Source organism: Haematobia irritans, chromosome 4 (genome assembly GCF_050003625.1).
Source record: "Haematobia irritans isolate KBUSLIRL chromosome 4, ASM5000362v1, whole genome shotgun sequence".
Classification (NCBI taxonomy): domain Eukaryota; kingdom Metazoa; phylum Arthropoda; class Insecta; order Diptera; family Muscidae; genus Haematobia; species Haematobia irritans.
Window position 1 is genome coordinate 63,600,213 of NC_134400.1, and position 72,089 is coordinate 63,672,301.

At 37.9% G+C, this 72,089-nt stretch overlaps 1 protein-coding gene across 1 annotated transcript; it reads right to left on the minus strand.

Moving 5' to 3' along the window:
* Positions 1–2,242: 2,242 nt before the first annotated feature.
* Positions 2,243–46,325, minus strand: LOC142232829 (uncharacterized). Its single transcript, XM_075303518.1, has 4 exons — positions 46,078–46,325; positions 4,445–4,865; positions 3,672–3,761; positions 2,243–2,635 (listed from the first exon to the last, which is right to left on the minus strand). Exons 2-4 carry the CDS (start codon positions 4,793–4,795, stop codon positions 2,612–2,614), a joined length of 465 nt encoding a protein of 154 aa, XP_075159633.1. The 5' UTR covers positions 4,796–4,865; positions 46,078–46,325; the 3' UTR covers positions 2,243–2,611.
* Positions 46,326–72,089: the final 25,764 nt, after the last annotated feature.

Genomic DNA, 72,089 nt, shown 5'->3' on the forward strand with positions numbered 1-72,089 from the left:
ATGACTTACTTTTCCTTTTCCTCGTGATTGGTAGTCCTACACTCATCCACTGGCCTACGACACATTTATGTGATGTGGGTGCCAAAACGTAAAGTTAAGCTACACGTGAGGTCATTCTGTGTTCCCTTCTATGCGAACTGAACGTATAATGGGTATCGGATCTTTTATATGTTACAGAGAATATCTTCTAGAAGTCCAAAGTTAGGAGTAACTAGACATAGACAAGTTAATAGCTTGTCAGCCAACAAAGAATGAGTATGAGATCCTTTTTATACCTAACGTCACAGAATGGTATTGAGGGTATAATAAGTTTGTCATTCCGTGCGTAGCACAACAAAATATCTATTTCCGACTATATACACTGTATATACACTTGATTAGGGGAAAATGAAAAGTAACTAGACATAGACAAGTTAATAGCTTGTCAGCCAACAAAGAATGAGTATGAGATCCTTTTTATACCTAACGTCACAGAATGGTATTGAGGGTATAATAAGTTTGTCATTCCGTGCGTAGCACAACAAAATATCTATTTCCGACTATATACACTGTATATACACTTGATTAGGGGAAAATGAAAAGATGGTACTACTACACTGAAAAGAATACGTAGTTAACCGAACGCTAAATATAACTTATTTTTATTGCGCAAAATTTATTTGTAGTTAATTTTTTATCCGAAATTTTCCCAATGAAATTTTTGTACGTATGAGGGGTTTTAGACGATGCAATTGGTTGCTTGCAATTTTTTGTATTCTCTTTTAAAGTTGCTTCTTAAAAACATCAGCATTTATACGGTGCAAATTTGCATGCAATACGCTTGAAATTTTTTGACGTTTATTGGCTCAATCTTCTTTAATTGGTAATTCATAACAATAAAATACATAGTGAACGAAATTGTTTAAGCATTTGCAAAAATAAAAATGGAAGATAATAACGAAAAAATCATCGAATCATTGTGTGGCATTACTGAACTGGCTATTGAAACATTAGATTTGGACAACAGCGAAGATGTGGAACTTATTTTGGGGTTGTTGGAATGCTGCCGATCCGATAATTTACCAAATAAACGGAGAAAGAGGGCGTGGGTAAAAGAATGGCGGGTTGATCGAGTGGAACGAGGGACATTTTCGTTTCTCATGAATGAGCTTTCTAGTGACTCGTCAACATTTTTTAATTATTTGAGAATGACACCAGAAACTTTTAACTTCATTCTTGAAAGAATTGAAAAAGACATAAGAAGGCAAGATACAGTAATAGGTTAGGTTAGGTTAGGTTATGTGGCAGCCCGATGTATCAGGCTCACTTAGACTATTCAGTCCATTGTGATACCACAGTGGTGAACTTCTCTCTTATCACTGAGTGCTGCCCGATTCCATGTTAAGCTCAATGACAAGGGACCTCCTTTTTATAGCCGAGTCCGAACGGCGTTCCACATTCCAGTGAAACCACTTAGAGAAGCTTTGAAACCCTCAGAAATGTCACCAGCATTACTGAGGTGGGATAATCCACCGCTGAAAAACTTTTTGGTGTTCGGTCGTAGCAGGAATCGAACCCACGACCTTGTGTATGCAAGGCGGGCATTCTAACCATTGCACCACGGTGCAATGGTTAGAATGCCCAGTAATGAGGAAATCAATAACTCCATCAGAGAAATTAGCTGCTACACTACGATATCTTGCTACTGGAGAATCCTATAAAAGCACAGACTATCAAACAAGAATGTCAGCCTCAACACTTTGCGCTGCAATTCCGGAAGTATTTGGAGGCTATTTGCACCACGGTGCAATGGTTAGAATGCCCAGTAATGAGGAAATCAATAACTCCATCAGAGAAATTAGCTGCTACACTACGATATCTTGCTACTGGAGAATCCTATAAAAGCACAGACTATCAAACAAGAATGTCAGCCTCAACACTTTGCGCTGCAATTCCGGAAGTATGTGAGGCTATTTGGAAACATTTTAAAGGTGAATTTTTAAAGGTGTGTATCTGTTTAAAAAATATAAATAAAAGTATTTCACCGTTTGGTTTTTAATGTATTTCATTTATTTTTTGGTATGTTTAACAAAATCATTGGCATATATAAAATAAGGAAGTTTTAAGTTTTGTTTATTTTTATAAGAAATTCAATTAAATTCAACAAGCATGAAATTAAGGGGAAACAAATGATTGTGTAGTGGTTAGAAATCTTCATCATCTAGCAAACCATCCAATGATTGTTGTAAAATATCTGGCGATGAAACTGTGATTTGTGAAGAGACGGAGTGTAAGGTACTTGAATAATGTGGTGATGGACGGACTGGAACAAACGAGTATGATGAGTTGGAATTATCCGATAATTGTGATGGTGGCCAAACAAAAGAGCAGCTCGGTTGGTTTTGCAATGAATAAGAGTCAAAGCTTGACTGTTCAGAAACTCCGCTTGAGTTCGATTCAGCTTCTGCATCTTGCAATATTGCATCTCGAAGTATTTCTTGGATTTTCCAAACCGTATCTCATTGTAATTTTTTGTTTTTTATTTCGTTGATGACATATACAACCTGGTTACCAAGCCAGTCATAGTCACGTTTTTGTGCACGCCTGTCAAGAAGCAAATTTTTCATGGTGTCTACTCGATCATCAAGATTTTTTTCTGAAAAAAAAAATAATTAAATTTTTATTAAAACTTCTACAAAGCCTCATAGGAAGAAAATCACAAAGCTGTCGTATCCATTGTATTTATGGTATGCACTAAAATTTTAAAGGAAGTATTGTACAATTACCGAACATCGGATACGACAACTTTGTGAATTTAATTTTTAAAAATATAAAACATTTGCTAAATTTTATATTAATTGTTACAGTTTCCGACAACAAAACTCGAATGGGAAGTTATTGCGGATAATTTTGCAATGCAGTGGCAATTTCCCCATTGCTTGGGCGCATTGGATGGCAAGCACATCGTATTTCAGTCACTTCGAAAAGATGGATCCTATTTCTATAACTACAAGGGGACTAATAGCATTGTGTTGTTGGCTCTAGTTGATGCAGATTGTCGCTTCATATATATAGACGTTGGATGCCACGGGCGCACCCATGATGCAGGGGTTTTGTCACAGAGTGACTTGAAAACGGTTATTGCTAATGCTGAAAAATATTTTCCAGCAGATAAAGTAATCGGAAATGGACGAAAACTGCCATATGTAATAATTGGCGATGATGCTTTCCCGCTTCAAAAGCATATTATGAAGCCGTATTCGCACAACACCAATAAAAAAAGAAAAACAAATATATAATCTTCTTGTTGAACAAGCTTTTGGAATTCCGGCTAGCCGATTCAGGATTTTTCAACATAAAATGAATTTACGTGTTGAAAAGGTGCAGTTGGTAACCAAAACTTGTTGTGTTTTGCACAATTTGTTGAGCCACAAAAATGAAAATTATTGTAAAGAGCCATCAACACCTAAGACTTCGGCTTCATCTAGTACAGAAGGAAAGCAACAACCAAAATGTGCAGCACAGTACATTAGACAAGGCTTCGAAGTATATTTCAACAAAGAAGGAAAACTACATTGGCTGGACAAGAAGTTGTAGTGGACCGTTTGAAAAAATAAACAAATTAATATGTAAAAAAGAAATATGCTAAATATATTGGTGTTCAGTACATGTTTAAATTCAGAAAAACTTACTCTTTTATTGAATTTAGGTGCAGGTTTAGGATTAGTATTTATATCAGCAGGCTGCTCCTCCAGCTCAATGCTATCATTGCTTTCGTTCATCTGTAAGTATAATGAATAAATGTAAGTAAAACCAGTAAGGTAAGGCTAAAGTCGGGCGGAGCCGACTATATGATACCCTACACCACTTTGCCTATGAATAAAAAATAACAGATAACCAGTTTTAGTAAATATGTTTATGGGTTGAATCTAACACCTTGTGCCAAATATGATATAAATCGGAGGTTCTATGTTGATTCTAGAGGCTCAGGAAGTCAAATCGGGAGGGACCATTGTATGGGGGCTATATAAAAACTTGGACCGATTTGGTCCATTTTCAATAGGGTTCGTCCTTGGTCCAAACTAATACACCGTGCCAAGTTTCATCAAGATCGGTTCATAATTGCGACCTGTACTTTGATTACAACAATAGATGGACAGACAAACAGACGGACGGACATCGTTAAATCGACTCAGGAAGTGGTTCTGAGTCGATCGGTGTAATATACATGGGGTCTGTTTTGCTTTCTTTTATTTGTTACGGACATCAGCACTAACTTATAATACAGAGTGGTGTAGGGTATAATGAATAAATATAATGAACAAAATTGGACATATGCCCCTAAACTTAAGCCGTGAATTAGTTCCGAAATCTGGAACCAAAGGCCGTTATGTCTGTCGCTTACTATCTGTTTTCGGCTCCTCCAAGGGGCACGTAATTTTGGCCATATACAATTTGTACTTACCTTACAAATATTTGATTCCGACTTTCTTATGGCGCAATGAGTTTTCAAAAATTCCATTTGATCAAAACACCACAGCTTGGGCTCATACACGTCCTCTACACCAACACCACTTCTTTTGCTGCTACCAACTTCTCGCGATTCCTTTAGATATTGCGTTCTCAAACTATGAATTTTTTTCTTAACAGCTTCAACACTGACATCCTTATTTATTTCTTTCAATTCTTCAGATATTTTAAACAAAGAGTTTGACCGCTTTACCCGGCCCAAATAAGCAGGATCTCTCACATTGTAAAGATTTTCGTGTTCTTGGTATTTTAGAAGTAAAAGCTCCACCAGTTCTTTTTTCCACATTTTTTATTTTTTCTTTTTGCAAATATTTTGACAACACCACAACACGTATGCTTTCAAATTTTTAAAACACCTGAAAACGTTGAAAGCAGAATACAAATAAAGCAAATGAACAAGAGTACAAACGACAGTAAAGAGAAATGTCAAAAAATTGCAAGAGGAACGGAAAACGTGAAATTTTTTCTACCCCCTTTTCTTCTCTACCCCGTTTGCCAACAAACAAGAATTGCATGCAATTATTGCACGAAGAAATTGCATCGTCTAAAACCCTTATATGTCTCAAATATTGTATGAACTAAACGTGGGTATATAGTTCAATGACCGTACACATAAATTCCATATGAACTAAAGCAAAAGAAAATTTTCGTACTATTCCAAAAAATAGAATGAAATGCCAATGATTTTGTCCTTTATTTTTAGTTCATTTGTGTACCCTTCACACTACTGTTGTACAGGGTATAATAAGTTTGTGCATTTGTATGTAACGCCAAGAAGGAAAAGTCTGAGACCCATCGTTTAGTATACCGATCGTCTTAGAATTAAATTTCGATTTAGTGATGTCCGTCTGTCTGTCTGTTCATGTATTTTTGTGCACCCTCAAAAAAAAATCGCCTCTTTAACATATATTCCAAACATATTTTGCAGGAAGCACATATATTATTGGATACTGCCGAAACATTAACATATTTGTTTTATGTGAACATATTATATGTTTGGAAGCATTTTGAGCCCAAAAATATTATATGCTTGGAAGAATTTTTCCCAAAGACGTTTGTGCTCATTCCCTAACATACTCGTAATTCTCACTTCCACGAAATATTTTAGCTTGATATAAACGAAATTGACTGATTTTTGGATAACATATTATTTTTTTATTGCAAAATAACAATTTTGTAACAAAACCCTGTTTTTGGTACAAAAATTTAAAATTTTGGAAGGAATTCAAAAACTCTAACAAAAGAAAAATGTGGAGTCGAGTATAAACATACATATATAATTTTATAATATAAACATAAATTTATTTAGGCGTGAACAGTTTTTTTACTAGCATTTAACACCATCGCTCTAAAATGCCTTTTATTTTTCTTTAATAATTCATTTTAAAGAAAATAAACTTTTTAAATTGTTTTAGCTGCAAAACTCGAACTTAATGCTCGCTTTTATATTTGAAGGTGTCCGTCAACTCCTCGTGGACTACTTATTAATAAAGAGGAACTAAACTTTGTTTTTATACATTTTACTGTGTAATTTTTCACTATTTCTGTGATAAGAGTAGCAGTTAATTATTACAATTATCGTTGGTGTGGCAACCATACTTATAATGAGATGTAATGAAATGTCAGAATGATGAAACTTGTATGTATGTAAGAACTTCACTTGAGAATTGTTAACCGTTACTTATATATTTCTGTCACAATCAGCAAGTGTGCATTTACTGGAGTGGGCAACTACAAAACATGGTGTCAGGAGCAAAATCAAAAGCCAGCAACAATAATAATAATAAATAATAAAACAAAAGGAAACTGCAAAGTATAAATGAAAACTGTAGAGAATAACTTATACTCTCAACACGTGCGGAATTAAATGAATTACGTAATGGCGAATATTTGCAACTCCATTCAGCATCTTGATTATTCTAATTTGGAAAAGGATTGGCCAAGGTGGAAGCAACAGTTTAAAATCCATCTGGTTGCAACTGGGGAAAATGCACTGAAGGAAAATAATAAAATTGCTACATTCTTGTGGCTAATTGGAGATCGTGGCTTAGAAGTTTTCAATTCATTATTTCCTGGTGTTGATGTACTCGTCGACCAAGCCGAAAATATAGAAGCTCCTGTTAAACTAGTGGAGATATTAGAAGCATTCGATAAGCACTGTATGCCCCGAAAGAACATAGCAATGGAGGCATTTAAGTTCAATTTAATATCTCAGCAAGAAGGTCAAAAGTTTACAGAGTTCGAAACAGCTTTAAGAACTCAGGTACAATATTGTGGCTTTAATTGTCCAAAATGCAAAGAATCACTTTCCGACCGCATGCTTCGAGATCGCATCATAATAGGAATAAACAACAAAGATCTCCAGCTGAAATTACTGGATAGAAAAGATGCATCTCTAGCAGACGTAATTGACATGTGCAAAGTGTTCGAGGCAGCAGAGGGAAATAAGCGTGTATTGGAATCCGAAACGTCAAATCTGATAAATACTGTTAACAAAACCGTGAAGGAAGCAGATCAGGTCAATGTTATGAAATCGCAGAAATGCTTTAATTGTGGCCAGCCATACAACTTTCGCCACCGGGCATCCTGCCCTGCAACAAATGTTGTATGTCACAAATGTGGTAGGAAAGGCCATTTTATGAAGTATTGCCACTCGAATCAATCATTTGAAAAAAAACAACACCGTGGTCCATACTATTGAAGATGAGGAACCAGGTTGTAGTAAGTCAGACACATTATCTAAGGTCCCTGGTATAAATAGTTTAAGTTCGAAAAATGTTGTAAGTAAATTGTGTAATAGATGGTTTAAGAAATACTGGATTAAGGATTGCATTGTAAATTTTAAATTAGATACAGGTGCAGATGTAAATTGTCTGCCAAGGCGTTTGGTTAAATCTCTCAATGTTCCAATTTTGCGTGAAAGTGAACTCAATGTAGTTGATTATAACTCAAATCTCGTAGTGACATATGGTTGTGTTGTGCTTGTGTGTGTTGATCGGGAAAATAATGTGGAACACTCTGCGAGGTTTGTTGTTGTGGGTGATGAGTTTGAGCCGTTGTTAGGTTTGGAGTCATGTATTGCCTTTGGTCTTATAAAACGCATAGACGAGGTTTTGGCAAATAATAGTTTTCCGTCCAGTGCATCTGATTTTGTCGTTCTGTATGCAGACCTGTTCAAGGGTATAGGAAAATGTCCGGGGACATGTTCGATTGCCTTAAAGGAAGGATCTGTGCCAGTGTTGCACTATAGGAAACGTATTCCTCAGCTCCCTTTAAAAAGGGAGCTGGATTCACTTGTATCACAAGGTATTATTACTCCAGTTGACTATCCGACAGATTGGGTGAATAATATACAGATAGTTGAAAAGACTAATGGAACTCTGAGGATATGTCTCGATCCGAAACCTCTTAACAAGTGCATAAGGAGGGAACATTTTCTGATTCCTAGGGGGGAAGATATAATAGGGCGTATGTCTGGGAAAAGCGTTTTCACAGTTGTTGGTCTCAGTAGTGGGTTTTGGCATATGGAACTCGATAAGGACAGTTCAGATTTGACGACATTTATGACTCCATTTGGACGATATCGATGGAACAGAATGCCCTTTGGCATAAACAGTGCCCCGGAACTTTTTCAGAAGCGAATGGTTATGATTTCCGGGGATATACCGGGTGTCGAATTGTATTTTGACGATATTGCTATAACTGGGAGAGATTACGAGGATCATGACAAGGCTCTGGAGGTTGTTATGAGGCGTGCGAGGGAGAATAATATTCGTTTCAACCCAGATAAGATTCAATATAGACAGAAGAGAATGAGGTTTATGGGGCATGTTATAGAGTGTGGGGTTGTAGAACCTGATAGTTGTTATAAGGAGGCGATAATGGGTATGCCAAGGCCGAGCAATAAAGGCGACATCTCACGTTTATTGGGTATGTTTAAATACTTGGGGGAATTCATTCCGAACTTATCCCAACGGACCGCTCAGTTGCGACGACTAACAGGAAAAGAGACTGAATGGGAGTGGAATTCAGAGTGTGATAGGGAACTGGATGATTTGTTATCATCCATAACAAACATGCCTGTACTGGCAGTGTTTGATCCGAATAAGCCGATTGTCATTCAAACGGACAGTTCTAAAAATGGGATGGGTAGTGTTCTTTTGCAGGACAACAAGCCTGTGGGGTATGCGTCACGGACTCTGTCGAATAGTGAGCAAAAATGGGCCCAAATTGAGAAAGAGCTTTTAGCTGTTGTATTTGCTGTAGAGAAATTTCACTATTATCTGTATGGCCGTGATTTTACAGTACACTCTGACCACAAGCCGTTGGAGACGCTTATGAAGCTAGAGATAGATGATGTTACACCTCGTCTTCAAAGGATGTTTATGTCACTTCTAAAGTATCCTGGTCTCACTATAGCATATAGGCCTGGTAAACAAATGTTGATTGCCGACTGCTTATCTCGCGCTTCACTGAACGGAATTTCTGAGTTTGACGAGGAAATGTCGGCTGTTATACATTCTGTGGCGAAAAAGATTATTATGTCAGAGGGAAACAGGAAAGTATACACTGATGCTATTAGAGCAGATGACGTGTATAACAAGTTAATAAGGTATGTGGACGAAGGGTGGCCCTCATATCATAAACTTGATGGCTTGAGTCAGCAGTTCTATAAATATATAGACGAGCTTCATTTTGAGGAGGGGTTATTATTTAGAAACCATCGGTTGGTTGTGCCAACAAAATTGCAGAGCTCGGTATGCCACGGATTACATGGACCACATCTTGGTATAGAAAAAACGTTAGCCCGAGGTAGGATGCTTTATTTTTGGCCGGGTATGACGAACGATTTGACGGAGGTAGTTAGGGGGAGCGCAGTTTGTGAGGGATTCAGCAGGAATAATGCTAAGGAGCCCCTAATTCAGGATGACGTTCCGACGTACCCCCTTCAGAGAGTGTGAATTGATATTTTCGAATACGCAGGCCACGATTTGATAAGCATGATTGACTCTTATTCAGGAATGGTGTTTTGTAACTTTTTGGCTCAGAAGTCTGCCAAGTGTGTAGTGGAGGCACTTGAAGGATTTTTTTGCCAGATAGGCTACCCATCTGTGATTCGCTGTGACAATGTCCCATTTGGATCGGTCGAATTTCATAGGTTTGCAGTCAGATGTAATGTGACATTAGCTTTCTCCAGCCCACGTTACCCCCAGAGCAATGGCCTGGCTGAAAAGGGAGTTGCTATTGCAAAGAACATTTTGAAGCGGTGCTATGTAGCTAATGACGTGGAAAATTTTCAGTATAGGATCCTCGAGTATAACACAACTCCTCTGGCCATCATGGGAATGTCTCCATCGCAGTTATTCTTTGGTCGGCAAGTCCGGACCCGGTTGCCGTGCACGCCTGAGATCTTGAGTTCAAATGATATAGGAAAAAACGAAATTCACGCAAGATTGGAACAGAAGCGAGAAGTTCAAAAAAAAGTATTATGATCGGAATGCGAAAGAACTGCCTATCCTTGGTCCTGGCGATGCAGTCATCTTCAGAAAGAATATGAAAGAATGGAGCGAAGGACAAGTAGTTAGAAAAGTAAATGATAGATCATATATTGTAAGGGATAGTAAGAAAAATTATTTTCGTAGGAATCGCCGATTTATTAAACCATCGAATAGTGCTAAGGCAGCATCTGCTAAAGGGAAGTCAGAAGGAATGTCACGCGTCTGCCCGTCAATTGAACACCATGATATCAGTAACTGGCATGTTTTAAGGGACGGGAGTATAGATATTGAGGGTGATAGTAACGGGCAATCTCAGACGGAGGGAGAGGTCGGTAACTGCCCTCGTGACACCCGGAATGTAGATTATGCAACTCCCTACACGACGCGCAGTGGACGTTCCGTCAGACCCCAAGTCGCTACTTACATAGTATTAATTAGCCTATATATATTTATGGCCCTAAGTTAGAATGTAACGTATTTAAATTTTCAAAAAAGAAAAGAAAGCGTGTAATAAGAGTAGCAGTTATTTATTACAATTATCGTTGGTGTAGGTTAGGTTAGGTTAGGTTATATGGCAGCCCGATGTATCAGGCTCACTTAGACTATTCAGTCCATTGTGATACCACAGTGGTGAACTTCTCTCTTATCACTGAGTGCTGCCCGATTCCATGTTAAGCTCAATGACAAGGGACCTCCTTTTTATAGCCGAGTCCGAACGGCGTTCCACATTCCAGTGAAACCACTTAGAGAAGCTTTGAAACCCTCAGAAATGTCACCAGCATTACTGAGGTGGGATAATCCACCGCTGAAAAACTTTTTGGTGTTCGGTCGTAGCAGGAATCGAACCCACGACCTTGTGTATGCAAGGCGGGCATGCTAACCATTGCACCACGGTGGCTCGTTGGCGTAGCAACCATACTTATAATGAGATGTAATGAAATGTCAGAATGATGAAACTTGTATGTATGTAAGAACTTCAATTGAGAGTAGTTAACCGCGCTGTGTAGATCACTAATAAAATTATACTTATATATTTCTGTCACAATCAGCAAGTGTGCATTTACTGGAGTGGGCAACTACAAAACAATTTCCTCCTTATTTCATTTTACTGTTCCAACTGTAAAAAGAGTATAGTGCCCTTTCGTTATTTTTATGAAGACCCCTGATTCCTTTTAACGAACCAAGAAAAAAATTCTGCCCATAATGCTAAAATGATAAACAAAACACATGTCCACACATACATAAAATGCTGCTCTCACGGCGAAAACACATGCTGTTTTTTTTAATGTCTATTCTCTTGGTTCCGAATGTCTATTCTCTTTATTAAAATTAAATAATATTTAGACTTAAGCATATCAAATTTTTGGCGTTATCATAAACCAGTTTTCCGAAACAACATACAAGCGGTTTCATAGAAATTGTTCTCTTTTGATTCTTTCGCTGTGTTATGTTGATATCTTTTGTCAACTCTCCCGGTTTCCGTCTCTATTTCTTTCTCTACACTCTCTCTGTCGCTTTGAATAAAATATCACAACATATGTATGTTTAGTCGAAATTTGTAAATTTATACATGTTTGCATTCATACATATGATTTTTATGAAACATTCATGTCCCAAACATAATATATTCTAACATATTAACATAGATGTCCCAAACATTTAGTGTTAGTTTAGGAACATTACATGTTTGCACTTAAATATATTGTGTTTTAAAATTGTGCCCGAAACACATTTTGTTTATATCGGAACATATGAAAAACATATTTTTCTAAGAGTGTGCACAAAGCAGGGCTGTGGAGTCGAGCCAATTTTGCTCGACTCCGACTCCAGCATTTTTCATCAGCTCGACTCCGACTCCGACTCCGGGTAATATAACTAAATCCCATTTTAATACCACTAATTTGTAGTTCTATTGTTGGGGTACCGTAAGTGGATCGATATAAAGTATCGTATTTATTTATGTGTGCAAAAAAAGGTCTTAATTTCACATTAGATGCCAATTGAACTCTATATTTCAAATTTAGGGCAATGTTGAATAAATAAAATAATGATATAAATACCCACCATAATATGAGAAGATACCAACAGTATATGTATTTGTGGACCAAAATTATTGATAATATCTCAAATCCTTTAAATTTGTTGCGAGCTATATAAAGCTTTATATTTCCATATGCATGAATTTGAATCTGAATCGATTTAGACAAAATTGTATATACTTCTACAAAATCTATGTACTTAAAATTTAAATATAACGTTAAAATTGTGTTACCTCCCATAACACAAATTTAACGAAAAATAAAAATGCAAGGAAAGTCTAAAGTCGGGCGGGCCGATTATAATATACTCTGCACAACCTTGTATTTAGATCTACATTTTGATAAAATCTCAAATCAGACTTCTACAAAACTCGGGCAATATTTGGGAAATATTTATAATTGTTTAGACAATTTCGCAAAAATGCATTTATGATTCATTCATTGAAAAAATTGAAAATTTGAGTCATTTCTACAAGTTTTCGACTTAGCAGCAATTTTTCCAAAATTGTATGCTCACTGAATACAATTTTGGAAAAAATTTTGTCTAGTAAATAAAATTTTGCAAAATTTTCTACAGAAACAAAATTTTGACTAAATTTTCTATAGAAATAAAATTTTGACCAAATTTTCTAATAAAAAAATCTATTACCATAAAATTTTGGCAAAATTTTCTATAGAAATAACATTTTGACCTAAATTTTTATAGAAATAAAATTTTGAAAAAACTTTTTTGTAACAAACAAAATTTTGCGAAATTTTCTATAGAAATAAAATTTTGACTAAATTTTCTATAGAAAAGAAATATTTCTATAGTAATAAAATTTTGAATAAATTTTTTATAGAAATAAAATTTTGATAAAATTTGCTATAGAAATAAAATTTTGACCAAACTTTTTATAGAAACAACATTTTGACAAAATTTTCTATAAAAAACAACTTTGAAAAAATTTTCTGTCAATATTCCACATTCATGGCCTTAAAATAAAAATAATATCGATTGTTCGAAATATTTCAAATAAATTGATATGGGCATTAAAATGGATCGATCCAGCCCATCTGCTAGTCTAACATTCTAAGAAATATAAAAAGATAGCCGTAATTGGAAGTTGATTTTCATTTACAATCATGCTGTACATTGATCGAATGAATAACGCAATGGAAACTAATATGCGCAAAAACTTGCTTAGTTACAAAAATGTGAAGTGTTTTAAAAAATTTGGTTTAGCCGGAGTCGGAGTCGAGCAAAATTTTTACGACTCCGACTCCAGCAAAATCTTCAGACTCCGACTCCAAGACTCCGACTCCGGCTCCACAGCCCTGGCACAAAGTACAGATCGCAGTTTAAGTACGATCGTCCTCAAATTTGGCATAGGGTCGTTTTTTGGAACAAGGACAATCGCTATTGATTTTGGAAAAAAATCGGTTCAGATTTAGATATAGCTGTCATATATATTTATCACCCATCTGGTCATAATTGGCGTGTTTATCAACCGATGTTCTTCAAATTCCGTACATCCGAATATTTTATGAGTCTCGAAAAACTTGCAAAATATCAGCCAAATCGGTGCATATTTAAATATAGCTCTCATATATATCTTTCGTCCGATTTAGACTCATATGGCAACAGAGGCCAAGGTTTACTACCGATTTTCGTGAAATTTTGCACAGAGAGTAGAATTGACATTCTACCAATGCTTGGTAAATTTGATTGAAATCGGTTCAGATTTAGATATAGCTCCCATATATATCTTTCGTCCGATTTGCACTTATATGGCCTTAAAAGCCAGAGTTTTGCACTGACTTGCTTCAAATTTTGCACGAGAGGTACGTTTGACGGTGTCGTTATGTGTGCCAAATTTGGTTAAAATCGGTTTAGATTTAGTTGTAGCTCCCATATATATCTTTCGTCCGATTTGGATTTATATGGCCTCAAAAGCCAGAGTGTTGCCCTGACTTGCTTCCAATTTTGCACAAGGAGTACGCTTAATAACATCGGTAAGTGTGCCAAATTTGGTTGAAATGGGTTTAGATTTAGATATAGCTCCCATATATATCTTACGCCCGATTTACACTCGTATGACCACGGGGGCCAAAGTTATACTCCCATTTACGTGCAATTTTGCAGAGAGTGCAGAATTGTTATTCTAACTATGCATTAAAACTAGAAGTGCCCATATGTAATACGTACTTTTAGTTAATGTGGTATCACAATGGACTGAATAGTCTAAGTGAGCCTGAATCTTAATCAGGCTGCCACTTTAACCTAACCTAACCTAACTATGCATGTCAAATTTAGCCAAAATCGGTTCAGATTATATACGAGTATAGCTCCCATATATACGTACACCAGAGTTGTGGAAATATGGTCGACTGTTTCATATTTTAGATCCATTTTCAATGGGATTTTCTTCAAATTGACTGGATAGTTTCCACAGGGAATATATTTAATATGATATTTAAGTGTGTCAAGTTTGATCTAATTTGGTTCAGATTTAGATAAAGCCTCCATATATTCAGTTTTCCGGTTTATACAAATTTGGCCAAAATTCCCAGACTTTACACAAAATTCTATGATGATTTCCCCATATCTTAGTCATATCCTACACACTGTAATGCCAGAATTTCCACAGAACGGTTGAGTTTCAAATAAGGCTCCAAATCGCACGACTTGACCAAATAAAATATCCCAACCCACACTTGATCACGCACGAAAAGAAAAAACGTGTACAGAAAACGTTTTTCTTTTGTAAGAGTTTTTTGAATTGCTTCGAAAATTATACACTTTTATCACCAAAAAAATTCGTTTGTTACAAAATTTTTTCAATAAAAAAAAGCTATTTTTGAACCACAACACAGTCCATTTCGTTTATATCAAACACTGTTCTTTTCTGACTTTAGGTCTTTAATAAGACACATTTAAGAGTTCATAGTAAAAATTTATTATGTTGTTGTAATGTTGAACATTTTTTCGGAATCTTCCGACCATAAAAAAAAAAACTTTGGTCGAAGCAGGGATCGAACCCACGACCCTTGGCATGCGAGTTGGACGTAGCAACCACTGCTCCACGGTGCCCAACTAAATGTATTTTTCTGTTAAATAAAGATTGTTTAATCGGCTCGTGGGCGCCGCATGCTATGCTATATATATATAACTTATATGGGTAATTGTGTATTGATGACAATAACGGCTACATCTCAGTGTATAGCGTTTCGGCTTACAAATTGCATGGTTCGCGGTTCGATGCTCCGTCCAGTCGAAAGGTAAAAAAAAAAATAATTTATAAAATCTTATAATTTTTTCTACATTGTTTATATTACAGAAAAGGGTGCTAAGAACTAAAAAACTTCGTGGAAGCGAGAAAGATGTGAGGGAAAATGCAATTAGCCAGATTTTTTTTTTTTTTTTTTTGAGTTTGTCTTTTTAAAATTGTTTTTACATCCTGGAAAAGAATACATGTTTATCTTAAAAAGTACATACTTTTCATCCAAATACACTTCCTTTCAGCGAAAAGCATTTGAGAAACGAACTTTGTTTCGTTTGTGAGAAAAGAATTATTTTTTTGCGTGCATATCTTGGCGAGATCTAATTGAAATGGTAACACAAATGTTTGCCTACATAGTGGTGAAGGGTATAATATAGTCGGCTCCGTCCGACTTTAGACTTTACTTAGTTGTTTTCACCTAAAGTCCGATTAAATTTCACGAATTCAAGATTGAATTAAAACTGTCCTCTTAATCATGGATGTTTTTTTTTTTTGATTAAGTAAAAAATGAGTCGATGTGTTTTAAAATTATCATAAATATAAAAAACTGAATTTTCGTTCTTATAACAACAATGTAGGTCCTTCTTTTTACAATTCCCAAAGAAGGCACAGAATAATGTTTGTGGACATTTTTTAGAAAGGAAGTGCAAGGCATTTTAGCATGCATGATTGGAGAAGGCATATGGGAAGGTGTTGAGGATCCGAAAATCATGGGTTAAGAAGGCATGATTTTTGCGGTACTTCGCAATTTTCCCGCTGGGCAATTATAGAAAATTAAAATAAAATGTATGTGTATAGTAAAGCGAATATTTATTATGGTTTTATGTGAATATTGCAGTTTTAATTTATTCCTGGGCAGAGCTGCCTTGGAAAAAATTGACAAATAAAACAATTTTTTTCTCACAGCGTTCTACACATTGACATTTGTTTTCTCTTTGTAAGAGCATAAGGCTTAATCTTATTATTCTCAATTATCTTTGGATACATCAAATTTCATGTGTCTTTTTTGTAACTATTCCTTAAATGAGTATTGTAATAAATGGATTAAGACTAAACGCGTTTCAATTACTGCTCTATGTAGATCTAATAATTAGCAACGAGGTGAAACTTCGTTTTCCAGAAATGAAAAAAGTGATCATTTCAAAATGGATGAAAATCAATTTCAACAGTTGCTTGCTGCATTCAGTAAAAATCAAGCTGAATTAATTCGATCGTTAAAAGGAGCTTCTGCCGGCAAAGACAGCAATAAAAAGAACCGCGAAGTGCACCGTCATTTCAAGAACTGCTGCCGCCATTTGAAAACTTCGATGAAGGCAAAGAAAATTTCAAATTATATATTCAAAGGTTTGAGAATGATTTAACAATGAAAGGGGTATCAAAAAGACTGGTATCAAAAACCTACAGCATCTGGCAGAATTATAAATTTCTATTCAAAACACCCGAAAAGAATAATAATAAATACGGCCAATAATTTAATACATAGAGTTTTAACTATCAGTGAAAAGGAATTCCACGCAAAAAATAAAGAGAGGATAAAACAGATACTAGCCAAAAATAACTTTCCCAAGTATTTAGCGAATAATTTAATAAATTCAAAAAAGAATAATAAAGAATTTGACGAACACCAGACGAAAACAAAATCATACAAATCATTGACATACATTCCTAATGTTTCAGAGAGAATAGAAAATTCAAACATATTTGACAAAGAGAAGTTCACTATTGCACACAAAGCAAACAACACGTTAAATGGATTATTTACAAATCCAAAAACCAAATTGCCAAACATGGAAAAGCACAAACGAAATTAAATGCGATGGCAATGATCAACAATCATGTGAAAAAGTCTACGTGAGAACAACTGGCAACAAACTAAAAACGAGGATCGCTGGACATAAATCGGACTACAAATTAAGAGGAAATAACATAATACAAAAAACTGCACTAGCAAACCACTGTGCAACACAAAAACACATCCCCAACTTTGATAATGTACGCATCTTAGCCAGAGAGTCAAACTACAACAAGAGATTCACACAAGAGATGCTACATATCATAAATACACCTTCTGAAAAGAGAATCAACTACAAAGCCGACATCGAAGGAAATGCTAAAAGCTATAGAAAACTCATAGAGAAGAGAAAGAACATGAAACGAACACAAAAAACACATAGAAGAAAGCAGTGCAATATAGACTTTTGACAAGAGTAGTGCAACTACTGTAGAATAAGTTAATTGTGTTGTAAACATCTTTTTATGTGAGTGATCGTTTACATGTACTTATAAACTAAAATTATTTTCTTTTACATTAATCTGTTCTGTGATATTTACATTTATCTATTTTTGTAGTGTACATCCCAATGAAGATGCAATTCAAGTAATTGCGAAATATCGGAAGGAAAAAAACTAAAGTAAATTATTACTATAAAAACAACAAAGAAATGACCTCGAGCTTGATTAGTTACTGATTTACACAAGGGGTATTTTTCAATAAAGTATTATGCCATCAAATGATCATCAATTCTATTGGCTCAAAACATTTAAAACTACTAGTGTCATTGATTGTCCCAAAAAATGTATCAGAAGTTGGATACGATGACATTGTAGCCAAACTGGATGTTCATTTGTCCCCCAAGAAAAACTCCAAAAAGAAACTCTCCACTAACTTACCAAGGTGATGAACAAACATTAGCGGAATACGTAGCATTACTCAGGCGAGACATAAATGAGTGCGATTTTGTCTCATCCTACGAATGTCGGGCTGATATGCCACGACCATCGTCAATAGACGATGTTAGAAGATTTCTAGGCATTGTCACATATTACGCCAGATTTATCAGGAGTTTATTCAATTACTGCGGACACTTTTACGGAAAGATATAAAATTTGTCTGGATAACTGAATGCGAAGTTGCTTGTATTAAACTGAAAAATGTAATTTCCAGTGACAAAGTACTGGTTCCATTTGACCCCGGATTACCAGTGACCAGTCAATAGACGATGTTAGAAGATTTCTAGACATGGTCACATATTACGCCAGATTTATCAGGAGTTTATCTTCAATTACTTTTCCACTGCGGACACTTTTACGGAAAGATACAAAATTTGTCTGGACAACTGAATGCAAAGTTGCTTGTATTAAACTGAAAAATATAATTTCCAGCGACAAAGTACTGGTTCGATTTGACCCCGGATTACCTGTGACAGTAGCCTGCGATGCAAGCCATTCGGGCATAGCAGGTGTGCTTTCGCACGTTATTGATGGAATTGAACACTCTATCGCGCTCGCGTCCAGATCACTGACAGCCGCTGAAAGAAATTATAGTCAGTTGTACCGCGAAGCTTCAGCAATAATATTCAACGTCAACCACTTTTTTATGTATCTCTACGGGGTAAAATTCAGTTACAGACAAGAGAGAGATAGAGCGTCTTTTGTGAAGCAACTTTTGTTATTGTGAAAAAAATGGAAAAAAAGAATTTCGTGTTTTGATAAAATACTGTTTTCTGAAGGGTAAAAATACGGTGGAAGCAAAAACATGGCTTGATAATTAGTTTCCGGACTCTGCCCCAGGGAAATCAACAATAATTGATTGGTATGCAAAATTCAAGCGTGGTGAAATGAGCACGGAGGACGGTGAACGCAGTGGACGCCCGAAAGAGGTGGTTACCGACGAAAACATTAAAAAAATCTACAAAATGATTTTGAATGACCGTAAAATGAAGTTGATCGAGATAGCAGAGGCCTTAAAGATATCAAAGGAACGTGTTGGTCATATCATTCATCAATATTTGCATATGCGGAAGCTCTGTGCAAAATGGGTGCCGCGCGAGCTCACATTTGACCAAAAACAACAACGTGTTGATGATTCTGAGCGGTGTTTGCAGCTGTTAAATCGTAATACACACGAGTTTTTCCGTCGATATGTGACAATGGATGAAACCTGGCTCCATCACTACACTCCTGAGTCCAATCGACAGTCGGTTGAGTGGACAGCGACCGGTGAACCGTCTCCGAAGCGTGGAAGACTCAAAAGTCCGCTGGCAAAGTAATGGCCTCTGTTTTTTGGGATGCGCATGGAATCATTTTTATTCATTATCTTGAGATTATCTGGAAAAACAATCAACAGTGACTATTATATGGCGTTATTGGAGCGTTTGAAGGTCGAAATCGCGGCAAAACGGTCCCATATGAAGAAGAAAAAAGTGTTGTTCCACCAAAACAACGAACCGTGCCACAAGTCATTGAGAACGATGGCAAAAATTCATGAATTGGGCTTCGAATTGCTTCCCCACCCACCGCATTCTCCAGATCTGGCCCCCAGCGACTTTTTCTTGTTCTCAGACCTTAAAAGGATGCTCGCAGGGAGAAAATTTGGCTGCAATGAAGAGGTGATCACCGAAACTGAGGCCTATTTTGAGGCAAAACCGAAGGAGTACTACCAAAAGGGTATCAACAAATTGGAAGGTCGTTATACTCGTTGTATCGCTCTTGAAGGGAACTATGTTGAATAATAAAAACGAATTTTGACAAAAAAAATGTGTTTTTCTTTGTTAGACCGGGGACTTATCAGCCAACCTGTTAAAAGCGGATTATTTCATCGTAATAAGTACCTATTACGTGTGTAGATTAAGCCACCCTGCATGCGAAATTCAAATTCATCCACTGGGTGGCTAACTTCAGGGCCCAGTGGACAGGTATCGACTGAAGTTATAAATTTGGACAATGACCAAGAGTTATGCCCAAGTATTCGACCTGTAGACGGGTCGACAGGTGGCGACACTTTGGAAAGTCGAACCTTTTCTAGGTAACGACATCAAAAGAGGTAATACCTCACAAAAGAAATTCAAGGAACCCAGAAACGCTTTGTTTATCTTAAAAAAAAATAGAATCAGTCGACCCAAGCACGTTGTCGGCTAAACAAATCGATTCCTAACAATGAGCTCAAGGAGTTCTTGAAGCTGGAAAAAGGGAACGACCACCGAATGAGCTGCCATCCTACAAAAGGGATCAAAGTTTGCCTCAGTTGCTAAAGACAGCCTTGTGATGGCTATCATTAATAAAGGAGCATTGGACGGTATGGTTCAAAAGCAACAAGTATATACGGCCGTAAGTTCGGCCAAGCCGAAGCTTATGTAACCTCCATCATAGATTGCGTAGAAACTTCTTCTAAACACTGTCATCCACAATCGAATTACTTAAGTTGCGGTAGCTTGCCGATGGCAAGGTATCTTAAAACCTCCTAACACCATCTTCTAAATTGTATGTAAGCCCATACGTGTTATATATTAAATCAAAAAAGATCGATCCAATACGTATATAATTCAGTTTGACAAAGTAGACATAAAATTATGACAAAATTTTCTATAGAAATAAAATTTTGACAAAATTTTCTATAGAAATAAAATTTTGACAAAATTTTCTATAGAAATAAAAATTTGGTAGATTATTTTTGGCTCTAGTGGCAACCATGATTATGAACCGATATGGACCAATTTTTGTGTGATTGGACCAATTTTGGTATGGTTGTCAGCGACCATATACTAACACCACGTTCCTAATTTTAACCGGATCGGATGAATTTTGCTCCTCCAAGAGGCTCCGGAGGTCAAATCTGGAGAACGTTTTATATGGGAGCTATATATAATTATGGGCCGATATGGACCAATTGTGGCAAGGTTGTTAAAGATCATGTACTAACACCATGTTCCAAATTACAACCAGATTGGATGAAATTTTCTTCTCTTGGAGGCTTCGCAAGCCAAATCTGGGGATCGGTTTATATGGGGGCTATATATAATTATGGACCGATGTGGACCAATTTTTGCATGGTTGTTAGAGACCATATACCAACATCATGTACCAAATTTCAGGTGGATCGGGTGAAATTTGTTTCTCTTTGACGCACCGCAACCCAATCTGGGAATCGGTTTATATCGGCGCTATATATAATTATGGACCGATGTGGACCAATTTTTGCACGGTTGCTAGAGACCATATACCAATACCATGTACCAAATTTCAGCCGGATCGGATGCAATTTGCTTCTCTTTGAGGCTTCGCAAGCCAAATCTGGAGATCGGTTTATATGGGGTCTATATATAATTATGGACCGATGTGGACCAATATTTGCATGGTTGTTAGAGACCATATGCCAACATCATGTACCAAATTTCAGCCGGATCGGATGAAATTGGCTTCTCTTTGAGGCTCCGCAAGCCAAATCTGGGGATCGGCTTATATGGGGGCTATATATAATTATGGACCGATGTGAACCAATTTTTGTATGATTGTTAGAGACCATATACCAACACCATGTACCAAATTTCAGCCGGATCGGATGAAATATGCTTCTCTTAGAGGCTTCACAAGCCAAATCTAGGGATCGGTTTATATGGGGGCTATATATAATTAAGGACCGATATGGACCAATTTTTGCATGGTTGTTAGATACCATATACCAACATTTTGTACAAAATTTCAGCCGGATCAGATGAAATTTTCTTATCTTTGAGGCTCCGCAAGCCAAATCTGGGGATCGGTTTATATGGGGGCTATATATAATTATGGACCGATGTGGTCCAATTTTTGCATGGTTGTTAGAGACCATATACCAACACCATGTACCAAATTTCAGGCGGATCGGATGAAATTTGCTTCTCTTTTCGGCTCCGCAAGCCAAATCTGGGGATCGGTTTATATGGGGGCTATATATAATTATGGACCGATGTGGACCAATTTTTGCATGGTTGTTAGAGACCATATACAAACACCATGTACCAAATTTCAGCCGGATCGGATGAAATATGCTTCTGTTAGAGGCTCCACAAGCCAAATCTGAGGGTCCCTTTATATGGGGGCTATACGTAAAAGTGGACCGATATGGCCCATTTTCAATACCATCCGACCTACATCGATAACAACTACTTGTGCCAAGTTTCAAGTCGATAGCTTGTTTCGTTCGGAAGTTAGCGTGATTTCAACAGACGGACGGACGGACGGACGGACATGCTTAGATCGACTCAGAATTTCACCACGACCCAGAATATATATAATTTATGGGGTCTTAGAGCAATATTTCGATGTGTTACAAACGGAATGACAAAGTTAATATACCCCCATCCTATGATGGAGGGTATAAAAATGGTGGGAATGAGAATGCAATGTCTGGTGTCTACTCTGAGGTACGACAAAAGTTTCCCGGACCAAGTCCCCGACGGCAAGATGCTGGATGGACGTTTCATTGAAGTGCGCTTTGGTAAACCACATTCCCACCATGATTTTCTTCTAAGGATTTCGTTTTGTATCTGCATTCTCTCTTCGGATTCTTTCGCGAATGCTGACGAATCGGCCATTCGAAGAAGATGTGGTGTTATTTGAGGCACAAAGTTTTCAGCTGCACAATCGCTCTCAGAACGTTCGAAACTTCAAATGGTGTCCTTAAAAGTCAGATATGCTGCAGAGTATTCGGTAGTTGCGCATTTCACTGAATTCATTGCAAATCTTATGGATGCAAGGTTTAAATACCATGTGGTGTGATCTTGATTAACACCAATGGATATTTGTATCTTGAGGTCCCTATTTTTGCGTTCGACTGGATTGGACTCAGGATGATAAACTGGCGTGAACGTCTGTCGAATTCCAAGACAATATGTTAACTTTTGCATAACCGCTGACACAAATTGTGGCCCATTATCTGAGTGTATTCTCCGAGGTAATCCATAGCTCAATAGTATTTCATTGAGTAAAATGATGGCACAATTTTCCGCAGAAGCGGGTTTTAATGAAAAAAGTTCTGTCCATCGGCTGCAAAGGTCTTCCACGACTAATATCCATTGATTACCCCGAGGAGCAATAGTTTCAAACCTTTTGTTGCTACAAACCGTTTGCATGAGGCCTGCTGGCTTCATGTTTGAAGGTTTGTCGCGTTTACATTCAATGCATGCTTTTAAGTATTCAGCTATTTCATATCTCAATTTTGCCCAATAATAGTTCTGTGCTATTTTATTTATAGTCTTTTCGACGCCATAATGACCAGCTGTTGGAATATCGTGATAGTTGAAGAAGATATCTTTTCACATCGATTTGGGAACTACTAGTTGACCATTTTCATTCTCTTGATCTGAGCAAAAGCGATACAACACGCTATTAAGCGTCATAAATCCTCTATCAGTGTATCTGAAAATATTTTCGTTGCATTCCTCAAACGATTTTATAATTTCATTCAAATCAGGATCTTCCAACTGCAATTTACGAAATTATTCTGCTCCTTTTCTTGGGAATTCGATTTGTATAGAAAAGCATTCACATGGAAAATCTGTATTTGTATGTTGAGAGCATGGGGGACATGATAATGTATCCGTCACACAATTTTGTCGCCCAGGTGTGTATGAGACCATCCGATTAAATGTTTGTAATAATAACGCCCACCTCGCTAAGCGACCTGTTGCGCTTTTTAAGCTAAACAGCCATTTTAGAGGCTGGTGATCCGTCAAAACCACTACTTCCGAGCCTTCAATGTATCCTCTGAACTTTTGTACGGCCCAGACGACAGCGAGTGCTTCCCGTTCAGTCGTTGAATAACTTCTTTCTACGGGTAGCAACAATCGGCTAGCATACTCAATAGTTCTTTCAGTTTCTTTCTCCGCCTGGAGCAATACAGCCAAGAACGTAATTACTCGCATCGGTCTTCAAAATAAAAGGCAACTTTTCGTCAACTTGTTGTAAGATTGGCGGTGATGACAACTTTTGCTTCAACATATCAAACGCTTCTTGTTGTATTTCACCCCATTGTCATTTGGCATTCTTTTTAGTCAAATCTGATAATGGTTTTGCAATATTAGCAAAAGATGGTATAAATCGCCTGTACAATGAAGAGGTTTGCATAAACGACAGAACTTCTTTGGAAGTTCGTCGATTGGGCCGATTGTTAATAGCACTCGTTTTTTTCTTTATCCACTTCTAATCCCTTTCTAGTAAGGATTTGACCGAGGTATTTTACCTTCGGTTTACAGAAAAAATTTTTTTCTCTATGTAGTCGAAAACCAAACATTTTTAGTTTTTGGAATGTTTGTTAAAATCAAAATATCCGGCATAGAAGATTTGAATTTATCAATTAGGCGCTGAAAATTCGCTGGCGCGTTAATCCAAATGGTATACGATTGAAGACAAATATTCCAATCGGAGTTGTGAAAGCCGTTTTCAATCTATCATTTTCAGCCACTTTGATTTGCCAATATCCTGAACGAAGGTGAAGTGTGGACATGAACGGAGTGGTTTTGGCTGCATGCAAAAGGTCATCGATTCTTGGCAGAGGATATGTATCCGTCGTAGTGATGGCATTGAGGCGACGACAGTCAACACATACTCTAACAGATCCATCTTTCTTTGGTATTAACACCAACGGAGAAGAGCAAGGCGATTCGGCTTCCTCAATTATTCCATTTTGCAGCATATTGTCCAATTCTTGTTTTAATAAGACCTTCATTCTTGGTGATAACCTATATGGCGGATTGGAAATAGCTTCGTGGTTACCTGTTTTAATATGATGTTCAACCTTAGATATGGGTACGCTAATATCAGTAAATATATCTTTTTCGTTTAAAGCAATTGATTTAGCCTTTCTTTATCACTATGTCTCAAATCAGGTCCTTCATTAGGCCGTAATTTTATTTCAATTGAATTGAGTTCCAAAGAGGTAAACATTTCTTCGCAATATGCCTCATATCTCACTTTTTTGGAGGAGGAAACAAATCTGGAGAGCTAGGAGCTTCAGGAATTGCATTCTCAAATATTTTGTTTATAGCGCCAGGATCGTCCTTAAAATGTCGGTTTTGTTGAGCCAAGTCAATAACCATTCCGCATTCTTTTAAAAAGTCCACTCCATGCAGGGTTCTATTTCCAATTGCGCTTGGAAGGCATATAAATCGGATCTTTTTGAATCAATTGCCGAAATTATGTCGACCACTGCTGAGTGCACAACCTGATTGCGGGCTACACCATCGGCTACTATTATTTCGGCATTGACTTTTTTAAATGGAATTCCCTTTTCAATAAGTTTTTGGTATAATAAAAATCCTGCGATACTTGTTCTGGCCGCTGTATCGAGGTATGATTCACCTTTAAGACCATTTATATTAACCTCTTTTAATGCCACATAACTTCCAATTAAGGATACATGTAAGGAGTTAAAATCAAGAGTTTGACCCTTTTCATTATTATACTCCTAGTTGCAATTTGGACAATTTGAGCGATAATATCCATCCACACTGCAGCCATAACAGCTAAGTCTAGTCTCCGCCACCTTAACTTTCTTATGTTTATCAGCCTCAATCTTCTTGTTGCCGTTTTCTGCAATATGATTCATTTTCCTACAGTACGTGCAACGTAAAAGAGGCTTTTCTGCGTTTTCTGTCGGTTTAGGTTTCGCCTCCTTGTAATCCTGTTTATTTTCGGCAATTAACATTTCTATTTCCCTGGCTTGCGCTAACAGGTCTTGAAACGTAGTAATACTATCTCTCGATACTTTTCCCCGAATTTGTAAATTCAATTGCCCAAATACTATATCCAGCAATTGCGGAATTGCGTCCTCCCATAAATCGAGCAGTGCAATTACTAAACGTGGACCTAGCCTCTTGTCTATTCGTCACACCACCCAAAAACTCCCTGAACTGAGCATCGCTTAATACATGTTGGGCTGAGCCTGTGATTGTGGTGCAAACATTGGTTGGACATTTTGCGCAAAACTTACTCCAGCATACACGCAAAAAAATAATTCTTTCCTCCCAAATGAAATTATAGACAAACAAAGTTCGTTTCTCATTTGCTTTTCGCTGTAAGGAAGTGTATTTGGAAGAAAAGTATATACTTTTTGTGATAAACGTTTATTCTTTTCCAGGATGTAAAAACAATTTCATAAAGACAAACTCAAAAAAAAAAAACAAGTAAGTAAAGTAGAAAGTCGGGCGGGGCCGACTATATCATACCCTAAACCACCATTACAGAATTAGTAATCATAAGCATTTGTGGGTAACATATAGGTCTGGGAGATAAACCGCAGTTGCATATTTAAGAAAATTAAGGGGTACATGTCTATGGGTGCTTTGTGTCAATCTGACTATAGCTCATAGTCAATGTTGCCACGGAAAATGTTCGGTTTACCCTACAAGGACAAAAAAAAGTTCCCTACTTTCCCATACATTCCCAAACAATTTTCCCTACTATAGTTTTCGTTAAATTTAAAAAATTTTACAAAACAAAAATGGTTCTAAGTACTTTATTATCTTAATACATGAATATGCAACGTATATAACTTAGAATATAAATTTGTATTACCACCACGGTTGCCACAGTTGGTAGAATTCTACCCAAATTAGTAATCGTTTTTGTTAAATCTCTATAAAAATAAAATTTTGGAAAAAAGTTTCTATAAACAAATTTTTGTGAGAAATTTTTCTATATAAATAAAATTTTGACAATAAATTCTATAGAAATAAAATTTTGAGAAAATTTTTTATAGAAATAATATTTTGAAAAAAATTTCTATAGAAGTACAATTTTGACAAAATGTTCTATAGAAATAAAATGTTGACAAAATTCTCTACAGGAATAAAGTTTACCACACATTGTTAAAGATCAAGCCTTGTCGGCTTCTAATTTCCTCCTCTAGAGCCACCAAAATGTAAAAATTATTACAAAATGTGTTGAATGAAAATGTCCTACATTGTGGCCCTACGTCCCTACAAGACGCTAAATATTAGAAAAACCCTACATATAGGGATTTTCCCCTACTTCTAGCAACACTGGCTGTGTTGATATTGCGCCTACGGAGATACTATGCCACTAGTATTGAGCCCATTATTAAAAAAGAGAAAATCGTTTAGTGTGGGTAATAAATACAAATTTGTAAAAATCGAGCAATATTGTTATGTAAGAGGTACAAGTACGTATAAGTACGATCGGCTAGTACATCAAAATTTGAAATTTGCGTAACATTGGTTAATAAATAAGAGTACTATGGCCAAATTTGGGAAAATCGAGCGATGCATATATATGGAAGCTATATCTAAATCTGAACCAATTTGCATAATATTTTGCGGGTTTGATTAATACTACAAAAGGTTGCCTTGTGCAAGATTTGAGTAAGATCAGTTAAGAAATGAGGCCTGTATGGTCAAACATAAGGTTATTAGGGGCGAATTTTTCAAAATCGGGTGATACATATATGGGAGCTATATCTACATCTTAACCGATTTCGATGAAATTTTGCAAATATAGTTAGTACTATAGAGGACTGGATCTAGCCAACTTTTAGTAAGATCGGTTAATAAATAAGGGTTCTATGGCCAGATTTGGGAAAATCGGGCTATACATATATATGGGAGCTATATCTAAATCTGAACCGATTTCGATGATTTTTTGCACATATAGTTAGTGCTATAGAAGACTACATTTAGCCAAATTTGGGTAAGATCGGTTGATAAATAAAGGTTTTGTGGCCAAATTTGGGAAAATCGGGCGATACATATATATGAGAGCTATATCTAAATCTGAACCGATTTGGATGATTTTTTGCACATATAGTTAGTGCTATAGAATATTATATTTAGCCAAGTTTGAGTAAGTTCGGTTGATAAATAAAGGTTTTGTGGGCAAATTTGGGAAAATCGGGCGATACATATAAAGGGTGATTTGTTAAGAGCTTGATAACTTTTTTAAAAAAAAAACGCATAAAATTTGCAAAATCTCATCGGTTCTTTATTTGAAACGTTAGATTGGTCCATGACATTTACTTTTTGAAGATAATTTCATTTAAATGTTGACCGCGGCTGCGTCTTAGGTGGTCCATTCGGAAAGTCCAATTTTGGGCAACTTTTTCGAGCATTTCGGCCGGAATAGCCCGAATTTCTTCGGAAATGTTGTCTTCCAAAGCTGGAATAGTTGCTGGCTTATTTCTGTAGACTTTAGACTTGACGTAGCCCCACAAAAAATAGTCTAAAGGCGTCAAATCGCATGATCTTGGTGGCCAACTTACCGGTCCATTTCTTGAGATGAATTGTTCTCCGAAGTTTTCCCTCAAAATGGCCATAGAATCGCGAGCTGTGTGGCATGTAGCGCCATCTTGTTGAAACCACATGTCAACCAAGTTCAGTTCTTCCATTTTTGGCAACAAAAAGTTTGTTAGCATCGAACGATAGCGATCGCCATTCACCGTAACGTTGCGTCCAACAGCATCTTTGAAAAAATACGGTCCAATGATTCCACCAGCGTACAAACCACACCAAACAGTGCATTTCTTGAACGGCTTCTGGTTGCTCTTCACTCCAAATGCGGCAATTTTGCTTATTTACGTAGCCATTCAACCAGAAATGAGCCTCATCGCTGAACAAAATTTGTCGATAAAAAAGCGGATTTTCTGCCACTGATTTTGGTAATAAAATTCAATTATTTGCAAGCGTTGCTCGTTAGTAAGTCTATTCATGATGAAATGTCAAAGCATACTGAGCATCTTTCTCTTTGACACCATGTCTGAAATCCCACGTGATCTGTCAAATACTAATGCATGAAAATCCTAACCTCAAAAGAATCACCCTTTATATGAGAGCTATATCTAAATCTGAACCGATTTGGATGAAATTTTGCAGACTTGAAGGGCGATAGAAAAGATTACTTTTTGCCAAATTTCGTGACGATCCGTTCGAAAAAACGGGCAACGTGACCCCATTTGTCGAAATCGGGCGATACATATATATGGGAGCTATATCTAAATTTGATCCGATTTCTTCCAAATTCAATAGCGTTCGTCCTTGTGCCCAAAAAACTCCCTGTACCAAATTTCATCAAAATCGGTTAATAATTGCGACCGGAATCCTGTGAACAACAAATACATGGACAGACGGACGGACGGACGGACACCAAGCGCTAGATCGACTCAGGAGGTGATTCTGAGTCGATCGGTATATATTTTATGGGGTCTAAAATCAATATTTCTGGTAGGCACATTTTTTGGCCGATCAAACTTATTATACCCTGTCCACTATGTGGTTTAGGGTATAAAAATTTCTTGCTAATTGCATTTTCCCTTACATCTTTCTAACATCCACGAGGTTTTTAGTTCTTAACACCTTTTCCTGTAATACCAACAACGTAGAAGAAATTATACGATTTTTAAATTTTTTAAATTTTTGTACCTTTCGCCTCGACGGAGAATCGAACCACGGACCATGCACTTTGTAAGCCAACACACTAACCACTGAGCTATGTACCTGTTATGGTCATCAATAGATAAATATCCATATAAGTTATATTAATTTAGCATAGCTTGCGGCGCCCACGAACCGAATAAACAAAGTTTATTTAACAGAAACAAATATTTTGTTTGGTACCGTGGAGCAGTGGTTGCTACGTCCGACTTGCATGCCAAGGGTCGTGGGTTCGATCCCTGCTTCGACCAAAGTTTTTTTTTTGTACATATATTCCAGATATGTTCGGAAGATTCCGAAAAAATGTTCAACATTACATTGTAGTATATAAATTTTGAACTGTAAAATGTGTCTTATTAAAGGCCTAAAGTCAGAAAATAACAGTGTTTGATATAAAAGAAATGGACTGTGTTGTTGTTAAAAAAAATATTTTTATTGAAAAAATAAAAATTTTGTAACAAACGAATTTTTTGGTGATAAAAGTTTAAAATTTTCGAAGCAATTCAAAAAACTCTAACAAAAGAAAAACTTTTTCGGTACACGTTTTCCAAACGTTTTTTTTTTCTTTGCGTGTATGTGCTTGCACCAGCAATCACATTAACTGCAAATACGGGAGCTTGTGATGTACTTGGGCGACTGGCTGGATTATTTGGAACTAATTGTACATTATTTGGCACGTTTTCCGCTTGTTGAAATGGGCCTGCCCTTATATTTGAATTATTCTGACTGGATAAGGGCGTTGAATCATTTTCAGTGGCATTTACATTGAGTCTGGGACTTCGCCGAATCATGATGACGATCTCGTTTATTTATTAAAACTTAAAATGTGGCAACCCTGTTGTTAGACTCAAGAGCGTGGAATAATTTAATACCCTCTTATACTCAAGAGCAAAGGTATCGGTAGATATGCAATGGTACCAACTACATTAATAAAACAGTGAAGAGAGCGTTAGATGAACCAACAACAAAAGAATACAACAAGGGACCATGTAATGAGAAGAAGAGCATCAGCAGCAAATATATTCCCCTTCTCAAATTATATATATATATATATATATATATATATATATATATATATATATATATATATATATATATATATATATATATATATATATATATATATATATATATATATATATATATATATATATATATATATATATATATATATATATATATATATATATATATATATATATATATATATATATATATATATATATATATATATATATATATATATATAGGGTAACCCTATGGTGGAAGGCATCATAGGGTAAGACTTGAAACACAACAAAATGGATTTCATCGATAATAAAAGTGTCGGTTTATTGAATAATAACTTGTAGAAAATTGTTGATGTTATTATAAAAAACAATTTAATGTACACTCAGTAGGCCCAGAGATGTGTCAATTAGAGAACCAGCACTGAGTACGTGCCTCGCTACCTAATCTAACGCTGCTCTGGGACAAAAGTAAGATAGTAACTGCACCGACTAAGCAGACCTTTATCTAATGCTGGTTACTACTTACTCCCTCTAAGCGCACAGCCGACTGACTGGTTTTGAAATTATCACAAGCCTTTTATAATAAAACAAGATCTCAATGAATGAAAGCTATTTCCCACCACCATTGTTATTCTCAACTCTCTTTACTTATAACAAACAACATGGGCAACCAAGAGACAATAGCTGAGTAGCTATGTTGATGGGTGATAGCTTTTACAATATACTCACTGAGTGATTGATCATCCCAGCAAAAAAAGCGTTGCGCAAAAAAGTAATGAAAATGTTCTTTTTGGATCCGGAAGTGGTGCAAAATTGACGCAGAAGCGATGAATTTAACATGGGCTTGTCATAGGACGGAAGTCCTCCATTTCAACAGCCGTTGCACTGAATTTGCATCACTTCTTTATGTGTGATCCGAATTCAATGTTTTGGATGTAAATTAAACAAATCTGTGATATTTTGTCAAATAAATAATTTTTATAATTTTTTACAATTTTTGCATTCTAACGCTTGTCGAAAACGTTTGACCTCAAATATTTTCAAAAATTCAAAATTTTTTCAAGTTGGATTTAGCATTTTTGTCAACAAAATTTAAATGATTTGTACCATTTTATGAATTCTTACTCTGTTTTTAACCTATTTGAAACGAAAAAAAAATTAAAATTATAAAACATTGAATTAAAAGAACTTCCTGGATAGTTAAAATAAATACCATCGTTGGGAGTGCATCTTCTGGAAGTGATTTTAAAGTTGTGCCTTTGGAAGAACTTCCAAATTTTTTGCTGGGATTGTTACTCTATATGCTCTCTCAACATAATACCAGTATAAAAGAATAAACTCAAAAACATTAGGGTGGTTCTAAATGAAGTATGTAAATCAAAATGAAAAGAATTATTATTTCATGCTAGTTATAACTAAATGAATGAATTCATGTTCATTAATATTATAAAACAGGCAAAAGTTATTGTAACTAATAATATCATGAATAGTATAATAATTAATAATGTAAATATATAATAATTCAATAAGTAATAAGTGGAAAATAATATATATTCCCCCTTTGGAGTGCAACATCGCCCCGATGGCACGACAACAAATTAAGTCTTCTTTGGTCTTCCTCTCTTCTTTATGGGGTGTATTGGTTCGGGATTGGCATCTGTAGAATTTGGTTTGTAAATTGTCAAGGCCGATGAATGGTAAGTTCCCAATGGTATGGTTGGTTTCGATGGTAATGCAATCTCATACGAAGTGGACCCAATTTTCTTAGTGATAATATATGGGCCATCTCTTTTGGGTAAAAATTTTGATGAGAGCCCCTAGAAGCTTGTGAGAGGACATGTGTGTTTACTAGAACTTGCGTACCAATTTCAAAATTTGGTTGTGGCCTACGGCGAGAATCATAATTGGTCTTGTTGGAATCTTGTTGGCGGTATTCTGCTTCCTTAGCATCTTTGAGGTATAAATGTGTCTGTTTCAATAATCGTTTTTAAATCAAGGTGGACATCATCGACAGAGCGAAGCTCACGACCAAATGTGAGGTATGCGGATGTAAAACCGGTCGATTGACATTTTGCCGTATTCATGGCAAATCTTACAGCACTTAAGTGAGAGCTCCAGGCAGTGTGATGATTCTGCACGAGAATGGACAATTGGATCTTCCAATCACGATTTTTACGTTCTACAGGGTTGGCTTGCGGGTGGTAAACCGGAGTAAACTGCTGCTGAATGTTAAGGCAAAACGCTACTTGCTGCATTATAGAAGAAATGAATTGTACTCCATTGTCGGTCTTCAAGCGTCTCGGAATACCAAATCTTAAGAAAACTTCCTCTATTAGGATTTTGGCACATATTTCAGCAGTGGCTTCACGCAATGGAAATAACTCTACCCATCTTGTAGCTACGTCTTCCGCTATCAATATCCATTGAAAAGCTTCTTCGGTCGGAGGCAAAGGTCCAAATAGATCAGTGGACAACACTTCAAAACGTTGTTTATGGCATGTAGTTTGAAGGAGGCCGCAGGGCTTCATATTGGATGCTTTGTAGCGTTGGCACTCCACACAAGATTTAACATGTTTCGTTATTTGGGTTCTCATTCCGGGCCAAAAATATCGTTTAGCAATACGGGACATGGTTCGTTCTATTCCATTGTGGCCAGCAGTACTGTCATCATGATAGATCTTAAGAATTTCTGCACTTTCATATATATATATAACAAGATGTGCTTCATCCGTATCTTCATCATTATAGCAATACAAAACCCCGTCATTTAATATGTATCCACGATTTATCCATCGTAGTTCATCATCATTTTTATTCTCAATTGATTCGATAATATCTTTTATGTATGCATCTTTCATTTGTTCTACACGAACGTCCGCTGCATTTCTGTGTGGAAAATCAATATGAAAAGATAACATTTGGACATTTGAGTTGGGCTCACACCCTGTTGGTCTTGAAATCATATCAGCTACAGAATTTGACTTTCCAGTAATATATTCAATTCGAAAGTTGTATTGTTGTATTTGTAAAGCCCATCGTGCTAAGCGGCCTACAGGGCATTTCGTTGTAAGAAGCCATCGCAAGGGCTGATGGTCAGTCAAGAGTATAATCTCAGCTCCTTCAATATAACCTCTAAATTTAGAGCAGGCCCACACAATAGCAAGGGCCTCTCTTTCAGTTGTGGAGTAATTTCGCTCCGCACTGGTAAAGAGACGACTTATATATTCAATGGTGTGTTCTTCGGTACCCTCCCCCTGGATCAAAACAGCTCCCATTGCAAATGCACTTGCGTCAGTTCTAATTTTAAAAGGTAACCCATCTCGGGCTTGTGTTAAAATCGGCGGGGATACCAATTTTCTCTTCAGTTCCTCGAAAGCGATTTTCTGTGGGGTTTCCCACTTCCATGGCATGCTTTTCTTTGTAAGATCGGTCAGAGGTTTAGCGATAGCAGCATAATTATTTATAAACTTCCTGTACCACGAACAGGTTTGAATAAAGGAGATAAGTTCCTTAACATTTCTAGGTTCCTTCTTTTCAGATATGGCCAAAGTCTTACTAGGATCAACTGATATTCCTTTGGGGGTCAATATATGGCCTAAATATTTCACCTCTGCGCAACAAAATCGACATTTTGAATTGTTAACTCGAAGCTTAAATGAAATCAATTTAGTGAAAATTTTATCTAAGTCTTTGAGATGATTTTCAAACGTGGATGAGCATATGATAATGTCATCTAAATAAGCCAGTACAAAAATCTCTGGGACTGAAACTTTTATACGCAGCCCAAATGGCATTCGCGTAAAACGGTAGAGACCAAACGGTGTAATAAAACAAGTTTTATCACGGTCTTGTCTTGCTACAGGTGGTCACCCGTATCTATACGGTGTTCCACAAAAGGGGTAGGATCGATTATTTCCCCAAAAACACCCTCATGCTTTATTAGCAATTTATTTAACTTGGACATTTCAAGCTCCGATAAATTTTGCCCGTCACAGTTCTTTAAAAATGTTTAATCCATCATATACAACTGTGCTAACGTCGGGTCATTGCTTGAAGACTTAGATTTCTTACTTGGGCATTCTGGTGTGTCCCTCTCATGTAGTGGAAGACAGTCCTTAAAAATCGCATGTATAGAGTGAGGTGAATAATCAGAAGTTCTCACATCAGGCCCAAAGTATTCAAAATCGGATATATAATTTCTTTATTCCTCTCGCTTTCTCGCTTGGGGAGATTGTTCATTTAGTGCCTGATTTTCGATAATTGCTGATGGGGCAGAATTTGGCACTACGACTCTATTTGCCACTTTTATAGTCTCTATGAGGTTCAGATAAAGGGGCCACGGTTCCGCAAAACCAAAATTAATATTCGGCTCAACTTCAAAGTACCAATATTTCTGACCCATGTTTAGTACTATACCAGCCGTTTCAAGAAAGTCTGTTCCTAACAACGTGCGATTACCTTGGGCGTTAGGCAAAATGACAAATTTCACATCAAAAACTCTTCTTCCAATTTCCATTTTACAAATTGTATACAAACATTCTTGAACCGATCTACTACCATCAGCAAGAGAAATTTCCATACATAACTTACTGTATGTACAACCATGAAAATCCATAATATTTTTCAAGTTAGAACTCGCGACGCTGATACGTGCACCGGTATCTACAAAAACCTGGCCTGGAACACCAAACATTTTGACACAAATCATAGGAATTTCGATTCCTCTTAAGCTCGTAGAAATATTATTGAAATACGCCACTCCTGGGCTATTTGATTTGTTTTCCTTTGGTTTACAATTTGGACAATTTGCCTTTACAACACCTGGAGCATTGCAGCCGTAACAAGCCAATTTTGGCTTTGAAGTAAAGCTCTGAGCAGTCGCAATTGCATTTTGACGACCCTCTTCTTCGACTTTCTTCTTTTTAAAACAATCTTCAACTTTATGCCCTTTTCTATGGCAAAATGAATATCGAACCGATCCACCTGTCTTATGTTTGAAATTAACAAGATCTGCGCGCTCTGCGATATTATTTTCCGCCTCTCGAGCGTCTTTTAACAGATCATCGAAACTTGATACCTTGTGACGGAACACCCTGTCACGGATTTCCATATTTAGCATACCAAAAATAATATCTATCTGATCATTTTCGGTTAGTGTTCTTGGCAGCTTTGCAAATAAGGCCCTTTTCTTTCTAATGAAAACGTCGGTAGCTTTGCCTCTCTGTTGCTTTGCCTCGAATATATCAGCGTATATGCGCCACACTGGTTTTTGAGGACAGAACGAGTCCCGTAGCATCTTCACAACATCTTCGAACTTTTTTGCCTTCCCTTTTACTCCAGTCCACCATTCCGAAGCATCCCCCTGCAGTAGCATTGGCATACCATTGATTGCGTTTTCATCACTCACATTCTCTACTGCTTTAAATGTGGTTATAGCCGATATGAATTCTTCCACCTTGGATGGGTCACCATCGCCATTGTAACGTGCCGTACAATTAGCGAATGAGCCGGTCTTTACATTAGCGGCACAACGGTCCGCATCATCTTCTCTAAAGCTTCAGCCGTAAATGTGGCCATGTCTCTCAATCTTTGACTCCTTCGGGGTGATTCCATACAATTAAAACAAATTCCCAAATTTTCGCTTTTGATTTGTACCACAAATTTTCTACCAATCGTTGTCGGATTTTTACTTCGATGTACAATTCACCAAACCAATCAAAATTCTGCCTTACAAAATTTCCAAAAATGTTTTCCGCAGATACAAATAAATTCAAAATAATTTACAAAATTCTGCGACAACTTACCAACAGAGAATCAAAAATTCAAAATTTTCTTCTCAAAATAATTTTCAGATTTTCTCCGTGGATAAATTTTCTCCAAATAATTTTCAAAATTTTCCTGGGTAGGTAAAACCTTGTTGTGCGCCAAATTGTATCGATGGGGTTACCCTATGATGCCTTCCAGACTTGAAACACAACAAAATGGATTTCATCGATAATAAAAGTGTCGGTTTATTGGATAATAACTTGTAGAAAATTGTTGATGTTATTATAAAAAACAATTTAATGTACACTCAGTAGGCCCAGAGATGTGTCAATTAGAGAACCAGCACTGAGTACGTGCCTCGCTACACTCAAAAAAAGTGAACTCTCTATTTCACTAAAGCCAATTTAACTTTATTTTAGTTCATAGAAATATTATGTTTGGAGAAAGTTTTCTTTACTCTAATACTTTTTTTGTACGTTGGTTAAATTTACTAAACCCGAGGAAAAAAATATACTCAAATGAAGCATAAAGATTAACTAAATTCGTGTCTTCCACAAAATAGTTCAGAATTTCTTTAAATTTGTAAATTTTACCAAAAATGCGTCCATCGTGAACTTCGTATGTCACTAAAGACATTCTTGCAATTTTGAACTCCAAGTTTTTTCTTCAAACTACAAAATTTTCTTTAACAAGTGAAAAAACTTAGTTATGTCCAATAAATTTTCTTGTATTTGTCGAAAAATATTTACTTATTTTTATGACATCGGCGTGATGCCAACGTTTGTAATACTGTTTAGTTAAATTTTTCTACAAATATTCAAAATTTTCTAAAAATAACCGAAAGTTTTCTTCACTATTTTTTTAGTGTACCTAATCTAACGCTGCTCTGGGACAAAAGTAAGATAGTAACTGCACCGACTAAGCAGACCTTTATCTAATGCTGGTTACTACTTACTCCCTCTAAGCGCACAGCCGACTGACTGGTTTTGAAATTATCACAAGCCTTTTATAATAAAACAAGATCTCAACGAGTGAAAGCTATTTCCCACCACCATTGTTATTCGCAACTCTCTTTACTTATAACAAACAACATGGGCAACCAAGAGACAATAGCTGAGTGGCTATGTTGATGGGTGATAGCTTTTACAATATACTCACTGAGTGATTGATCATTCTTACTCTATATGCTCTCTCAACATAATACCAGTATAAAAGAATAAACTCAAAAACATTAAATGAAGTATGTAATATATATATATATATATATATATATATATATATATATATATATATATATATATATATATATATATATATATATATATATATATATATATATATATATATATATATATATATATATATATATATATATATATATATATATATATATATATATATATATATATATATATATATATATATATATATATATATAAAGGGTGATTTGTTAAGAGCTTGATAACTTTTTTTTTTTTAAAAACGCATAAAATTTGCAAAATCTCATCGGTTCTTTATTTGAAACGTTAGATTGGTCCATGACATTTACTTTTTGAAGATAATTTCATTTAAATGTTGACCGCGGCTGCGTCTTAGGTGGTCCATTCGGAAAGTCCAATTTTGGGCAACTTTTTCGAGCATTTCGGCCGGAATAGCCCGAATTTCTTCGGAAATGTTGTCTTCCAAAGCTGGAATAGTTGCTGGCTTATTTCTGTAGACTTTAGACTTGACGTAGCCCCACAAAAAATAGTCTAAAGGCGTCAAATCCCATGATCTTGGTGGCCAACTTACCGGTCCATTTCTTGAGATGAATTGTTCTCCGAAGTTTTCCCTTAAAATGGCCATAGAATCGCGAGCTGTGTGGCATGTAGCGCCATCTTGTTGAAACCACATGTCAATCAAGTTCAGTTCTTCCATTTTTGGCAACAAAAAGTTTGTTAGCATCGAACGATAGCGATCGCCATTCACCGTAACGTTGCGTCCAACAGCATCTTTGAAAAAATACGGTCCAATGATTCCACCAGCGTACAAACCACACCAAACAGTGCATTTTTCGGGATGCATGGGCAGTTCTTGAACGGCTTCTGGTTGCTCTTCACTCCAAATGCGGCAATTTTGCTTATTTACGTAGCCATTCAACCAGAAATGAGCCTCATCGCTGAACAAAATTTGTCGATAAACACATTTCGAACCGAACACTGATTTTGGTAATAAAATTCAATGATTTGCAAGCGTTGCTCGTTAGTAAGTCTATTCATGATGAAATGTCAAAGCATACTGAGCATCTTTCTCTTTGACACCATGTCTGAAATCCCACGTGATCTGTCAAATACTAATGCATGAAAATCCTAACCTCAAAATAATCACCCTTTATATATATATATATATATATATATATATATATATATATATATATATATATATATATATATATATATATATATATATATATATATATATATATATTTTGGATGAGGGACTTATTATGTCATCCAGGAAGTAAGTTCGGTTTGAAGGTCTTTTGAGGCTTATTACGCATGACTCTTGGGTGACATGATTTTTGTCTTAAAGGCTCAAGATTCAAAGGCTCATGATTCATTTTGGCTATAAGGAGCTTTGAGATCATTTGCGACTTTTTCATTAATCAAGATAGACCAATACAGTATTTTAGATAAATAGACCTATATGAAACTTGCATATTTATTTAACCTGGTGTTTTGGCGATATGTTGACCAAGGCTCTCGGCATTAGCAGTTAAATTAAGATGCGGATTTTAAGAATCTAAATAGAAGTCCAGCAAGTCAATTACAGCAATCAGTTCAAATTAAAAATGTGCTTTCGTACAGTTTATTTACTGCACTCCCAACGCTCATTAGCATACGAATCGAAGTCATATAATTACAGAACAATACTCTTCATTCGATCGATCTTCATTCGGTCGTTGGCAATACACATCCACAGTTGCCAGCCACTGTTAACTCCACGATTTATACCACATCTAGTGGTAACACCAGTACTGCGGTAACAACCGTTATGCAAGCGACATCTGTGGTGTCGTCAGCCTTACCTGGAATCAATTCTCATAGAATCAAATTTCATAGCCCGAATTCGGCCATGCTGAATCCCAACTACTCCAATAATTCGATTCTCCCTGATAATTCTATTTCACCCCTGGAATACTCGAGTATAACGGTACGTAATATACAGAATGATTTTAGGCATATTAGAAGGGAGGTAATGGGTCAGGATTAACTTCATTCCGACCCAGGATGCAGCACGACAATCTGCGAATGGTCTGCAGCAGGTAGACCATTTGAGAATTTTCGAGGAAAGGTTACAACTCTTTGCACTAAGAATAGTCGCCGAAAGCCTTAGATCAATGTCGATTAGCCAGATTTCCCAAACAAATCCTCCAGGGGTTTATGCAACTAGTGGACAGGCAATCATGACTTCGAACCCAGTTTCGCAGGGCCAGGTCACCAATGCCCGACCAACTGCACGACCCAGCGGCAGTAACAGGACTCCAGACTTTGAAGGGGGTTCGCAAACAAATAACGATAATTCTATACACCACGGTTAGCTGTTAGGCAATATCCCGCCGAATACAGTATCTGGACAACCGCCAACCGGTCATAACTACCCACATTGTCCTCAACCAACCTTCGGTAAAAGAAATGTGAATAACCAAAATGGTTTTGGAAGCATTAATACTGAGGTCAACAGGCATCCATAGGTTTTTCGTGCTGGGCAACCACGTGAATATCTATTACGTAACACACAACCACGGTTTAACCCGAACCGACAATTTGAGAATGTGGCTTGTTTTGCCGACCCCTACATGTATTATTCGCCAAATGGCGTATAACCTTCTAGGAAAATATATTTGGAGAAATGGGGTATAGATTTTGACGAGACGGAAAAAACTATGAATGCCGAGGATTTCATCTTCAGAGTAGAGAGAATGCGCGAGGATTACGGGTGCACTTGGGTTGAAGTATTGAAGGGATTTTTTCATTTGTTATCTGGAGTCGCTCTTGAATGGTATTTGATGCAAAGGAAAATCCAACCGTTTAGCTCGTGGCAGGAGCTTAGAGAAGCCTTGCAGAATCGCTTCAAAAGGTTTGAGAGCGATAATGAGATACAGCGCAAGATAATGGACGGGCACCAGCAACCGCACGAAAGTTTCGAGGAATCCTATAATTCGGTATTGAGGCTGCGCAATCAGCAGCGAATTCCTATGCCTGAGGAAGATGCAGTTGAGATTGTTGAGACAACTCTTAGGCCCCAGCTGGCTCAGTTAGCTTTCCTATTCGAATATATGGCCTGAGCCATTTGCATAGGGAATGTCGAAAGACAGAAAGCCTCATGTTTAACCAAAGACGAGTATATTCCGATCGTAAAGCGCAAATAGGGCTAGTGCATGAGCTTGGTTACGAGCAGGAAATCTTTCCTGATATCCAGGTAGATGGTGTGCATTCCTCAAGTCGTTATCAGTGCTGGAATTGTAGGCAATCTGGCCATGGTTTTGTGGATTATCTAGTGGTTCCGAGGCGCGTTTTCTGTTTCAAGTGCGGATATGATGGGGTAGTGTCACCGAATTGCCCACGTTGTCGGGGAAACTCCAAAACGGACACGACGGTCACTGGCGAGACGCGCCCGGAGACAAGCAAAACCCAGTGAGAATAGATGTTGACAATTGGGGGGTAAATTTAACACATAGTAAAGACAGGGTAGTTATATTACGAAATGAAGATAGGCATCGAGTTATTGAGGAAAGATATGAGCCACGCGAACCACTACATATAAGGTTGAGGGAATACAAGGAAACGCGCGAGCGGATTTTAATACACCTACTAGAATGGAAAAAGCAAGGACTCGTTGCCGAAATCGTAAACAAGTTCGAGCCGAACTTGCTCAGATTAAGTTGTTCGAAGGTAAAGACGATCGTTTATATACTAGAATCAGCTTTAATGGGATAGAAGTGGAGGGACTTTTCGATAGCGGCGCCTCGGTGTCGATCCTAGGAAAGAATTGTTTAGAGCTCGCGAGTGGGGCTAATCTTCGGATTCACAAATTTTCCGCTCAGGTACGTACGGCAGATTCACGCGCACACCCCGTTATCGGAAGAGTTAGGCATATCGTTCGACATAATGAGCTGGAAAAATCTATTGATTTTTATCTTGTGCCCTCTTTAACGAACGAACTCTTCTTGGGTATTGACTTCATGAAGTCATTCCGTTTAATAGTGGACCTTCCAAGGGATGTCTTCTGAAAATGGAAATGACCTTAAACAAGAGAATACTTAGATGTTTTTACCGAGAAACAGCAAGAGGAATTGAATTCCGTAGTTGCGAAATTTCCATCGTTTCTGGAAAGGGATCTCGGAAAGACACATTTGGAGTTACACATTATAGACACAGGGAGCTCGGAGGCGGTGAAACAGCGTTATTACCCGGTGTCACCGGCTGTGCAGGCACTATATATGCGGAGCTAGATAGGATGCTTGAGATGGGAGTGATTGAGAGCCCCTGGAATAACCCAGTGACACTCGTGCGGAAGGGGGTTAAAAACAGGTTGTGCTTAGATGCACGGAAACTCAATTCACTTACCATCAAAGACGCCTATCCACTTCCTCATATAGAGGGCCTACTCAGTCGATTCGGGGATACGCACTTTATCTCTAGCGTGGACCTGAAGGATGCCTTCTGGCAAATCCCGCTAGAAAAAAGTAGCCGCGAAAAAACAGCTTTCACCGTCTCCGGTAGACCTCTCTATCAGTTCGGTTATGCCGTTCGGCCTCTGCAATGCCGCGCAGAGACTTTGCCGACAGATGGACAAGGTCATACCGGACGAGCTCTGAGGTCGTGTCTTTGTGTACCTCGACGACCTGCTGGTCGTCTCCCCAGATTTCCAGTCTCACGTCTCCCTACTGGAACAAGTCGCCAGGGCCCTTGACACCGCTGGTTTGGCGATAAACGTCGCGAAGTCCAAGTTCTGCTTCAGAGAACTTAAATATTTAGGTTATTTGGTAGGCGAGGGGAAGTTACGTGCTGATCCTGAGAGGGTACAGGCGATTGTTCGGTTTGATTATCCGAAGTCATTGAAGCAGGTCAGGGGGTTCATGGGTACCACCGGATGGTACCGAAAATTCATCCGCAATTACGCTACCATCGCGACACCCATCTTCGAAACACTGAAGAAGGGTAGGGCGTTCCATTCCATTCACCGGGGAAGCTAAGAAAGTGTTCGAATCACAGACCATTCTAGCCTCCAGTGGCTGATGTCGAACAAGGAATTAAGTGGTAGAATCGCGCGGTGGAGTTTGACAGAAAACATCGTCCCAGATACACTTTCCCGCTACGATTTGGAGGTTATTTCGGCTGACGCGACGAGACTGATATATTGGGAGTCCAAACACTTTCAAGACGATGAATACCTTGAAATTGTCCGAACGGTACTTGAGAATGGGACGAACCTTCCGGATCTGCTAGAAATAGACGGCTTAGTGTAAAAAAAACGAGGTTTTATAACGGGGACGCGCCAACTGAGGACCTCACATGGAAGTTGTGGGTCCCACGGGCACTCACGAGGGGGGTAATTGAAAAGGCCCACAATCCTCCCACTTCAGGCCATGGAGGTTTTCATAAAACCTTGGCGCATGTGCGCGAATATTTTTATTGGCCTCAAATGACGACAGATGTTAGGGAAGCCGTTAGGGATTGCATTACATGTAAAGAGTGTAAGGCCCAGTACCAGATATCGAGACCAGCGATGGGAGAAGTGACACAGATACTTAGACCCTTTCAAAAGATCTACATCGATTTCTTGGGCCCATATCCCCGATTAAATCGGGAAATTGTTATATCTTTACAGTCCTCGATCATCTTTCAAAGTTTGTTCTGCTCAAGGCCATGAGCAAAGCAAACTCCCAAAATGTATGTAAATTCCTGATTTCTGAGATGTTTCATAAATTCGGCGTGCCCGGGACCTTATTCTCAGACAATGGTCAACAGTTTCAGTCAAAGGTTTTTGGGGATATGGTGGCACTTTTCGGTATAAGACACATCAAAACTGCTGTTTACTCTCCATAGGACAAAAGTTCCTAACGGGTGAATCAGTCCATCCTGGCGGCCAATCGTTCGTACCTGGAGGAGGACCAGAGGGAAGGGCAGTCATTCCTCCATTGGAATGACGCCCTATTATGCCTTATTTGGACAACACATGATCACCCATTGAAGCGCTTATGAATTGGTCAGGAAATTGGGAATGTTAGAAGACTGTGAAGCGCACATACTACCAAAAGAGGTTAACAGAGACCTTGTCAATGCAAAACTGCGAGAAAATATAAGTCAGGCGTACCAAAAGCGGGCAAATGCATACAATAAAAGGGCACGGAAAGTCAATTTTAAACCCGGTCAAGAAGTATATCGCCGGAACTTCGTTCAAGGCGACTTTAAAAACTTAATAAACGCCAAGTTGTCTCGCAAATACTTGAAGTGTCGTATAACAAACCCCGTAGGTAATTGCTTATACCAATTGGAGGATTTACGTGGTAAGCCTCTCGGAATCTTTCATGCGAAAGATATCAAGCCATAGAATTTCTCCATTACGTAAAATAAGATAGGTACGAGTAATATGTCTATTTATCTATCCGTCCGTCTACCTCTTCGTCCGTCTGACTGTCGGTTTATCTGTCCGCCAGTCTATCAAAGAAAAAAAAGAAATCACTTTAACGTTGTTAATGAAGAGAAAAGGAAAGAGACACTATACAAAAAGATACGCATGCATAAAACCTTGTGTCAATTTTACATCAGAACCCGAGTATCTGAATATTTGTAACGTCGAAGACGGAAATGAAGATCTTACTAAGTATCTTATAGATAAGTATCTAATTGAAACATCTTACGGATCTTTGTATATATTTCAAACCAAAGCTATGTAACCTATGCAAACCTGCCAGAACTATACACGTCCACCTCATCCCCTTTCCACACATTAGTGGGTGGGATGATGAGGTTTGTCATGTGAACAAATAATAAGCTGTAACGACATCTACGTTATTATCTGTAAGAAAAATTAACGAAACAAGGAATCTTAAGAATATCGGGGTGAAGTGGCATCTTCATCAGAAAATCGTAAATAAAAGGAAACCTATAATAAGATACATAAAAGGGAATTCAATGTAACGGTTCTTGGATGATACGAAAATTGCAACCAGTCAGGAAAAAGCGAAGGATTTAGTGATATCGATGATAGTGAGAGCGAAAGGGATTGAAAAGGAGGAGGGGAGTCGAGTTGAGTCAAGCGTGGCGTACGGAAAAAAAGGAGCGTTCAAGTCAGTCGATACTACATTGCTATCAAATGTTTACATTTTTTTTACAAGAGAAAACTTTGTTCTTTAAAAAAAAGAAATTTTATTCAAAGAACAGTTCCTCGTATGTGTTTTAAACCAATGAAAATAGTGTCGCCAATAACATTTTGATACGTGGGTGTATAAACCGATTAAACTGAGGGAAGTATTGAATAATCCCTGCGTAACCCGCGATATCGCAAGCAAAACCACGAATCTGTGTTACCCATGAACATTATGTACAAATAAAATTCGGAGACGATGATAAAGTAAAGGGTGATTCTTTTGAGGTTAGGATTTTCATGCATTAGTATTTGACAGATCACGTGGGATTTCAGACATGGTGTCAAAGAGAAAGATGCTCAGTATGCTTTGACATTTCATCATGAATAGACTTACTAACGAGCCACAACGTCGAATTTTCAGTGAATGGGCCCTAGAAAAGTTGGCAGAAAATCCGCTTTTTTATCGACAAATTTTGTTCAGCGATGAGGCTCATTTCTGGTTGAATGGCTACGTAAATAAGCAAAATTGCCGCATTTGGAGTGAAGAGCAACCAGAAGCCGTTCAAGAACTGCCCATGCATCCCGAAAAATGCACTGTTTGGTGTGGTTTGTACGCTGGTGGAATCATTGGACCGTATTTTTTCAAAGATGCTGTTGGACGCAACGTTACGGTGAATGGCGATCGCTATCGTTCGATGCTAACAAACTTTTTGTTGCCAAAAATGGAAGAACTGAACTTGGTTGACATGTGGTTTCAACAATATGGCGCTACATGCCACACAGCTCGCGATTCTATGGCCATTTTGAGGGAAAACTTCGGAGAACAATTCATCTCAAGAAATGGACCGGTAAGTTGGCCACCAAGATCATGCGATTTGACGCCTTTAGACTATTTTTTGTGGGGCTACGTCAAGTCTAAAGTCTACAGAAATAAGCCAGCAACTATTCCAGCTTTGGAAGACAACATTTCCGAAGAAATTCGGGCTATTCCGGCCGAAATGCTCGAAAAAGTTGCCCAAAATTGGACTTTCCGAATGGACCACCTAAGACGCAGCCGCGGTCAACATTTAAATGAAATTATCTTCAAAAAGTAAATGTCATGGACCAATCTAACGTTTCAAATAAAGAACCGATGAGATTTTGCAAATTTTATGCGTTTTTTTTTTTTTTAAAAAGTTATCAAGCTCTTAACAAATCACCCTTTATAATAATAAACGCTAAAAAGATAGTTAGACGCACCTCCACTTATTGTCAGCTCAAACAAAATAGAACAAAAATGAAATCTTTGCAACTTCTCGACAAATGAAACGTGATATATATTGGTTTCTTTTCGATTTGTAGACCGATTTAGTTTTAATTTTTATTTTTTTTTTTTCCTGTGACGGTTTTGATATTTTTGGGGTTAGGTCTCTTTGCCACACACACCTTTGATTTCTTACCGTTTATTTTAATATTTCTCACACGCATACACATTTACTGGTGATAGATTTCCGCTTTTTCCGTTTTTTATTCATTTCGTAATATTCAGAACATGTTGATTTTTTGTTTCTGTACATTTTGTTTTTAATTGCACTTAGGTTACTTTGCTCTATACCATTTGCTTCATAACGTTTTTTCACTATCGCTTACACACACACTCACACATACCGACCATAGTTTTTCCCGCTTTTTTTTGTATTTATTCTATATTTACCTTTAGTGATACACTTCATTCGGTTGTTTTGATTTTTATTTAGGTTATTCTCATTTATTTTTCATTCTACTTACCATTGATGCTGTCGGTCGCGCGTTACACTTGTTATGAATGAGTATCGATTCATTCATGAGTGATGGGTATCGATAACAATTCATTCGTGATCAATTACTCGTAATGGTAACGTTACTCTGCGACGTATCGTGACGTTATCAAGTATAATGGGGCGTTCGGATGTCGTGTATGCATGATGGTATAAACAGGTATATGATTTTTTTTAAATTGGGGTTTTTAAGGGTAGTGTGAGTGGAAATGGTGAATTTGTGTCGGTGGGAGACGGTGTTAGCTCTTTCAGTAGGTATCGTAGTGGAAATAAAGGAATACAGCGGTTTTTGTTTTCATTTTTCTTTGGTTGGGCGCACTGTTTTCCATCCCATCCTCTGACAGTGATGTTCAAAGGATGGTTGGGTTGTCTGTGCGGCCGAATATTGTTTTATTTTTATGGATTTAGCGCCATCTATTGGAGAGCAGGGGGCGTACACCCAGAAAATGAACTCATTGTGAAGAAAGTTGAACTTCGTATAGCGCCAAAGACATTTTTATTTGTTTGAACGATGTGATTTTCGTAGAAATTAGGTAGAATGCATTTCATATATTAGTTAACATTTTCCTATATTTATGTACCACTATATTAGAGAATGAAAAAATTTAAATGAATTGAATTCATATATGGAATGATTTTATTGAACTTTTTTCATTCATTTGGACAAATCTTACATATTTGTGGTAAACCTTTTACTTCAAATTTAGAATTGCTCACCTTCGTTTTTAAATACAATTTTATGTATTTATATACGCAATTTTTTCTTCAATAAAATACATGTTTTATTAATATATTAAATATATTTATTTAGAATCAACAGCATCGACTGGCCTTGAAATATTAAACCCCATTTTTTTTCTTCTTCTAGTATCTTTCACTTTGAAAAAGTTGCTGGCTAGCAATTTTGTTCACCTTATACAATTTCAATACCTACAAATATAAACAAAAAAATCCTAAACGAATTTTTCACAAAAGGTTAGCGTCACTGAATATTACCTGATAATTGAAGATTCCAAAATGAAGTCGAATGAAGGGGTTGTTATACAGCTGGTGTTTTCTTTTTTTATAAACCAATTTTCAAAAAACGAACATTTTTCTCACTAATTTAAAATAAACATTTTATATTGTTACGAATGTGATATTTCTAGATTTAAGTTTATTTAAATTAGTTTACGTTAATTTAAATTTCAAATTGTAACGATAAAATTACGTCATAAAGGCCGGTACTCTGTTCGGGTTTCGCGTTGAAACTCCATACAAAACCAAAAAATGCGAAAAATTTGCGAAATTTTTTCCATTTGTGATACTTTGTTTTTTCGTGTTGAAAAACTGACGTTTATAGCACGGCGCCATTTGCAATGTGAATTAAGAAATAATTTATTTATTAAAAACTATTTGTGCGGGTTTATAAATCAAACACGGACCATATTTTTGTTCCGAAACTATACAAAGGATCAAAGGAATAGCAGATCAATTGCCCAAGGAAAAATAAAATGTTATTTTGTAAAAACAAGCAACAACCACCAACTTAATCCAATATCGCTCCCTGTAAAATAGCGCTCCAAGCTACCTAAAAAAACGCCGCTTTCTATGTGCGAAATAATGGTTTCCATAAAAATTTTTCGCAAGAATGAACACAGTACCGGCCTTAACTTGTTAGAGTCATTTCTTTATTTTCTAGTACTTTCTTAAACATCTTTTGTGTTTCCAATCGTTCATTGTAAAAGTAACGCCTTTTGTTTTACTTATTGACTTATGTTATACCTGCACGACATCTACCTAATCTAGTAGAATGCACTAGATTATTAGCATAAGCCTAAAAGTATGTGTGCCATATCACCTGTAAAATAACGCCGATAGAACATTCCAGATGGCTGTAGGCAATGAAGATAATCAGTTGAATATGTGGTGTTAGATAAATTGTATCAAGATAGTTCTAGATGGTTGTAGGCCAGACTATCCAGAATTTTCGAAATCGTCAAATCACGGTATATAAGCCCCTGGCGGAGGGAGCAGTCAAGTCAGTCGTAAGCTAAAGTTTATACAGTACACATCGTAGAGCAAATAAGTGAAACCAATCAATTAAACAAATAAATTGTAGATTGTCGTTATTTGAAAAGAACTGTGTTTTAATTATCGGGTAATTAAATACGCCTCAATATAAAAACGTAACAATTGGTGTCGGAAGTGAAATAACGGGAAAAAATCTACAATGAAGTTTAATGAGCTTCGTGTGGAAGACTTAAAAAAGGAATTGAGCAAACTGGAGCTGCCGACAACAGGCAATAAGGCCCAGCTTCAAAAACGTCTACTGGAAGAGTTTGAACGGCGTAATATGGACATTGCGACGCATGAGTTTGATTATAAGGAGGAAATTGACGAATCAATACTCGTCAATACCAGCAGTGTAGAAAATCCATCTGTGGCTTCAAGTGTTGTGGATTACACCTCAATGCTCAATGTTTTGAGCAAAATGATGGAAGAGAATTCTAGAAAACTGGAAGCAAATTCTCTAAAAATGGAAGAAAACGCTCTAAAAATGCAAGAAAATTCTAGAAAAATGATGGAAGAAAATTCTCTTCTTTTGGTGGAGAAATTTGACGAAAATTCTAGAATTCTTAATGAAAAGTTACAACAAATTTCGGAAGGTATGGAGAAACGCGTAGACCACATTGAAAGTCAAATTGTGGAATTGGATAAGAAATTTGTGGTTCACGATGAAAAATTTCTACACTTTGAGAAAAAAATGTCAGACATAGAAATGAAAGGTGGTCCAATGCGCATAATCGAGGGCCCAAAAATCAAAACACCTGTTTTTGATGGCTCATCTTCATTTGATGTTTTCAAATTCCAATTTGAGACGGTGGCGTCCAGAAACATGTGGAATGACAACGACAGAGCAATTGAACTTCTGTTGGCATTGAAGGGTAATGCTGCCGATGTAATACAAATTATCCCAACTTCTTCCAGAAATAACTATAAGGAAGTAATAGCTGCGCTACAACGCAAGTACGGTGGAGAACATAAGCAAGACATCTTCAGAATGGAATTAAGAGGAAGAGTCCAGAAATCAAATGAGACTCTACAAGATTTTGCAACAGAAGTTGAGCGGTTGGTGCTATTGGCATACCCAGGAGAGAGTCACCCACTTGTGGACCGCATCAAAATTGAGACCTTTGTGAATGGCATTCGAGACCCAGACATAAAATGTGCAACATATGCGTCACAAAAAGCTACATTTGTGGAAACTGTAACATTTGCCCTTGCACAAGAGACAGCGAGGGTACTAGCACGTCCTCAAATTCACAAAGTACGTAAGGTGGAGACCGAGAATGACGAATCAAATTCCGTGATTGATTCAGTGAAAGAAGCCGTTAAGCAGGCAATGCAAGAAATGAAGCAGGAGACAACAAAATCCAGAATGAAGTGCTATAACTGTGATAAGCCTGGACATGTTGCTCGCGAATGTAAAGCACGTCGTAAGCGATCAAGATCGAAATCGCCATCCCCATCAAACAATAGCCATGTGTGGGTGAACCCACAGTCCAGTGAGTCACCTTTAAACTAAATCGAGCTAGTTCAGGGGGGCAAGAGCTGGCTCCCACATATGATGGCCCCACAATTTCCATAGCAATAGTACAACAGCAAAATAACAATTTAACTGTCGCGGGGTTTGTTAACGGCGACAAGCGTACATTGACGTTGAATACCGGTGCGTCGAAGTCTATCATTAGATCAGACATAGTAAAAGAAAATGTTACACCATTGATTGGAGTCAAACTACGCACAGCCACAGGGGAACCCGCAACAGTATATGGGAAAGTCGCCATGAAGTTAACTATTGCTAACATATCCGTTAAGTGTGAGTTCATTGTGTCCGATATAGTAGATGAAGTTATAATTGGTGCGGATTTCATGATTGCCTTCGGTCTAAACCTGGATATGAAACGTCGTGTCATGACCTGGTCCAATACCGAAATACCGGTTAACGTGGGGTATGACAAGAATACCCCTATCAGACAAGTGACTACGAGCAAGCCAGAGTTAATACCACCGCATTCTGAAGCGATATTATGGGTGCCAATGAATGGAGATTGTGAAGTCGGAAAATTGTGGGTTGTTGAACCAGCAGAAAACAAAAACAACAACATCTTGATAGCAAATGCCCTGGTAACAGCGAATAGAGAGAGACTAATACCAGTTCGTGTTTTGAACTTGTCCGACAATCAAGAGCATATTGGAAAATTTTCTGACATTGGCAAATGTACACCAGCCGAGGCAATAGTCAATTTGGAAAGGAAGAAAAATAAGGCCAAGCAATTGTTATCGAAAAACGCCTCTGCCTTTGCTTTTGACAAGAGAAATCAAGGAAGAACATCTGTTGTGAAGCATGAAATAAATACAACAGAGCAAAGACCAATAAAACAGGCCCCACGAAGTGTTCCACTGGCAAAACGAGATGAGGTACATAAGCTCGTAAAAGAAATGGCGGAAAGTGGTGTGATCGAGCATCATCAAGTCCTTGGTGCTCACCAGTTGTACTAGTCAAAAAGAAAGATGGAAGCACCCGATTTTGCGTGGACTACAGAAAGTTAAATGATGTCACCAAGAAAGACAGTTATCCACTTCCACGCATTGATGACACGTTGGACACATTAGCCGGAACAACATGGTTTTCCACGCTTGGTTTGCAGAGTGGATATTGGCAAGTAGAGATCGCCGAGAAAGACAAAGAAAAGACAGCTTTTGGCGTTAATGGCGGTCTTTGGCAATTCAATGTAATGCCATTCGGGCTCTGCAATGCTCCGGCTACGTTCGAGCGATTGATGGAGCGAGTGCTATAGGGGTTGCATTGGATGTCCTGCTTGATATACCTAGACGATATCATAGTTATGGGCAAGACATTTGACAAGCACCTTAAGAACTTGAAGGATGTTATCCAGCTACTGTCAGCCGCTGGCCTACGACTTAACGCCAAGAAGTGCTCGCTTTTCCAGCGAGAAGTTAAGTACCTGGGTCATCATGTTACAGCAGAGGGCATATCCACCGATGAAGACAAAATTCAAGCAGTAAAAGATTGGCCACGTCCACGGAATCTCCACGAGTTGCGCAGCTTCCTTGGTTTATGCACATACTACAGGCGTTTCGTACCAAACTTCGCCAGCATCGCCGCAAGCCTCCATAAATTAACGCAAAAAGGTACGAAGTTCCAGTGGAGTGAAGAACAGGAACAGTCATTTCATCATCTAAAAGAACTTTTATGTTCAACTCCTGTTCTGGCGTATCCAATTCCCGGCGAAAAATTTGTTTTGGGTACAGATGCTAGTGCGTACGGAATTGGTGGTGTACTATCTCAACAGATTGAAGGTAAAGAAAAGGTCATCGGATATTTTAGCCGAACGTTATCCAAGCCCGATAAGAACTATTGCGTAACAAGAAGAGAGCTGCTTGCTGTCATAGAAAGCGTGAAGCATTACCACAAATACTTGTATTGACAGAATTTCTTGCTAAGAACTGACCATTCAGCTCTACGATGGATGCTTCAATTCAAGAATCCGGAAGCTCAGCTGGCACGTTGGATAGAAAGACTCCAAAGCTATGATTTCATGATCAAGCATAGAAAAGGTGGCAAACACGGCAACGCGGACGCCTTGTCACGTGGACCTTGTAATGTCGAGTGCAAACACTGCTCGAAAGCTGAACATAAGGAAGAAATCGTGGATATCAGGCTGTTGCACGTCGAATCTGTAGTGGACTGGCCAGCAGAACAGCGTAAAGATCTCATTTTGAGCAAAATTATTTCGGCGAAGAAAGAAGATAAGAAACCCAGTAAGAAAGACATCGCAGCCGAAAGCCCACTTATGAAATCATACTGGGCTCAATGGGACAGTCTATGTCTGGTCAGCGGAACCCTACAACGTAAGTGGGAAAGTGAAGATGGCAAGAATAGCCGCAACTTGATAATCGTGCCAGATTCCAAGGTAAAGGATGTTTTGACGGAATTCCACAATGGACCTAGTGGAGATCACTTAGGAATAACCAAAACAGCCGAGAAAGTGAAGCAACGATTCCACTGGGTTGGATGCCAGAAATCAATTGCTGAATGGGTGGCAAATTGTGAGAAGTGCATAAAGGCGAAAGGGCCAAGACGAAAAAGTAGAGGTCTTATGCAAGAGTATAGGCCAGGAGCGCCTTTTGAAAGAATAGCAATGGACGTTGCAGGGCCTTTCCCAGTAAGTGATTCTGGAAATCGATATGTCCTTGTGGTCATGGACTACTTCAGCAAGTGGCCAGAAGTTTATGCCATTCCTAACCAAGAGGCGAAGACGATTGTAGATGTAGTCGACAAGAACTGGATATGTCGCTACGGTGTGCCGACCGAGATACACTCAGACCAAGGAAGAAATTTACGCCATTGCATCCGCAGTCTGATGGCATGGTAGAAAGGTTTAATCGCACTCTGGAAGAACATCTTCGAAAGGTGGTGGATAACGGCCAACGAGACTGGGACGATCATATACCAAAGTTTTTGCTGTCGTATAGATCAGCCATACATGATTCTACGTCACGAACACCGGCCAAGGTCCTATTCGGAACGGAATTGAAGTTGCCCGGAGATTTGATATTTGGCGCTACACCCAATGAGCTCGCCAGGGAAGAAACCAGTAACGACATACCAAACACATTTGGTAAAGTTCACGAATCAGTGCGAAACAAAATAAAAATGGTTAGCAACAGAATGAAGGCGAGATATGATCGTGCAGCAAACACTGAGGGCTTTAGTGAAGGACAACTGGTTCTGCTATTCAACCCGCAACGAAAGAAAGGATTATGTCCTAAACTACAAACACAGTGGGAAGGTCCATATAAAGTCATCAAGAAGATCAATGATGTTGTATACCGCATTCAAAAAGACGACAGCCCAAGGTCAAAGATGAAAGTCGTTCACCTGGAACCTTTGGCTCCATACGGAACGGGTTCTGTGCCTATTCGGGACGAACAGGCTTAAGCGGGAGGCAGTGTTACGAATGTGATATTTCTAGATTTAGGTTTATTTAAATTAGTTTACGTTAATTTAAATTTCAAATTGTAACGATAAAATTACGTCATAACTTGTTAGAGTCATTTCTTTATTTTCTAGTACTTTCTTAAACATCTTTTGTGTTTCCAATCGTTCATTGTAAAAGTAACGCCTCTTGTTTTACTTATTGACTTATGTTATACCTGCACGACATCTACCTAATCTAGTAGAATGCACTAGATTATTAGCATAAGCCTAAAAGTATGTGTGCCATATCACCTGTAAAATAACGCCGATAGAACATTCCAGATGGCTGTAGGCAATGAAGATAACCAGTTGAATATGTGGTGTTAGATAAATTGTATGAAGATAGTTCTAGATGGTTGTATGCCAGACTATCCAGAATTTTCGAAATCGTCAAATCACGGTATATAAGCCCCTGGCGGAGGGAGCAGTCAAGTCAGTCGTAAGCTAAAGTTTATACAGTACACATCGTAGAGCAAATGAGTGAAACCAATCAATTAAACAAATAAATTGTAGATTGTCGTTATTTGAAAAGAACTGTGTTTTAATTACCGGGTAATTAAATACGCCTCAATATAAAAACGTAACAATATATTTTATTTGTTTTTTTATTATATTATTTTTAACAATCTCTCAGTATACCATAACAACGCGATTCCAACTAAAAAAACAACCCACGCGCAAACACATCGATTACATCGATGACAGGTATCAATTACAGGTAGATAAAAGAAATGTAGGAAATTTTCCCATATTCTAACAAGTGTGTTTCCTTAAGTTTTGAAAGGATTGAATACTTCTTAGTACGAATGAACTAAAATATTTTTCTATGCCAAGTGTTATTCTGATGTATGATAAGCTTTCTATAATAAAGGAAGTCAGAATTATCATTTTATAAGAAATCTTACTAAATTTGAGGAAACTTGGTTTTAGTTCGGTTTTTGTTTATTTTTACGAATGCTTTGTTATCAGTGAATAAAATTTTCTTTTTCAGTAGTAAATTCTTATACCCAGCGAAGAAAACAGTATTAGTAAAATGCCATGCCTTATTCTAGTTAATGAACTATTCCTAACTGCTTCCAGTTTAGGATTTTTTTACTGAAACAAGTACATTTTATTATTTCACACAAAAATTTAACTGAATGGAAATAAAATGGCTAAATTAAATTGATGAACATTTTTTCCTTTAAGGTGAGTATTAAGTTCGAGTTTAGCCGCTAATTTTCACTAAAGTGAAAACTAAATCAGTAAAAAAGTCATAAAATTATACATATTTGTTGCAGATTTCATTATAACTTGATGGGGAATATCCCAAAGTAAATTTGCACAAAGTTTGTATTCATTAAAATGGATTACTAAAGAAAAGTAATCGTGAAAAAAATGAGGATTTTAGCGGCTAAACTCGAACTTAATACCCACCTTTAGTTTCGAAGGCACTTTTTTCTGGGTGTATGATGAATATGGTAAACCACCCCTGGCAAAAACAAACATATGTTTTTGTTGGGGATTCGAATCAAATTTCGCAATGGCAGGGAAGTGGAGAAGATTGTGGCGAATGAAGCGTCATTAATGGAGGATTTTGGGTTTTGAGCGTCGGAAGATTCTGAGTTTGGATGCTGAGAAGTGTGGTTGGTGTGACAAAGAAAAAGAAATAGAAAAAACAATGATTGATGCTTGCATTTTATTGAATAAATATGTCTACATAATGATATGAGCAAAGATATAAACACAAACAATAATATATAAATATGAACAATAATATAAAACAATTTGGTTTGAGAGCGTATTAGCAAGAAATAAGCAATGGAACAATATTACAATGATTAACGTTGTAGCAAATTGAAAGTTTTTTTTTATATGAAACCTTTTAACTGAAAATTAAGCAAAATTCTAATAATACATGCCTGATATACGCTTAAAAAGGCTAATTATTGCTAAAAAACTGAAAAGAGAAAGAGGAAGTCAGCATTAGTGAAATCAATAAATAAATCAGGTACCTCTGTTTCGTCTGTTGTCATACTTTGATACTCTCGTACATTTATTTTACGTATACTGACGGACAGACATAGACAGGAACTTCTGCAAATAAAATAAAAATATCTACTAAAGTTGTTTACATGTTTGCCAGGGTTGTGTGTTAATAAAAAGGGGTAATCATTATTGCGGATTTGTTTTGAGTTGCGCCTGATTTGGGCATTATAAGTAGTGTTTAGGCTGAGCTCAATCTAGGACTAAGTTAGAGTTAATAGGACTGGAAATGTGGGTCCACTTTTGTCGCACTTAATGATTGTCCCCGTAAAGACACTAGAACTGGGAAACAAGATCTACATAAAAAAGGTTTTATTTACGGAATGTATATTTTGACGTTACTAATACTTACGTGATCTAAACGGACGGAAAGACAGTAGACTGAGGAAAGGATTTCGTGAGGTCCTAACGAAATGTTTCTGGATGCGAATGATCGAGCTGTCTATGGAATAATTTGAACATTAATTGTTTATGAATTCGAATTGTTTTGATTAGATACTTATCTTCTATGGATTGTTTGCTTTATTGGAGAATGATTGTAAATTTTTTTCTTTGTTAATCTTTTCCAAGTTTAAGACCGGTATGCACCTCTAGCGAAATTTTCGGTAGCAAAAATTTATTTAAGTCTACAACAAAAAAACAGGGTTGTGTACACACATTTTAAACCAGCTAATTGCTTTTAAAAATTGTTAATATATGTTCCAAATATTCCTCAAATACATTGTTGATTATTTATAGACCTTCTAAAACTTTTACGCACACAATGATTGTAATAAATTAAATGTTTGCTCCCAAAATATGCTTTTGACAACCCTGTTATTTTCATTAGAGGTGCGTACTAGCTTACGAAATTGAACGCTACCGAAAATTTCGTTAGCATAAATAGCAATGCATTTCTTATGGGAATAAAATTTTTTACTAGAGGTGCGTACCGGCCTTTATGGTTCAATTTATCTGAAAGAGAGAAAAAGGATAATAAAAATATTTGTTTATAATGATGTTTGAAAAGAAATAATATGCGTGTTACATTATTGAATATGGAAGGCTAAAGAAGTTATAAGGGAAAAGGGAAAAAGGTGATTTAAAGGACAGGAGAGTAGCATTTGTCCCCAATAGATGGGCCACGGGGCCACCATGATTGGGGAGGGTTAGTCCACGGCATGCTTTGGGAATCCGGCATGCCACCAAACCAATATGAGTGATTTTTGATACGTACCTGTTGTGTTTTGTGATGTCCATCAAAGGCTGGTTGTTTGTTTGTTTTTCTTTTTTTTGTCAGCTGCCAGAGGACTGAGTTGCCAATGATCCGCGCCCCACAGGCTGAGCCAAAAGCCGGCAACATCGTTCAGTAACCAGCGCATGGCAACTCGGTTCCTCACCCCAGATGGCACTAGCCTCAGGGCTGAGACAAAACCACATAATCCATCTGAATCAATACGAAAAAAAGATTTCAATTTAGAAATACCAAAGAAAATATCATCCATATTTAATTCAAGTGATCCAAAATCAATAACAGAATCTAAATGATTATCGTAAGTAGCAGTAATTCCATGAGATGTAAAAGGTAAGGGTAAGAACACTAGTTTACACTGAAAATGTACATTTGATGAGAGGTAACTTTTCTTATGTATTTTAATCTGCTGAATTCGAATTTTTAGTTTTTTGCTCTTTTTTCAATAAACAAATATTATCTCAAGTTAGAAATGCCCGATTATATCGTTGTTGGTACTTAATCGAAAAGGTATTGAGATTGCGAATAATCGTGTTTAATTAGACCTGTAATAAGTTAAGTGGTTCAAAAAATATGGAAGCAAAAAGACAAAATTTAAAAAAAATAATGTTTAAGTGACACTTTTACGTTACGTTAGAGTATCATCTATACGACCATGAATATGGTTTGTACTTTTCCGGCGGAAAAGCGCCACTGAAAAACATGATTTTTTTTGAAAATTTTGCATCGATATTTTTTAACCACTTAACTTATTACAGGTCCAATTATACACGATTGTTCGTCATCTCAATGCCTTTCATTTAAGTATCGACAATGATATAATCGGACATTTCTAACTCGAGATAAATTTGTATAGTGAAAAAAGAGCGAAAAACTAAAAATAACGAGATATCTCAAAAACTGTTCCATAAAAACAATTTAATTTTTTTTTTTTGAATTCAGCAGATCAAAACAATGCCAACATTTGTTGAATTTGACGGCGCTTCTGAGAATCCCCACCACGTCGTAAACAGTCGTATACGATATCCAAAACTCCTCGCAAAAGTGCCGTCACTATTGAGAAGTTGTACCACGCCAAGTTACTACAAAAAAGCATCACATGAGTGCAATTATTAGGTGCCTTTTTAGATAAATTTAGAACGACGCCAATAAGAGCCCCGTATGAATTTATAATTCATAGTTGTAAAAGAATCATTGTGGTCAAGTAAAACACGTTCGTTTAGAAATTTATTAATTTGATTAACCATTTATAAATTCTTATAAATATAACATTTAGGGCCAGTTTCTCAATGTTGTTTTATTATTTATCGTGTCGATAAAACAGCTGATCCCATACAAAAATTTTACTAACCGGAGGTCTATCCTCCGGTTAAAATTAATCGGAGGATGAGAAACCATTATACGACTATCACAACACATTTAACATAATTTTTTGCATTAATAAAATAACGAATTTGATTCACAAATAGCAAGTTACATGTTGCAGCGTCTATCAGCCAATGGAGGCAGCGTGTCTGAAAAAATATCTAAAAAACTAGCATTTTATTTCATTTGGAAAGTCGAAAATTGTTCACCAATATACCTTTCACAATTTTAAGCGAAATAACTATGTTTTCAGCACTTAATTTTCGTTTTTATTTAGTTAAATTATGATAAGCTGCACACAAAATATAAAATGGCTCTTGTAAAAAATACTGATGACAAAATACTTTCATGTTCATTTCGTACTTGTTGATTCGATTTCCCCATCACAATTGACGATTGTGGTAGTGTCACTTACGAGTCTGTGGTAGCGATAAGGATGAAATGGAAATTTGAAATGCTGGTAGGGAATACATAAGAAAAGTCACATCTCATCAAATGTACATGAAAAAAATTTATTTTTTAAACTAGTGTAATAGGCATCAAACCTCTGCAACGAATACAAAAGCAATTACTTCAAGCACATGCCACACAATTCGAGTAGTAAACTTCATTGTCCATTTCTCAAACGAATAAAATACAAACCTTGCAAATTGTGAAACAGAACAAATAGAATACCATAAAGCAAGCACCAAACAATGTTCTGAAGTATTGGAATGTAATCGGATTTCCAATTCCATTCGTGTTATACTTTCCATTGCTGTGTAGATGAAGTTATTTCATTCTCTCAACTATAAGAGTATGCTACACACACTCTCCATTCCTATTTTGTTTGTTGTTGGCACATATAATAAAAAACACAGACCCGCTCGCAGCCTAAATTCACTGACTTCTGCCAATCGTCTGATCGACGATTTTTTCTGTTGATAGTTACTTCGTCTTTGCTAAACCAAAATATTCTATCCTCACTAAAAATGTTATGTTTTCCTCGTATCGTGACGATTACAACAAAAGAACAGCACAACGATTCCTTTTGAATGTGATGGCTCTGCAATGCTTGACACTGTAATCGCTTTAAAGTGTTTCTGTTCTTTTCATTAATCGAAGTATTCGTGGGGTGTATTGCCTTCACTACAACATCGATTACTTCGAATAGGCTTGTGCAGGCCTTTGATAGGTATATAAGTGAAAATAAAAAATGAAATAAAACGTTGAGAAAGTCACTAAATGTATATCTCTTTGTCGAAAACTAACAACCTGTTTCTGATATTCGAACGAAAGCAAATGCGAACGAACGGTAGTCACTCCTTTTCGTCTAGAATTGGGTTTCTCTAACTTTCTTTCGTTCATTCGCATGGCTTACGTTACCTTCAAATGCTAGCATTACCAGATCTCAATTAATCAATTTCTTGAAAAAGACCCATAAATTTTAAAAATTATTTTCCATAAAATTCTATCTGGCATCGCCGTTCATTTGGCATTTCATTTGACTTTTCCTGCTTCTGATATTTGGTTTAATCCAATAATTTTTTTAACAAATTAGCCCACGTAGAGAGATAAGGATTTGTATTTCCATATTTCTACAATAATTGCAGTTCACTTCTCCTTTTAATGAGTGTTTCATTCGAAATATATGTGTTTGTTCGTGTTAGACTTTCCCTTAAATAGACCGTTTAAGGGAAATTGCGGATATAAAGAAAAAATAGATCGATATAAAACACTTTTATCACATATTTACTCTAAAACTTTAATGAAATTATCAATTATTAAGGTTTTCCTTATTTATAAATGCGTTTTTCCACAAAACGAAAGGTCTTTACCAAGTGAGTGGTTTTGACATTTCAGTTGGACAAAATGCGAACGAATCGACTTAAAGAAACCCAATTTTAGAGATTACTTTACGCCTTCGCTCGCATTGACTTTCGTTTTGATGTTCGTTTAGATACCCCTTACAGAAACCAAAATCAGCTGTTTTTCGTTTTGTATGCGAACGAACACTAGAATTCGTATAGCAGAAATAGGCTGTAAAATTATGGATTCTACGTTCTTGGAAACATTAACATGCTGACCGATGAAAAAATGTGAGACAATTAACTGGAACTACTTCAAATAGTTTATAATAATTGGTAAGTCAATATGAAAAATTAAATCAACACTTTAGAGAAGTCACTAAACTTAAATCTCTTTGCAGAAAACTAAAATCTTTGGATGCTGCATTCTTGCAAACATTAAGAAGTTGACCGATGAAAAATGAGTGGTCTATCGACAAGAAAGTTTCCAGAAACATTTCAAAGCGCAACCGATTAAAATTGCTAAAAACTTTTTATATTTTTTTATATATATGATATTTTTCCATATCAACAACTTCTGGATGAAGACGTGCATCACATCATTTGTTTAAAATGGATATTTTGTGAATTCTGCTGGATACCCATTCTAACATTCTAACGCAGTCCAGCAAATTGCCCGCATATTAACTAATTTTAATGAAGTTTTATGGCACCAAAATTTTGAGGAAATCGAATTATCTATGCAATGTTTACAATGTTTAAAATATTTAAGTTTTGTTTTTATTTGTTGATATATTAAATATATCAACAAATAAAAACAAAACTTTAAATATTTTATATTATAATTTTTCAATTAGTATTGTAGTGTATAATAGCTTTCAATGTTTTGAATTCTACTGATGAGGAAAATGTCTGTTTTTTGTTGATAACGCGGTTTTCTCAACAATTTCTCAACTTGAATATTACCCTAATCGTTTGAAAAATAGTTGAAATGTAGCATTTTTCAAACGTTTGTGTTTATTGGATAGTAACTAAACTCGAACTTAATACCCACCTAAAGAATGATACAATATATGGGGTTCCCAACAAAAAAAATAAAAACACTTCCAAAAATTTCTTCCCAAAGATGTTCTTTATTTTAAATACATAGGAAGTTCTTTTAATTAAATTTTTTATATTTTTATTGAGTAATTTTAATTTTTTTGTCTCAAATAGGTTAAAAACAGATTACGAATTAATAAAATGGTACAAATTATTAAAATTTTGTAGAAAAAATGCTAGGTTAGGTTAGGTTAGGTTAAAGTGGCAGCCCGATTAAGTTTCAGGCTTACTAGGCTATTCAGTCCATTGTGATACCACATTTAACTAAAAGTACCTATTACATATGGGCACTTCTAACTTCTTTTAACCACTGAACCTTCTCTATTATTTTCTTTTGTTGAACCAACTAGATTGTTCCAAAAACATTAACAGACCGCTTAAGTTAACGTTTTCCATGTCCGGCAGTAATCTTAAGTTATATGCCCCTAAAATTCGCTTACGCCTTACACAAAATGCAATATTCAACCGTCGTACGGAACGGACGCGATTTTTAATAGCGGATAAACTCATCGTAATAGGTACCTAATAAGAATTTCAAGTGTGGTGGGACATTAAGCCACCATGCAGCGAAATTCAAAGTCATCCACTGGGTTGCTAACTTCAGGGCCTAGTGGACGGGTATCGACTGGAGTTATAAATTTGGGCAATGACCAAGAGTTAGGCCCAATTAGTCGACCTGTAGACGGGTCGACAGGTGGCGACACTTTGACAAGTCGTACTTTTTCTAAGGTAACGACATCAAAAGGAGGTAATCCCTCACGAAAGAGATTCAAGGAACGCAGAAATTCTTTGTTTATCCTAAAGAAGTTAGGATCAGTCGACCCAAGCACGTTGTCGGCTAAACAAAACGATTCCTTAAAATGGGCTCAAGGAATTCTTGAGGCTGGAAAAAGGGAACGATCACCGGTTGAGCTGCCATCCCCAAAAGGGATCAAAGATCGTTTGCCTCAGTTGCTAAAGACAGCCTTGTGATGGCAATCATTAATAAAGGAGCATTGGACGGTATGATTCCAAAGCAAAAATGGGGGGAAATTGAGAATGCTTTGTCTGGCGTCTACTCACAGGTGCTGGAAAAGTTTCCCGGCCCAGATCCTCGACACCAAGAGGCTGGTTGGTATCAAGGACGATTTAAGCTAGTCGCATTTTAGGACCAGAGGTCTATAGAATGTTTTTAAAGCTGCTCTGATACTAATTGGTGAAGTTTGGGAAGGAGCTGCTCTAGAGTTAGTCGAGAAGAACGACATACCGGCTAGACCAAGAGCACATGCGTGGATACCTGCAAACCCTTCTGACCCTGAATCTATTTTAAATAGACTGAAACGATGCAATCCAGATCTTCCAACAGCTGATTGGAAGGTTGGCCGTTTGGATGAAGTGGATGGGCCAAGACGGCATGCAGTGTTTATATTGAACACTCAGTCTTTGCCACATCTAGCAAAGTCTTAGGGCCGTGTATGTTATGGCTTTCATTATATCCAAATGAAGGTGTATAAAAACGATTCAGAAATGGACAAGCCTCTGTCTGAATCAGAAGTAAGCGGATCCTCTTGCGAAGTCGAGGGAGATACCAAAGTTGAAGACATGGATAGATACCGTATGCGTGAGGAGGCTTCTACTGCCTCAGAACTCACCAAAGTTGAACCTATGGTTATTGCGAGAGTCACCGATATCTCTGAAGAAGACATTCTTGATGACTCGATTGAAGCGGCTGATGTGACGGTTGTTGAAAATCTCGATGGTCTACATGGGACATGACAGGGAGATGCCTCCATGTGCCGTTAAGACCTTAGTGGAGGAGTCACTGAAAACAAAGACGAAACTCATTATGGGATGCGATGCGAATGCACATCATAGTATATGGGGAAGTAGTGATACTAATGCAAGGGGAGAGTCGCTAATAGAGTTTATTTTGCGTACTAATCTGGTAGTTTGCAACAAGGGAGATGCCCTTGTTGCAAACTACAGGCAAGAGGTTTTGGACATCACCTTGGCCTCGCAAGAGCTGAATGAAATGATATCTGAGTGGCAGGTTTTAAGTGAACACAGCTTCTCAGATCATCGCTACATCAGTTTCAAATTTGATGTTCATATCACCAAGACCATATTTCCGCCAAATGTTAGGAAAGCTGACAGGAATAGGTATAGGGAATCGTTCAATATGATGATATCGGAAATAACAGAGACAAATATGAGAAATGTGCAAGATATCGAACACGCAGTGGAGCGGATTACTAAGGCCTTCAACGTCTCACTGCAAGCTGCATGCCCTAGAGGGAAGCCAAGGGGGAAAAATCGACCACCATGGTGGTCTACGGAATTAAGTAATATGAGGAAATCCTGCAGGAAGCTCTTTAACAAGGCAAAGTCCACCAGAGCCCCTGAGGACTGGGACGCTTACAAGAAGAATCTGAGAGGATACAAGCGAGAACGGAGAAAGGCTCAGCATAACTCTTGGAATGATTACTGCAGCAGTATTGAGAATACGTCCGAGGCTTCCAGACTACGGCATCCACCAACTCCGCTCTAGGTTTCATTAAAACATCGGAGGGCAATTGGACAACGTCCAGTGAGGAGACGCTGGAGGTACTATTGGACACACATTTTCCTGGAAATCAGACGGTTGAACCATGTACTGGCATGTCTATTCAACCGTCGAACGGAACGGACGTGTTTTTCAATAGCGGATAAACTCATCGTAATAGGTACCTACTACGAATTTCAAGTGTGGTGGGATATTAAGCCACCATGCAGCGAAATTCCAAGTCATCCACTGGGTTGCTAACTTCAGGGCCCAGTGGACGGGTATCGACTGGAGTTATAAATCTGGGCAATGACCAAGAGTTAGGCCCAATTAGTCGACCTGTAGACGGGTCGACAGGTGGCGACACTCTGACAAGTCGAACTTTTTCTAAGGTAACGACATCAAAAGGAGGTAATCCCTCACGAAAGAGATTCAAGGAACGCAGAAATGCTTTGTTTATCCTAAAGAAGTTAGGATCAGTCGACCCAAGCACGCTGTCGGCTAAACAAAGCGATTCCTTAAAATGGGCTCAAGGAATTCTTGAGACTGGAAAAAGGGAACGATCGCCGGATGAGCTGCCATCCTCCAAAAGGGATCAAAGATCGTTTGCCTCAGTTGCTAAAGATAGCCTTGTGATGGCTATCATTAATAAAGGAGCATTGGACGGTATGGTTCCAAAGCAAAAATGGGGGGAAATTGAGAATGCTCTGTCTGTCGTCTACTCACAGGTGCTGGAAAAGTTTCCCGGCCCAGATCCTCGACACCAAGAGGCTGGTTGGTATCAAGGACGATTTAAGCTAGTCGCATTTGAGGACCAGAGGTCTATAGAATGTTTTAAAGCTGCTCTGATACTAATTGGTGAAGTTTGGGAAGGAGCTGCTCTAGAGTTAGTCGAGAAGAAAGACATACCGGCTAGACCTAGAGCACATGCCTGGATACCTGCAAACCCTTCTGACCCTGAATCTATTTTAAATAGACTGAAACGATGCAATCCAGATCTTCCAACAGCTGATTGGAAGGTTGGCCGTTTGGATGAAGTGGATGGACCAAGACGGCATGCAGTGTTTATATTGAACACTCAGTCTTTGCCACATCTGGCAAAGTCCCAGGGCCGTGTATGTTATGGCTTTCATTATATCCAAATGAAGGTGTATAAAAACGATCAGCTAAAGGATTCAGAAATGGACAAGCCTCTGTCTGAATCAGAAGTAAGCGGATCCTCTTTCGAAGTCGAGGGAGATACCAAAGTTGAAGACATGGATAGATACCGTATGCGTGAGGAGGCTTCTATTGCCTCAGAACTCACCAACGTCGAACCTATGGTTATTGCGAGAGTCACCGATATCTCTGAAGAGGACATTCTTGATGACTCGATTGAAGCGGCTGATGTGACGGTTGTTGAAAATCTCGATGGTCCTACGGATCCTCCAGATAAATCTTCATCATTGTAAGGCTGCATGTGCTGCCTTAAAAGTTATCCTGATGAAAGGGGACATAGACATAGTTCTTATTCAAGAACCATATGTTTATAGAAAAAAAATATGTGAATTAAGTACTCCGGGGTTCAAACTATTGCAGTATACTGGTAATGATGTAATTCGAGCCTGTATAATTGCTAAAAACGAGCTTAACTTGTTTCTGCTTCCTTCAATGTGCAATGCAGACACTGTCGTTGCCAATTTAGAAATAGCCAAATGCAAATATTGGGTATCTTCGGTCTATATGGGACATGACAGGGAGATGCCTCCATGTGCCGTTAAGACCTTAGTTGAGGAGTCACTGAAAACAAAGACGAAACTCATTATGGGATGCGATGCGAATGCGCATCATAGTATATGGGGAAGCAGTGATACTAATGCAAGGGGAGAGTCGCTAATAGAGTTTATTTTGCGTACTAATCTGGTAGTTTGCAACAAGGGAGATGCCCCAACCTTTGTCACTAAAAACAGGCAAGAGGTTTTGGACATCACCTTGGCCTCGCAAGAACTGAATGAAATGATATCTGAGTGGCATGTTTTAAGTGAACACAGCTTCTCAGATCATCGCTACATCAGTTTCAAATTTGATGTTCATATCACCAAGACCATATTTTCGCCAAATGTTAGGAAAGCTGACTGGAATAGGTATAGGGAATCGTTCAATATGATGATACCGGAAATAACAGAGACAAATATGAGAAATGTGCAAGATATCGAACACGCAGTGGAGCGGATTACTAAGGCCTTCAACATCTCACTGAAAGCTGCATGCCCTAGAGGAAAACCAAGGGGGAAACATCGACCACCATGGTGGTCTACGGAATTAAGAAATATGAGGAAATCCTGCAGGAAGCTCTTTAACAAGGCAAAGTCCACCAGAGCCCCTGAGGACTGGGACGCTTACAAGAGGAATCTGAGAGGATACAAGCGAGAACTGAGAAAGGCTCAGCATAACTCTTGGAATGACTACTGCAGCAGTATTGAGAATACGTCCGAGGCTTCCAGACTACGGAAGGTTCTAGCATCCACCAACTCCGCTCCAGGTTTCATTAAAACATCGGAGGGAAATTGGACAACGTCCAGTGAGGAGACGCTGGAGGTGCTATTGGACACACATTTTCCTGGGAATCAGACGGTTGAACCATGTACTGGCGGTGCCACAGTTGCTCAGCGGTCGTTTCCTGTCGAGGAAATTGTATCGGAAACTAGAATAAGATGGGCGCTAAATAGCTTTGGACCATCAAATCCCCCGGACCTGATGGAATTACTCCGGCGGAGTTACAAGCTGTAACTGACAAAATTATCCCCTGGTTGTCAGTGATATATAAAGGATGTATCAACTTATCATATATCCCAGGAAAGTGGAGGGAAACAAAAGTCGTTTTCATACCTAAAGCGGGAAAAGCCTCTCACTCGAGGGCGAAGGATTTCCGACCAATCAGCTTATCCTCATTCCTACTTAAGACTCTGGAGAGGATGATAGATATTTATCTTAGAACTAGCATCGATTCAAGGTTGTTCTCGAAAGGACAGCATGCATACTCGAAGGGCAGGTCTACTGAGACCGCACTACATGAACTAGTCAGCTTTATTGAAAGCTCACTATCTGTCAAAGAATACACAATCGTGGCGTTTCTAGACATCGAAGGGGCGTTCAATAATGTCCATCCGAGCTCGATATTAAATGGACTGACAACTCTGAATGTTGATCCATGTATACTCAGGCTGTTAGACGAACTGCTAATGAAGAGACGTATTTCAGCCACACTAGGACAAGCAAACATACAAAGGTATGTGAACAGAGGCACTCCCCAAGGAGGAGTTCTATCACCTCTTCTTTGGAATGTTGCTATAAATAGCCTTCTGGTTACTCTAGAAAAAGAAAGGATAAAAGTGGTTGCATACGCAGATGATGTGGCTCTGGCAGTCAGGGGAAAATTCCCATCCACAATCAGAGATATTATTCAGAGGGCCCTCCGGATGACTGAGAAATGGGCGAAAGACAATGGTCTTGGGGTAAATCCTGCAAAGACAGAATTAGTCATGTACTGCAACGATCGCAAAACTCCCACGGTTAGGCCTATTTCCTTAGGGGGTATTGAAATTCCCTTTGGTGAATGTGCAAAATACCTTGGCGTTATTTTGGACAGGAAGCTGAACTTTAAGCTTAATATTGAAGAAAGGGCGAGAAAGGCAACTGTAGCTTTGTACTCGTGCAAAAAGGCAATAGGAAAAAAGTGGGGACCAAGACCATATTTTCGCCAAATGTTAGGAAAGCTGACTGGAATAGGTATAGGGAATCGTTCAATATGATGATACCGGAAATAACAGAGACAAATATGAGAAATGTGCAAGATATCGAACACGCAGTGGAACGGATTACTAAGGCCTTCAACATCTCACTGAAAGCTGCATGCCCTAGAGGAAAGCCAAGGGGGAAACATCGACCACCATGGTGGTCTACGGAATTAAGAAATATGAGGAAATCCTGCAGGAAGCTCTTTAACAAGGCAAAGTCCACCAGAGCCCCTGAGGACTGGGACGCTTACAAGAGGAATCTGAGAGGATACAAGCGAGAACTGAGAAAGGCTCAGCATAACTCTTGGAATGACTACTGCAGCAGTATTGAGAATACGTCCGAGGCTTCCAGACTACGGAAGGTTCTAGCATCCACCAACTCCGCTCCAGGTTTCATTAAAACATCGGAGGGAAATTGGACAACGTCCAGTGAGGAGACGCTGGAGGTGCTATTGGACACACATTTTCCTGGGAATCAGACGGTTGAACCATGTACTGGCGGTGCCACAGTTGCTCAGCGGTCGTTTCCTGTCGAGGAAATTGTATCGGAAACTAGAATAAGATGGGCGCTAAATAGCTTTGGACCATTCAAATCCCCCGGACCTGATGGAATTACTCCGGCGGAGTTACAAGCTGTAACTGACAAAATTATCCCCTGGTTGTCAGTGATATATAAAGGATGTATCAACTTATCATATATCCCAGGAAAGTGGAGGGAAACAAAAGTCGTTTTCATACCTAAAGCGGGAAAAGCCTCTCACTCGAGGGCGAAGGATTTCCGACCAATCAGCTTATCCTCATTCCTACTTAAGACTCTGGAGAGGATGATAGATATTTATCTTAGAACTAGCATCGATTCAAGGTTGTTCTCGAAAGGACAGCATGCATACTCGAAGGGCAGGTCTACTGAGACCGCACTACATGAACTAGTCAGCTTTATTGAAAGCTCACTATCTGTCAAAGAATACACAATCGTGGCGTTTCTAGACATCGAAGGGGCGTTCAATAATGTCCATCCGAGCTCGATATTAAATGGACTGACAACTCTGAATGTTGATCCATGTATACTCAGGCTTTTAGACGAACTGCTAATGAAGAGACGTATTTCAGCCACACTAGGACAAGCAAACATACAAAGGTATGTGAACAGAGGCACTCCCCAAGGAGGAGTTCTATCACCTCTTCTTTGGAATGTTGCTATAAATAGCCTTCTGGTTACTCTAAAAAAAGAAAGGATAAAAGTGGTTGCATACGCAGATGATGTGGCTCTGGCAGTCAGGGGAAAATTCCCATCCACAATCAGAGATATTATTCAGAGGGCCCTCCGGATGACTGAGAAATGGGCGAAAGACAATGGTCTTGGGGTAAATCCTGCAAAGACAGAATTAGTCATGTACTGCAACGATCGCAAAACTCCCACGGTTAGGCCTATTTCCTTAGGGGGTATTGAAATTCCCTTTGGTGAATGTGCAAAATACCTTGGCGTTATTTTGGACAGGAAGCTGAACTTTAAGCTTAATATTGAAGAAAGGGCGAGAAAGGCAACTGTAGCTTTGTACTCGTGCAAAAAGGCAATAGGAAAAAAGTGGGGACTGAAACCAAAAATTGTGCATTGGCTATACACGGCAGTGGTTAGACCTATAATGCTATATGGTGTTGTAGTCTGGTGGCCGGCACTTCAGAAACCGACTTGTTTAGATAAAGTTCAGCGTATGGCGTGTTTGTGTATTTCAGGCGCATTCAGCAAGACAGGAACAAATTCCCTTAATGTCGTGCTGCATCTATTGCCTTTAGACATTTTGGCCAAACAGTCAGCTGCAACAACGGCTGTGCGGTTGCGCGAACTATCGCTGTGGTCGGAAAAAGGTTACGGTCACAGTTCTGTCCTCAAAATAATGCCAGGTGTGCCTAACGTAGTGGATTACACTTTGGCGAGTCCACTTTTCGACAAAAAGTTTGAGACTCTAATCCCCAACAGTGAGGCGTGGTGCACACAGACCCCGGGGAATAAAGAATATATAGATTTCTACACTGATGGCTCCAAATTGGATGGACAAGTGGGGTTCGGAGTATATTCTAATGATCTGGAACTTCGAATAGCGAAAAGATTACCTAATCACTGTAGTGTTTTTCAGGCTGAAATATTAGCAATAAGAGAGGTGGTGAATTGGCTGAGAAGTAATGTTCCAAAAAATGTGGGCATTAATATATACTCAGACAGTCAACCTGCAATAAAATCCTTGGACTCTGTGTTCCTCAACTCGAAAACGGCCATCGACTGCCGCAAATCTCTCAATGAGATGGCTGAGCAGTACAATATTCACCTAATATGGGTGCCTGGCCATAGGAACATACCGGGGAACTGCGAAGCGGATGAGTTGGCAAGGCTAGGGACTACCTTACATATTCCAGGGGAACTAGAATTTGTTGGTATGCCCCTAGCTACCGCAAGCTCATGCTGCGTGAGAAGGCTGTTATGATGGCAAATGTTCGATGGGAGAATTGCAAGGGTTGTAACGACACCAAGCAAATATGGCCCCATTTCAACTTAAACCGCACACTAGATATGCTAATGTTCTCGAGACGTCAGATATCACTCCTGATATTTGCTTTAACGGGTCGCTGTCTGATAGGCGATTTTGCAAAAACTATTGGCGCGAAGTATAATGACTATTGTATGAGCTGTCATGATGCGGAGGAAAAAGAATCAATTAAACACCTCTTGTGTGAGTGTCCTGCATTTTGTGTAAAGCGCAAGCAACTTTTAGGAGCATATAGCTTCAGATTACTGGCGGATCTGGAAAACGTTAACTTAAGCAGTCTGCTACTGTTTTTGGAACAATCTGGTTGGTTCAACAAAGAAAATAATCAAGAAGGTTCAGCGGTTAAAACTAGAAGTGCCCATATGTAATAGGTACTTTTAGTTAATGTGGTATCACAATGGACTGAATTGTCTAAGTGAGCCTGAATCTTAATCAGGCTGCCACCTTAACCTAACCTATGTACTGGCATTGTCACAGTTGCTCAGCAGTCGTTTCCTGTCGAGGAAATTGTATCGTAAACTAGAATAAGATGGGCGCTAAACAGCTTTGGACCATTCAAATCCCCCGGACCTGATGGAATTACTCCGGCGGAGTTACAACCAGTAACTGACAAAATTATCCCCTGGTTGTCGGCGATATATAAAGGATGTATCAACTTATCATATATCCCAGGAAAGTGGAGGGAAACAAAAGTCGTTTTCGTACCTAAAGCGGGAAAAGCCTCTCACTCGAGGGCGAAGGATTTCCGACCAATCAGCTTATCCTCATTCCTACTTAAGACTCTGGAGAGGATGATAGATATTTATCTTAGAACTAGCATCGATTCAAGTTTGTTCTCGAAACGACAGCATGTATACTCGAAGGGCAGGTCTACTGAGACCGCACTACATGAACCAGTCAGCTTTATTGAAAGCTCACTATCTGTCAAAGAATACACAATCGTGGCGTTTCTAGACATTGAAGGGGCGTTCAATAATGTCCATCCGAGCTCGATATTAAATGGACTGACAACTCTGAATGTTGATCCATGTATACTCAGGCTGTTAGACGAACTGCTAATGAAGAGACGTATTTCAGCCACACTAGGACAAGCAAACATACAAAGGTATGTGAACATAGGCACTCCCCAAGGAGGAGTTCTATCACCTCTTCTTTGGAATGTTGCTATAAATAACCTTCTGGTTACTCTAGAAAAAGAAAGGATAAAAGTGGTGGCATACACAGATGATGTGGCTCTGGCAGTCAGGGGAAAATTCCCATCCACAATCAGAGATATTATTCAGAGGGCCCTCCGGATGACTGAGAAATGGGCGAAAGACAATAGTCTTGGTGTAAATCCTGCAAAGACAGAATTAGTCATGTACTGCAAAGATCGCAAAACTCCCACGGTTAGGTCTATTTCCTTAGGGGGTATTGAAATTCCCTTTGGTGAGTGTGCAAAATACCTTGGCGTTATTTTGGACAGGAAGCTGAACTTTAAGCTTAATATTGAAAAAAGGGCGAGAAAGGCAACTGTAGCTTTGTACTCGTGCAAAAAGGCAATAAGAAAAAAGTGGGGACTAAAACCAAAAATTGTGCATTGGCTATACACGGCAGTGGTTAGACCTATAATGCTATATGGTGTTGTAGTCTGGTGGCCGGCACTTCAGAAACCGACTTGTTTAGATAAAGTTCAGCGTATGGCGTGTTTGTGTATTTCAGGCGCATTCAGCAAGACAGGAACAAATTCCCTTAATGTCATGCTGCATCTCCCTGCCAACATTTTTTGAATTTGGGGGCGCTTCTGAGAATCCCCACTACGTCCAAAACAGTCATATACGATATCCAAAACTCCTCGGAAAAGCGCCGTCACTATTGAGAAGTTGTACCACGCCAAGTTACTACAAAAAAGTATCGCATGAGTGCAATTATTAGGTGCCCTTCTGGATATATTTAGAAGGACGCCAATAAGAGCCCCTTCAAACAATCAGACAAAGTGCATTTTAAGATAGTTGTAAAAGAAACATTGTGGTCAAATAAAACACGATTGTTTAGATGTTTATTAATTTTATTAAACATTTATAACTTCTCATAAATATAACATTTATACGACTATCACATCACATTTAACATATTTTTATGCATTAACAAAAGATTGATGTTGAGTTACAAGTTGCAAGTTACATGTTGTAGCGTCTATCAGCCAGTGCTTTTATTTCCAATAGAGGCAGCGTGTCTGGAAAAATATTTGAAAAACTATTACTTTATTCCATTTGGAA

Bases quoted from the DNA above. Each gene is read 5' to 3' on its own strand.
- LOC142232829 (XM_075303518.1), bottom strand. From the start codon at position 4,795: ATGTGGAAAAAAGAACTGGTGGAGCTTTTACTTCTAAAATACCAAGAA. The intron at 3,762-4,444 runs GTAAGTACAAAT...TTATACTTACAG, and splicing joins CGGAATCAAATATTTGTAAG to ATGAACGAAAGCAATGATAG. The intron at 2,636-3,671 runs GTAAGTTTTTCT...TTTTTTTTTCAG, and splicing joins CACCTAAATTCAATAAAAGA to AAAAAAATCTTGATGATCGA.